Source organism: Bidens hawaiensis, unplaced genomic scaffold, assembly GCF_021521415.1.
Source record: "Bidens hawaiensis isolate Kalapana, Puna unplaced genomic scaffold, B.hawaiensis_p1.1 tig00016125_1, whole genome shotgun sequence".
In the NCBI taxonomy this organism is placed as follows: Eukaryota; Viridiplantae; Streptophyta; class Magnoliopsida; order Asterales; family Asteraceae; genus Bidens; species Bidens hawaiensis.
The window spans coordinates 38,636-110,724 of record NW_027492468.1 but is presented as its reverse complement, the minus strand read 5'-3'; the positions used below and the strand labels follow the sequence as shown (position 1 = coordinate 110,724).

Sequence of the window (72,089 nt, the reverse complement as noted above, 5' to 3'; positions counted from 1 at the left end):
ATAATTTAATTATTAATGGTTAATTAATTATACTAATTTGAAGATTAAACAAGTTCAATTTTAATAAAAACCGGCAAGTTCGCGATTAACGAACCTGCGGAAATATCAAAACACCAAGAGTGATCAAAAATCATATTTTGGGATTAATCAAGTAAAAACGAACCTTTTTATGAGAAACCTGGACAATCTGGATAGATTGTGCACGTTTCTTTTCAAATTAAACTGAATAAACGGAAACAGGCCCCGTATCTAATCTGGGACCCCAATATGTGATCTTTCTTTATAACTTAATCATTTTATTAACCAACACATTTACCCAAGCTTATTTCCCCATAACTGTTTTCAAAACGCGTAAACGAACAACTTGGCCCAGCTGGAAAAACGGGAAACTGAGCTAAGTTCGGTTTTAAGTATTAGACATTGAACAACATCACAACCTAAGCCTAATGCCACTTTCTGGGCGTTCCCAGCTATACCTAGATTAGACATACAGCCCAGTTTAGTATTGAGATTATAATAATATCAAAATATGAATATTATTATAATATTGATTATAGGAACTAGTGATAGCGAATCGAAAAAACCGCGAGCTGACACAGTGCTGATTATCTACTAAACAGTGAGTTTCATGACCCCACTTTTTGAACTGTTTTACGAACTTTCAGGGTGAAAAGCATGTTTGCTTATATCTTTATACTTATCTGAAGCGTATGATGATGTGAATTATCTAAGTGCTAACACATGAAAGTCTACACTAACACAGTGATTAACTTCGAGCCGGTGGCTTGTGAATAGTATTATTGGTTTGACAAACCCAGACGGGGCCAGCACGGTTTGCTGAGACATTATCCCGTTTGCACATGTCCATAATTATACAAACCATCTATGTAGTGTTAGACATAGCTACTTGGGGCATAATGTGGGCGGAAGGGGAGCCGCAGTGGTTGATTAAGCGTGAGAAATTGAGGCACGCAGCACTAACAATCCAGGCTTCACTGTAGCTTAGCATAATTACATCACATATATAAATACATACACATATACTTACATGTTTATATACAAATTATGTCTTGTGATACGCATACTTATTTTCTTGAAACTCGTGAAACTCACAAACTCTAGTAGTTGACCCATTTTAAACGTGCTTTTCAGGTGTGATACCGAAGTTGGAAAATTCATGATTTTGCGCTATCTGTTACCAATTGTGGTCGATGGGATGTGAATGGACGCAAGGTTATTAGTACGAGTAGAATAGCTTACGAGCATATTTTGTGGTAACACCTAGTTTGTAATCAAAGATAGACCAACGTAATATAATGTAAATTAGTTTGTAATGTTTATTTATAAACAATGTTGTGGATACCAGATGTGTCTGTTACATTCCCGTTTTACGCTTCCGCATTGTGCTAGTCGGGGTGTGACACTGTTAGGCAACATTGAAGTTGGCATCGGGCAAGGTTGTTAAACACGAGAAAGCTTGTTTGGAGAATCAATACGTGTTTATCTCATTTGCCTTTGACACTTTTGGTTACTTAGCTCCAGATGCCGTGGACCTTCTAAATAGAGTTTAGAAACTCATGCATAGCAATTTATCGACCTATAAGAATCAAAACTTTGTTTTTAGTAGGGTTGGGTTTGCTATCCAAAAAGGGGTTGCGGCGCAGCTTGTTGCCCGCTTACCTGTCACTTCATTGTAAATCGTTTGGTTGTTTTTTATTATTAATGATATGACAGCGGAATTGACATAAAAAAAGTAATAAGTCAAAAGCTAATGGTTAGTGTTTTGCCTTTTCTTATTTTTGATACACATGTTCCCAAGTTGCGTCCAATAATACCTTAGGCTATGTAAGTATTTTGAATTTTGGTGTTCTGTGGCTGACTTTTGGTGTCATATATTTTACCATATTGAAGTTTTAGTTGCTTTTCAATCTTTATAGTCAAGCACATGTTTTCAATAATGTCATGCTAATGCAAATATGCAACACTTTGAAGATAACGGAGAAATTGAGAATAGAGTTCTAGGGAAAGATTCTTGACAAGCTATACTAAAGTGTGGTTGTGCGGATGATGATATTTAACTTTGGTTACATATATGTATATCATTTGTTTTTCTCCATTTTCTATTTATCTTGAGGTGACATATACGTAGCTTGGCACAAAGTTATGATTACATATATGCACACTCAATAAAAAACCAACTGATACATTTAATCATTTATGGATACATGTAAGTATAAGAATTTTTCTTATACACTGGTATACGTATATATTTCAATCTTTGAATGCATATATGAACACATAGTGTTACATATACCTAACACTCTAAGTTGCATATATGTAAGTGACATATGATTTGTTTATTCTTTATTGATACATATATGTACATTACCTAATTTGAGTTGAAATCCGACGATTACATATATGCATTTCGGTCGTTTCTTTAAAATTGAAAATAAAAAATACAAAGAGTGATATTAGGAATTTTAAGAAAGAGGAAAGAGAAAATTAGTTTTAGTATACCAAGTTGGTCCTTTTACCCGTTAATAAACCATCTTTTATTTGTAATTATTTACAATATTGTTATTGATATCCTCACCATTGATATGATAGATCAGTGGTTGATATTTAATATGATAGTTTTCAAGAAAATCATGGTTCTTAATGGAACCCTCCCGTATTAATCGTACAATAGGTACGCGACACTTTGAAACATCGATTTTCAATGACACGCTGAAGAGGTAGGTCCCAGCAGAGCCCAGTTGGACCCGCAAGACTCACCTCAAACAGAGACGTCTGCGCAGTCGGACCCGCAAGACTCACCTCAGAGGGACGTCTGAGCGGTTGGACCCGCAAGACTCACCTTAAGAGGGACGTCTGCGCAAAGACCAACTGGACCCGCAGGACCCACCATGCTCAGAGACGCAACGTCCTTACGCGAAGTACGCAAGCTGCTCTCGCAGGAAACGCCTCCCAATGGTCGACGTACTCCGCCTGTTCCCGCAGCTACGGATACTAGCCATCAAGGAAGGCAACCCGCACAGCAAGGCTACATGCACAAGGCACTAACTCTCAAATAATTCAGTAGTCACCTGAAGAATGAATGAGCAAGCCGGGAACACTCCCGCCCAAAGCCGGGAATACTCCCGCCCAAATGAGCCAGTCCGTACGATACTGGAGGATCTTTTGTACTGTACCTGCCAAGGTATGGACAAAAGATCTGACCAAAGCTACGACAGCTCACTGACAACAGTACGACGGGCAGCACGCTCTAGTACTTAAAGTCACTATCAGCCGCTGCCTACTCACCAACCCCTGTCGGGGCACGTCCATAGCCTGCAGTTGGTGGAAAAGAAATAGTACACAGCCGGCCTGGTCACTATCAGCCGCTGCCTACCCACCAACCATCAGCATGGCACGTGCGTAGCCCACAGTTGGTAGAACAGGAATACTATTCAGCCGGCTGTACCTGCTTGGAAACCTACCTTCGGCTATAAATACTCCAACACCTTGGAACGGTATCATTATCATATCTTATTATCATATCATCTTCTCTCTAGCTAATTCTCTTAATATACACTTATATTCAAGAGCAATCTAGTCTGATTCTCACGCAGGATGGTGGTCACAAGGAGGTACCCCCCCTTCTCAGTGACGAGCTCACGGTCTGTTTTGCAGGTCATCTGAAGAACAACCATCTTTGCTGGACCTAATCCTCGTGGGAAACATCAACCCCCAGATTATCCGTAATCTGCCCGGGGTCATTTAGTGTTTCTTCACACGCTAACCCTAAAATCACAACTACGCGACCCGGTCTTCCTCCGCCTCTGCTCCCATCGATTCCGTGCACCTTCACCGCCTTCCCATCATCTATCGTCGGGAACACCATCTTTTTCCATCACGACCATCAATCGTTGTTCACAGATCAGTTGATCAAATTGGCCATTTGAAATTGAAATTATTGAACCTAATTGATCAATTAACTTTGAAATTGATCTAATTAATTATCAATTTGAAGCTTCAATCGATCAATTTTGAGTTTTAAGTGATGGGTTTTTCCTGAACGTTTTCGGTTTTAAGCATGAACGTTTTTAGGTTTAACCTTGAACCTTTTTGGGTTGGAAATTTGGCTTGAACGTTTTGGTGTTTTTAACACTGAACGTATTTCGCGTACTCAATATATGTTAAAAAATTATTGTATGTTAACGTTAGCGTATTTCGCGTAGCTAATATACGTTAAGCAATTATTGTACATTAACGCATTCTTATATTCCCTAATGCTTGTTAAAGAATACGGAAGACGGGGAACGAAAAGGTGTTCTAAAGCAAAGAGGTAAAGATTGAGGATATCTAGAAAGAGAAAAGATTTTAAATTTTTTGTGGTTTAAAAATAGTTTGAAATTATAATCGATTTCTTGATCGAATTAATGTAACTTTAATTTTTATGTAAGTGGGTTTCTTTTTTTCGCCTCTCCGATATAACTTCTATGGGACCATCTCCCAAACAAAGTGGAAATCAAACTCATTGTGTTTTATAGACACACACACTTTTATAGACACACACACTTCTATGGGATCAACTGTCTAACAACATTATCAAACCATAAGTCATAAGATGTCACATAACCACTTATTTTTATATTAACTACTAATAGGTATTTTAACACAACCATTAATACCGTAGCGTTAATATTCATATGGGACACCCAAAACATAATCCCATCAAAACATGCAGTCTATCTATGCAATTATGCATCACTTGCAGATCCAAACTAACTACAATTTTAGCCTTAAAACCACAATATAAAAATGCACATGAATATTAGTCAGTACACGCATGCATACACCCATAGGTTGGTATAATTCAAGAATTCCAAAAAAGTAAGAACTTCAAAGAACTTATGACAGCCAAACATTTTTTAATATTTTTCATATATTAACATTATTCAAAACTAGTTTTTATCATATTTTATATATAAATTTTTTATTACATACACAAATACAAGTTTACATATGTGTAAAATTTATGTGAAAACAAATTTACATATGTGTAAAAAAAATTAGATGTGTGTAAAAACTAATTTTCGTAATTGTAATCTTACATATAAATATAAAAAGTAATAAAACTACATTCAAAACATGAACATACGAAAAATTTTATAAAAGACGTTATTTATTAAGAGTTTCTTCAAATTCTTATATAATTTAAGAGTTATATAGTGATACTCATCCTATATATGTGTGTATGTGTGTGTGTTCAGCGGGGTATGCGAACCTTGCGGTAAAGCCAACGAGGAGACTCGGGAAGGGCAAGCATGAGCACAAATTGAACTAGAGCGGGGACACCAGCAACTCCAAGCATCCATCGCCATGTTCCCAGTACCTGATCATTAACCATCAATAATCAATGTAATTAGCATGTAAAATAACATCATATAAAACTATTATAAATGTTTATATAAGAGAAAAATAAAAAATAAAAATTAGTGTGGATTAAAAAATGACTCCACTAAGAAAACAGACAATACTGGTCGGTATGAAAGTGTACGTTACTATTACTATGCATCACATGTGATATGTCTATAGAGGGTGCATAACACATTAAAGTTAGATTCATATGGTAGATTGTTTCCATAACAAGGGGAAAGATTAATGGTGGGGTGGGAGCATAATGTTCTTCTTTCACATGCTAAAATTATTATCCATAAAACAAAGAACATTCTTGCAAGCAATCATTAACTAGCAACTATATAGGAAAGATCCTTGTAACTACCACTATTTTATTTACTTTATAATTTCAGCATTAAAAAAATTCGACACTTTTCAAATAAATAACGTAACTAATATAATCATAAGGGAATAATATTAAATGATTCATATGTGACACCAAATAAAAATCATGTAAACTTTAATAACCAAACCTTTGTGAAGGCTAAATTGATGAGGTAAGACAGAAACTGGCCTCCAGTGATCAAGAACCCATTGGTGCTGACCAAAGCTCCTCGGACCTTGGCCGGGGACGCCTCTGATATATACAACGGGGCAGTCATTGATGCCATTCCGACACCAAAACCGACAAAAATACGTCCCAAGATGAGAACACTAGGATTGGGTGCAGCTGCCATGAGCATGGCCCCAATGAAGAATAGAAAATCTGCCGATAGGAGAGCGAATCTCCGGCCAAAACGGTCGTTTAGCCATCCGCCAAATGCTGCTCCGATAATAGCTCCGGCAACTGCCATGCTCACAATACTTTCCTGTTGAATCCATAGAAAAAAATTAAATTTAGAAAAGTATTTTAAGTAAGGTCTTTGATGCATTTATGATTTATCCATATAAATAGGAAGATAATTTTATTAATATTATTATCCATATAAATATGATTTATCCATAATATGCTATTTTAAGATTAAAAAAGGATAATAAATTTGTTAAGAAATATCAAACAGTCTTATCCAAATTGAGAAAATATAAATTTGGTTGGTAATTGAATTAAAGTGGTGAAAATATGGTAATGACGTACTGCCATTAATGTTGGAACAGTTTAGCAATTTTATCTATGCAACTAGAGGTGCATAAACCGGTTTAAAACATAAAACCAGCTTAGGTTAAAACCGGTTCGGTTTAATCAACAAAAGCCAAAATCAATATATAGGATAATTACATAATAACTCTACTTGATTCTCATAATAAGCACGTTAATTTCATTTGTATGTTAACTTTCCCACATATAGGATACAAATGAAATTAACGTACTAATTCAGATAATCAAATAGAGTATTTATATATAGAGTAATTATATAATTACATTATAGAGTAATTAAATAATTACTATACTTGATTCACACGATTAACATGTTAATTTCATTTGTATGTTAACTTTCCTCTTCTCTGTAAATATAATATAAAAACCAAAATTTAAACTTTTTAAATCTATAGTTACGTAAGGCATATTTTGAATAAAGTATTGGAATTGAATATTTGAAAGAAAAGAGGTGTAGAGTGGTCTATTTTGATAGATACATAAAGTCACAAGTGAAAACTTTGACCTTTGACTTTTAAGAGTAACTAGAAACCACTATATTGGTAGGTCAAGGATGCTTTCGAGCTTCCCACGCCTCTCAATCATTGGGTAGCGGGTACTGTTGGCAGGTAATGTTCGTCGATTCACGCAGTATACCAATCCCAATAAAGTATTATACAAGTAAAAGGAAAATAATTAATATGATTTTTACTACTTATTTATTTTAAAGTTACTATTTACTAAGGCTCCGGTTATCCACGCACACCATTTAACTTATCCACACACATTTTCAAGGGAGTTTTCGTACAATCGTATAGCCCTTATACGATCGTATATCGGGTGTGTGAATTTTGAGAGGATGTACGAATAGCATATCCCATAACTAAAAAGTAAATGATACTTTATATTGAAATTGCAATGTTCAAAGTAGATATATAATAAAGACATTAAAATTTAAAACATAAAAAGCATATTACTAAAGGAATAAATATTGTTGCCCTGTATTACAAGGAAACTAGTTATCATAAATTAAATTGAAATAGTGTTAGTGTGAAAACAAATCCAATTAATAATAGTGAAAATCCCCAGAAGTTGTAATTTTGTCTATTTGCTAACAGATTTTTTAAACTTTTGTTTGTGACTTTTTGGTTCACTTGAGTCAAAACTGGACTCTTTTGAATATAATATTTCAAAAAAATCTATTAAATAATATAATAAGAAAGCGACATTGATTGGTTTCTTTGAAACAGATTTATCATGTACAGATACATCCAGAGTAGTAAATAATATAATAAATAAAATTCCTATGCCCTTTTGAGTTTTCAACTAGTTAGGTTCATAAAAAATAATAAAAAATAAAAATATTATACGGAATATATATAATTTTCCCTTCCAGAAAAGAACAAATATGCGTACCATATGCGATAGAATACAACAACATACAAACCAGGTATATCCTTTTCAGTTAATAATTTATAATATCATGTATTTTAAAGAGTGCACATTTATATTTTCTTGATAAAACATGTACAAAAATTAGAAAACAAAATTTGGCATCATTAAAAGTAGATCTGGCTCATGGTTCTATACAAATAAAAAAAATTAATGCCGAAAATATTTTACAATACACGTTTATTAATGTCAACAATATATCCATTTATCCATTTTAAAGTTTAAAGATTCTCAAAAATTCATTACTATATTCCGGCTGTTACCATAATTACATCCTAACACCAATATTCAAATTACCATTTTCACACATACAATTACTCAATCATTGTCTTGAATAATTGAATATTGAACTAATAATTTGTTTGACTAAAAAATGAAAAGTATTCTTATACGCGTTACACCATGTAGTTCATTTCGGTTCGTTTATCTTGTTATCAGCGTCACATACAGTTATTCATGTTGGCTTAACCGACCAAACGGCATGATTTTTGTGATTGGTAGTTTTATATAAAATAGTAAAAAATATTAAATTGATATATATATATATAAAATATGAAACTCACCTGTAACACAGTTTTCTTATCCACTGACTGAAATTCATCCCTGATATAAAGCAGGGCTCCAGATATGACTCCTACACAATCACACATCCCAACACTAACAACCTCAAAACCGACACAGTACGATGAAACATACTAAAAAACATAACATAAAACATAGGGGGTGTAAGTAATCACCTGTGTCGTAGCCAAAAAGCAGTCCACCAATACCCGCAGAGAAGGCTAGACGAAGGACGTATGGGTTCCGCCATGCGAGCGAAAAACAGTCTCGGAAAGCTGATGGGTCAGTCGGGTGCACACCGCCTTCCATTTGCACGGGTTACGGGTAATGGTAATATGCGAACGTACAAGATGTTATGCGTGAGGTACAACTCTTGTGAGTTTAAGCGGAGAGGAGGGTTTTTAGAAATCAGAAATGGACGAGTACTGGAAACGGATAGCTCAATGGGTTTATTTATAGACAATAATTACGTGTCAGTATTTTTATTATCTTTTATACTTTTTATAATTTTAATTTATTATATTAATATTCCTAGGTCACATGCGCTTTGGTTTGTGATGTATTCCTGTATGGTGTCTTACGAATGTATAGTAAGAGCTACAAAGAAAATGAAATGGACTCTTGCATAACCGTTTTGTGTATTGTATTTAAAGAAAAGATAAAACTAGTTTTATGATTTTAAACTAAAGTAGCGTTTGGTATATACAATAATGACAGGAGGAATAAAATAATTCATTGCGTAAGAATGAAAATAGTGGTGTTTGGTTGCTCAATTAAATGGAATCATCTATTACATATGGAATCTCATTCTATCAAAACTATTCATTCTCACCCTTTTTTTTTCATTCCATTCTTCTTCACCATACTTCCTCAACAACAACCACCACCGTTACCATCACCACCACCACCGCCATCGTCGCCGCCACCACCACTGCCATCTTACCACCGTCGTCGTTGCCACCGCCACCATCGTTGTCGTAACCACCGCAACCACTGTCACCGCCTCCGCCTTGCCACCACCACCACCACCAGTGTTGCTGCCTGACCACCACCTCTTGACCGCCACCACCGTTACCGCAACTCTACCATCGCCATCACTATCAATACTACCATCGCTTGACCATGCCACCCCTACCACCGCCATCACCACCGCCACCCCCACCACCACCATTGCCTCTGCCGCCTGACCGCCACCACTGGAGCTACCACCACCGTCGCCATTGTATTTTTTTTTATTTTGGTAAAAAAAATTTAGATATGAGTGTTTCTATTATTTCTATTTCATTCCTATAATTTTTTTGGATACCAAACAACACAAATGAATAATTAATTTCATTCCTATATGTTAACCAAATAAGACAAAGGAGTTGTAATGATCCATTTCATTCATTTGTCAATTCCATTATTTCCCCCACCCTATTCTCCCTTCATTTCATTACCTCCAACCAAACATATTCTAAAACTGTTTATATAACATTTGTCTCTGTTTGATCATTATACCATATATTAAATTCAATAGTTGGCATGAATACACATATACATAATTTTTTACTTTCAGTTCCAACCGTAAACTCCACAAGTTATTTAGAGCATTCACATCTCATTCTTCATTTATATCTCTATAACTCAACTATAAAACACATTTTTTTTCTCAAAGTTTTGTTTATTCTTTATAAACTTCCTATATCACATTCTTCATTGTACCTATAGACATCCTTTTTCTTTAAATTATTTTTTCGTTTACTCTCTACTAAATAATCTTGAGATGCAAAGAAAACAGAGAATGGAATGTAGAGATACTTTTAACATTTTTCTCTATAATTTAGATATGGGTGAGAAATAGAGAATGGGATGTGAAGCTCTAAGAACATTCATATCGAAGCCTTTATCTCAAATTCTTGAATTTCCTTTTAACTTTTGTTTGGTTTTCAAAAACATTCGACGCCAAACTCCCCATTTCTATTTTACTCACGAACAACTCTTTTATTATTTTTTTTTCTTTCTTAAACACTGACAAGAAAATGCGTTGGTTTACTTTTGAGTAACATAAAGGTGTACTTTTATGTTTTTTAAATTTTTTTTCCATTATAGAGAATCCAATGTGAATATTCTTAAAATGGTAAGGGTAATTATTACATCAAAGATTTAATTAATAAGTGAATGTGTTAAATGTATATTTGAATAACAGTAAACATTGAAATCAAAGTTTGAATTCAAAACAAACTCTTCTATCTCAATAACCTATGTCTTTGTGGTTGATTTAGCGGGATGGCGTTTGTTCATTCAAAAGCGAGACGATTGGTTTAAATTTTTTTTGGTGTAACAAAGTTATCGGAGATCTTATGTGGAAAAAATAGTTGTTCAAAAAAGGAGTTATTAAAAAGTTGGAAGCTATAAAGTTATTATATACTCAACTTGTGTTGTTTAATTCTTTTGAAGTATTTCTCATTATACAGATTAACAATAAATGTTTATAAATTTACTTTATTATTATTATTGTCATCTTTTTTGAATGATTTGCCATTTATTTCTTTGTCAAATTAGGAATAACTGCACAAATAAAAGAAATTATACGAATACGAAATTAAATTGTTTGAACAAATATTGCGTTTGCGTATTTTGGACATTGAACCTGAGTCGCTAATACAAATTAAATATAATTGATAAACCTTAATCATTTGCATTGCATGTAGTGAGATGATTATATTTGTAATGTATGATAAGGCCATACAAACAATTTTGACCATAACGTATCAGCTTTAATTTGTGTTTTCAAATAGAAAGTTAATATTGAATTGTCTTGTTTAACGCCCAAAGCCCGGATTAGTGGTTATTTTTAACTTAATAAGCGTGTATATTTGATAGTGACTTGGTGCGTATGTGTGTTTGAGTTTATTCATTTCCTAATTAGTAAACTTGTGTGAATAATGTGTGATATATAATTAATTAATTTGTATTAATCTGTGGATAATTGTGGGTGGAGATAAGTTTGAATTCAAAACAAACTCTTCTATCTCAATCCAACTGAAACCAACTTGATCTCAATCTCTCATCTCCCCTCATTATTGTATGATCAAGAGAATTTGGAAAATGAGGTGGCGGTGCAACGATGGATCATGGTGGTGGACTTATTATACGAACAATTTTAGTTAAAGTGTGATATTTTGGCATAATAAAAGCGTGCTTTGAGTGTGGAGTTTGGTTAATGTTATTAAGCCATTGTTGTGTTGTTAACATGTGTTATTGCATGATTAATAATTTGTACTAGTCATGAAAGTACATAATTTATAACTATAATAAATGTAATGTACTAGTCATTAAGGCGTTGAATAGGGTTAAAATAAAAAAAAAAATGAAAAAGAGTTTTCAATAAGGTTAGCCAGGTGTTCGGACACTACCTTGTCTAAGGACTTTCCCTTGTCCGTTAACCGCCACCCTTTATGGTGGGCACGTCACACTTGTCACATGGACCACGAGCATCCCTAATAAACATTGTTGGGGATGGACTAAGAAACATATAAAACTAATAAAGAAGTAAGTTAGGTTGGTGAATATGAAGGATGCTTGTTCAAGTGTTATGGATCCCCAGGCTAGGGTGGATATCCATGGTTAGATGGTCAGGATTTATTCAACCTCTCATGGGTGGAACTAAATAAGGGCGAGAAGGGTTTCCATTCAAGTTCTCTTAGGCGGAATTTAATAGGTTTCCAACCAAGGGAATGTTTCTATTCCGAATGACAATTTCTCAAGAGCCTAAAACTTAATATAAAATATATAATAACCTAAGGTAGTGTTTGTTATGGAGGAATGGAAGGTGGAATGTAATAAGCCATTCCAAAGGAATGGAAAAAAACATGTTTGGTTATCATGCATGAATGGAATGAAACTCCTTCCATTTTTATGATTTTCATTCCTTTGGGTATGTGGTTTTTTTTTTCATCCCTTCAAGAAATGAAAAGTCAAAAAGTCAACATTATTATTATTATTATTTTCTAATTATAGTTATTATATTATCATTATCGTTTTGTATATTATAAACTATTATTATTAGAACTATTACTGCATTATTAATATATTTTATTTTTAAATTAGATGAGTTAACATTTCACAACGCATATATACTTTAACGATCTCGTTGCAGCACGAGATACTAAAAATACTTATTATGAATATTCATTTATTATTAATATTATTTATTTATTTTTTATTATTATTACTAATAAAAATATTAATAATGATAAAGTGATTAATCATTCTATTCTTACATGGTAACTAAACATGACAATGGAATGGTAATGATCCATTTTATTCCTTTCTCCATTCCATTACCACGTCCATTCCATTCCCTCATCTATTCCATTAGAAAGTGTTTGGAATAAAAATTGCATCACTCTAGCCTTTCGGCTATAGAAAAGACCTACTCATCAAAACGTTGTGTCATACCTTTTGGTTAATTATGAAAATAGATGTGTTCTACTTTTATATCATTGTCAGAATAACTTACATAAATCACCAAAATATTCTTGGCGCATAATAATTTTAACTAATAACATGTATTTTGCTCACAGAAGTATACCCTCTATTCTTTCTCTGATAAGTTATAATCAATCTCACCTTTTATTTTTTTAAAAGATAAGATTTTACACACACATACACAAATATATTATATATATATAAATATATATTTGCGTGTGTCCGGTTGTTAACATATCGTTACCAATACCAACAATTTTTACTAGTAACATGTATTTTGCTCGCACAAGTGTACCCTCTATTCTTTCTTTGATAAGTTATAAACAATCCCACTTTTTATTTTTTTTAAAGACATTAAGATTTTAAAAACACACACACATATATATATATATATTTGCGAGTGTCCGGTTGTTAACATATCGCTACCAAATACCAACAAAATGGTAGTAAGGATACTCATATTATATTGTTACATGTGTGTCCACTCCATCTTCAGATTAAAGGAAATATCAAAATCGAAATTACATCAATAATACCACTCTAACGACTAAGATTTGATCTATTTTTTTTCAGACAAAATTTAAGTAACTTAATATCTTCAACAACATTGTAGGGCAAGGTGAGTTTACTATTGAAAATTAATTCATTTTTGTTTCTCCAGAGACACCAACATGTAGTGAGGATCATTGCTTGCAACAATTTGCACATTGAGTTATTGCTTAGCATATTCTTGTGAAGATCCATAATATCCTTGTCGAGAAATCAATATTAGGGGCATTTCGCACCATTGGCTAATTATTTGCCAAGTTGAGCATGCCAAATTACATTAAATCAACAAATTGTTTACTTCACTCGTAGTTTACCACATGAAAGACAAAAGGAAGTGATTATTGGAATGCGCCTTTCTTTTTCTTTCCAAAGCTACATTCGACGAGATTTCATCAATTTCCACTCGTCACTCAAATACTTTTACCTTTAGAGTAACCCTAATGTTCAAGAGAATTTGTAGACTATATTATACACCATACCTTTCTCCAACCCAAGTCCAACCATCTTTGCATCAAATACTCAAGTGAAGGAGTTGATTACATAACTAAACTTCCGCATTTCATTCGGCATACACGGTTCCCAGGTCGCATTCCACTACCAGTAGTTTGAGTCACCAATCGTTAGGTATCAATGTTGAAACAAAGTTCACATTTTGGCCGAATCTTTTATCACAAGTTATTCCTTGATTCAAGACGAAAAACGTACACTAAGAAGAGTATGGCTCACCCAACGTCTTCACTACATCCCACTTCCCCTTTAATCAATTTGTATATTTCGACATTCGCTTTTGCTAGAACCAATCTAATCTTAACGATATTATGTAACGCCCGTTGATTCCGATTTCAAGAATTAAAGATTGTTGAGTATGTATAATTCTCGGGATTCATCCGACGTTTCTCCAAAGCCTTTACGTCATCCCGGTACGCCTAATCGCTTAACTTTTCTTCCAAGTTGCATCATTATTAAATTCAGGGGGGCTAGAATGAAAATGTCTGATTTTATAACATAAAAAAAATAAAACCCTAAGCCATCTTGCAGCTGCCGATCGGCCAACTCCAGCCCCCCCCCCCTTCATTGCTTCGACTTTTTGATCGATTCCAAGTTCCTAGAGGTAGTTCAAGGTATGTACTACAATCCCCTACACTCTTTTTGCTCACCCCTAATCGTTTTGATGTTCAATTTTGCCGAAACTTTTCGTTGGGCAGATTTCGGCTAGAGTGCAATTGACCCACTTCCCGTGGATAAAAATTAGAGTTTCCGGTGTAGAAAGATACCCAGGTATGGCATTTACATCATATTAAAATTTCATGGTCATTGGAGGTGTTTAGATCGGTCAATCGATTTTAGTTCGAAAACTAGGGTTTATCGGGTGTAGAATTGCAAATTGTTGAGTTTGATGCGTTAGTTGATCGGGTGACCGACCGATTCTGTTCGTGCAGCCCTAGGGGGGTTTAAGGGCTGTGGAAAAATTATTTTTTGGTGCTCGGGGCTGTCGGGGTTAGTGCTTCGTCAATCAAGTTGGCGGTGCGCGAATTTTCGTTAAATGTTAAAGTAAGTGTTGTAAAAAGGAACCGTGAACCCTATCAACTCGAGTGACATAATTATGATGAATGAAAAGATTTAAGACGGAATTTGGTCAATTCGTGGCTGATTCGGTTAACAAATGGTTTTAAGGATTATTTCACGCGCATTCGATCCGATTTGACTATCTTTGGGCCTTGGGCCAAGTTGTTGGGCCTTGGGCCACGTTGTTGGGCCTTGGGCCAGGTGTTGGGCCTTAGGCCAAGTTTTTGGGCCTTGGGCCAAAGTGTTGGGCTTGTACAGCCCATTAGGCTAGAGTGTTCCTACAGTCTAATTTAGTAACGCGTTATGTATCATTTACAGGCCCTTGCTTGTGATTGTACCCTCAGGAACTTCCTAGCTCGTTGCAAGTATTCGATCGATCTCAGGTGAGTTCATGATGCCCTTTTTACTCATTTTACTTTTGGGCTAGCATGCGTGTAACATTCGTCAATTGTAAACCCGACCCGTTGGGTCGTTTCGATGTATTAAATATATTTTAATAAAGTGATTCCCGACATTTAATGTTCATTATTCGTTGTTCGTTGTTTATAAATTTCCGAACCTTAGCGTTAATAGAGCCGCGCGAGTAAAACGCGTAAATAATCCAAAACCGAAAACTTTATAATTTAATTATAAAGTTTGGGTTAAAAATGTAAACTTCAAATACTTATTTAAAACTTAAAAGAACTTAAATTATCTTTTAAATGGTTATTGAAACTTGAGGGACCAGAAATGAAAATAATTCAAATTATATTATTAATATACCCAACCCTGGCCGCCACCCCCTTAAAACACATTTTTTTTCCAAATTAAATATATAAAAACGATTTGCCGTCAACACTAAACAATAACTAACTATTTAATTGCGTTTAACATCCGTAAATCACCCCGTAATCGTTGCCGGAAAATCCGGGTAATCAAACCAAGGCATTTAACGCTTAGACGCTCCGATTAGTTGTATAAATAGGGACCTAAGCCTTGTTACAACTCGCTCATAACCTTCTTTCCCTCTAATTCTCTCTACAATAGTCGTAATAATCCGGCAAAGCTTCGGCTCCGGCTAGTTCTTGTTCTTCACCAAATCAACACCTTTTGAGGTAATTGTAACATGTTTTTGATTAGTTTTGATCCAATAAACAAAAACCCTATACTAATTTAAACACACATGAAACAGAAACTGAGATTGAATTATTAGGGATGTTCTTCATGTGAAGAAGATGAACCTGAAGTATTATATATATATAATGATTCTTAACTCTTAAACGAATATCCTTCTAGTTCAACTGGTTAAACTCAATTCCTCGCAACCATGAGACCCGGGTTCGAAACCCGGGTCATGCTCATTTTTTTGGTTTAATAAACTGTATTGTTATTATTATTATTATTAAAATTCATTCCAAAGCTAATAGTATATTTAAGTATTAAAAACCATACTATAAACGAATATTGTCACCAGAGCAGTTGGATAATACCCAGAACTTATACCACCAAGACCCGGGTTCGAAACCCGGGTCAATCTTATATTTTTTTATTATTAAACATTTTTCCAGTTTATTATTAATTAATAAATCATTTTAATCAATTAATAATCATAATAAATTTATAAAAACCTTTTTAAATTAAATAAAAATTATGTAAATTAACTATAAAATATATCTCACCATTTTACATATAAAAATCAAGTTTCTCGGTTTCATAAGTCGTTATTAAAAATCGTGTAATAATCGCAAAGTAAACTTTAATTCTCTAAAAATCGTTTTGTTAAAGCAACAATTATATTTTCGACTTGTAAACAATAGTTCAAGCTTTTCGAACATATAAACTTTGTTTTCTCGCCATTAAAGTGCTTAAATTGTACTAATAACCAAGTTGTCGTTAAAACATAAATAATAATATAATAATCTAAGAGCCATAAGATTCGTAATAAAATAATAACTATATTCTAAAACTATCATACAATTAAACAACCTTAAAATCCCGATGGAATAGCCGTTAAAAGTCATGTTTATTCTTATTTATAGTTCGTACGGATTGATTGCTTCGGTTCCTTTGACGCCTTCAAGTTATTCTTATTCCATTTTCACTTCAATTACTAAGGTGAGTTTTTCACCACCCCGTTTTAATGTTTTAATGTTTTGGGGTAGCATATGTATTCTTATAAAGATTCAAGTGTTATTTATTACAAAACTACAATTCGTATATGGACTTGTGTGTTACTTGTATTACTTGCACGAATATTACTTGCACGATTGGGAAGCCTCATTAAGTGTGATCATACGCCCCCCTTTGCACTCTAGTCCATTTGCATCTAGTGGAAAAGGGCCTCATTATCCAAGTACGTTGGTTGTTACCAATTGGAAAGGACCTTACTTGCGCGATTATCCAAGTACGTTGGTTGTACCAACTGGAAATGACTTACTTGCTCGTTTATCACATGTCTATAAATTGTATGGTTTTTATGTACGTATTTAAACTGTGGAAACTCACCAGCTATATTTATAGCAGACCATATTTTATACATATGTTACAGGTACCGTGATTAGAGGTTGAAGTATTGAAGACACTTAGATTACTTAGGGTATTTCAATAAAAGAACTATTGTTATGGTTATGTTTTGGTTTGAACTTGTATTGTTACTTTCGAACTTGTGTTACTTGGCTTATTAAATGAATTAATGTTATTATGGTCACTTAATAGTGTCACGTGTGTTTGAGCAATCTGTACGTCGCACTCGGGCATTTCCGCTTAAGCCGGGGTGTTACAATGCGCACCTAAATGTTTTCTTACTTGATGGAATGTTTTTAAAATGATTTTATATAGGCTTGCTAGTATATGGTAAGCCTTGGGATGTTAAATATATATATGTATATACATTATTTCTTGGCCTCTATTTGGCGATGCTGTAGTCGTTTCGACTATTGATGTTGTGTATGCCTACTTCGTGTTTGCATGCACTGATGTTACGTGTTCGGGTTGTACGTTTGCTCGACCCTGATGTTATACGTGGATGTTATATATATATATATTGTTATGTATATAGGGATGTTATTGAATGGATGTTTACATATACATTTGTATATGTATGTATGAGGATGTTTAAGTTCGATAATGACGATTAAATGGATGTACCCTTTTACTTCTAGAAAACCTTTGGTATGGCTATCATGATTTTACTACTGATATCTTTTACTTAAAACTTGAACTCACTCAGCTCAAGCTGACTTTGTGTGCATGTTAGTGTAAGTTTCAGGATTTGGAAGAGGATGCCTTATCACTTGGACGTGCACGGAGCTACTTGGATGGTGAAGGGCATACTGGAAGGAAGAATTGTTTATGAATATTTTATTTTAAGGAAACTTATAAAAGTTATACTGATTTTGGCTCTTGGGCAAAATTCCCGGGTTTCGGGAACTTATTTCATTTTTCATGTTTTCCGCAAAATTTATACTCTGATACGTTTGTTTTAATGGAATAAACGGTTTTTAAGTTTATTAAATTTTACGAGTGTTTGAATGATTACCAACTGTGAGGTTTCCGGGGTTCGGGGCCTTACATATTATTTCAAGACCTAGTGACTGGAAGGGTTGAAGTTCGTCCAAAATCGTTTAGGAGCAGCTGTCGTTGTGTGATAACTCCCTAAGGTTGTGGAAATAGATAATATTGAAAAACCTAATTTTTTTCCCATTTTTAGTCTTTCGCTTGTCGTGGACACTTCCTGTTATGTCCTTGGCATGATGCAAAGGACAAAACAGTCGGGTTTACCCCTCTTCGTTTCTTCGCGTGTCGCGAAGATCACTAGAGACAAAAAGTTTGTTTCCTTTTCCTGTTTTGCTCCGTTTTGCGTGTTAATCATTCTGGGACTTCATTTTAGGCTCATCCAAGTCCAAGCTTAGCATTATTAACAATCGATGACCTAAAATACATAAACAAATATGAAGTATTGTTGTTCGCATAACTTAAAAACTATAAAATAATACAACTATATAAACAATTTATACTCAACCATCACCTAGCTAAACAACTTTTGGTTGGAATCAATTGCTAGCTTTTACGGTTTAAATATATTGCCTTTATCCATTTGCTACCCAAAAGGAACTTGCACCTTATCTTGTCTAGTGCACTTAGTAACTTGTGTGAGAACGTGAAAAATAAAAAGTAAATTGGAAGGTTGCCTTGGATAGATATAAGCATGGTAATACGACCACCCATAGATAAAGATTTAGCCTTCCAAACAGCAAGCAGGGGTGGCTTGTGAGACAGCAAAAACAAATTAGAGTTTTAGGCCCACACTTAATTAAGGTCCCTAAATTAAAAAAAAAAACATTATATATAGATATATTATAATGGATAAAGTAAACTCAAAGTAGTGCATTGGTGTTATGGTAGTCTTGGTTGTTACTAAAGTATAGGTTATGAGTTCAAAACTTTTAATAAGAAAGTTTTTTTTTCTTAACAATTGAGGCCTCAAAATCTTGTTTCAATTTAGGCCTCCACATTCGTTTAGCCGGTCCTGTCAGTGAGCTTAGACCCGAATGCTCCAAACGAGATTTTGACATTTTTTGGTAGACCAAAAAAAGGTTACGTCATCTGCGTAGAAAAGATTTGAAAGCTCTGAACCATGGTTTGGCGTATATACTTTTGTAAATGCCCATCGAGCAGGCCTTCTTGAGTGTACAATGAAGTGCTTCCATTCCAATAATAAACAGAATAGGAGATAGCTGTCCGATCCCCTTGTCGAAGACCTCTGTAACATTAAAGTTCCCTTGTCATGGATCCGTTAATCAAGATAGAGGCACAAGAGGAAAAAAATTACCTTTAATTCATCATACACCCCATTTGGTATAGAAATTCATTTGGTATAGCACTGAGTCGAGAAAGCTATAATTTATCAAGCAAAAGCATTTTCAAATTTTACTTTGAACAGCCTTGAAATTGTATGTGTGTGTATATATATATTTTTAACCATGAATAGATTCATTTACATTCGAAGACCAGTTTGAAATACCCCTTGTGGTAGACTTTCATCGCAACAAGCTATATTATATTTTGTCTATACAAAAATGGTAAACCTTATAAATCGATAATGCAATTTGTTGATATAATTGAATTTCAGAATCTTTAAAGTGATCTCACACGTCCTTCTCAACCACCAAATATTATGTTCTTGTACATAAAAATCTGCAATTTCGAATACCTTAACTTTCATTAGAAAAGACACTATAAATCATACTAGTAAGATAAAAAAAACATCATTAGTTGTTTGTTACGTGACTACGTCGAAAACTAGGTAGCATATATTCTATCTAACATTTCATTATCTATATAACAAATTCCAACTAATATCTCACACCTTCCTTTCAAAGTTGAGTGACTTAATTGAAACACTTTTGAAACTTCGTTGTTATTATTAATTATTATAAAAAATTGCAAAAAAAAAACTATTATTTCAAAATTCAAAGTATCATTAATGGGGACAACCACTATCTGTCCAATAAAATGGCATGCAAATATTCTTTTTAACATTTTGTTCAACAGGTGGTGTGCAAACTAATGTTTGTTGAGATGGTAATTTCCAAATTCTCGACCATCATTGAAAATCCATAAATACTTTTCAATAAAAATTGAAACAAAGAAAGTTGTAAAGAAAAATGGGCTTGCATGATTCCCTGACGGGATCTTAAGATGATAACGTATCTAGTTTTTCCGCTAGAAGTGTTGTTGACAACTTGACTTGGATTTTGACTTTTCACGCTCGTCGTGGACGTAATGCAAGACGTTATGATGAGGTGGTCGGCCCTTAACACAGGCTATATTGACCCATGGTGTTTAGGGTCTGACGTTATGAGGTGTTAACTAACACAGCAGTAAGCGTAAAACGTGTGGTCCACTTCATTTAAGCCAATCACATTTTTTTGTTTTCTTAATATCTAGTTAAATCACAGCGCGTTTGTTAAATGATGGGTGAGTTAGTTAGAACTTACTGCCAATATAGTAGTGATGTGACGTTTTAAGTAACTCAACCACAACACGTAGCCACATACCTATACATGTCTTCAATTCTATGTATTGAAAGATAACCATTATACTAAATTCATTTCCTCAATTTTATTTATCCTATCTAGTTCCTTTTTTTTTTCTTCTATTTTTTACTGCAAACGTGTTTATGTTTTTTGTTAGATTTAAACGTAGTTTTAGCATTTTTATTATTACATCATCTTTGTTTTATATAAAAATGAAAAAAAATGATTCGAGATGCCATAAAAGAAAAGGGTTATTGTAGATTCCCATCAATAGGAAGGATAAAAGCATTCAGATTTTGTGCCATTTTAAGGTGAGACGGCACTTGCAAAAACGCTCAAACGCGTATTTTGTGTATGAAGTGTGTACATAAGAGAAAGGTGTGATTTATGACTTGTTTGGAAAATTTTAAACTATGAGAGATGCGAAACCCGAATATGATGGATGGATGCCTACATGGAGCCGGTTTTATAATTTTCTGTTGTGGATACTCTAAAATTATCGAAACTTGTTTTATATGCCATTGTCAAATAATACCGAATTAACATATACATACGCATTCTATGATAAAATGGTGATTGATTATTCAAAACCGTATTTTAAGATTACAAAACACGTAAACTTGAGTTTCATAAACCATTTGTGTTGTTCTTGTAATATATGGTTTTTCTTCCAATAATATAACTAGTGTCATTTTCATTAATCTTTACTTTTCTTAATTGCAGTATTATTTGGTATTTTATTATTATAAAAAGTCAACATTCTACGCAACACTAAGAGTATTGATATCGAAAATTGAAACTTTCATCTTCATCTATATAATTTAATTAAAAACATTAATTTTAATAAAAAAATTGTTTATTTTTCAAAACTTCTTATAACCAACTCTTCATTTTTATTTCTATCTTATTTGCATAAACTTATTTTATTATTTTTTCTATTTTTTATACATTCACAACAAAATCTAGAGGGTTAGATATGAACATCTTAAGTTAGTTTCTATAAGTTTTTCTCTATTATAGAGAATTTAAAATAGTGGCGTTTTAGTATTTTTATCCAAAGTTTTCTAATATATTAAATATAGAATTTGGATATAGAAACTTCAATATGAATGCTTTAAAGTGTACTAAAGATTTTAATGAGTCAGATATGATGTGTTTTTGACAGCTAAAATAGAATCATAAAATCGTGTGTTGTGCTAATATCCATTACTCATTGTCCACCAGATTCTCGGGTATACATGCTAATTTCTTATTTGTTTAAATATTACTTTGTTTGGATGCACATTACCTCAAAGTTAACCTTAAACTCACATTAAAACCGTTTTGAGATATCAAAATACTCAACTAAACTTCTATTAATTTTATAATTTTGATACTTTTAACTTTATAATAACTTTAAAATACTATTTATTATATTTTATAAAAAAACAAAACAACCTTCATTGGATAAAGGCATAAAGCAAGGCTTATGGAGATCCTAGTTTCTCACATATGCAAAACGAACAAAATATGATAAAGCCCAAAATAATGAATTTGGGGTCAAGTTAAGATAGAAGCACCAGGTGATAACTTTTAGTATGATGATTTGGCCAAACAACCATAGGTGTTTGTCCGTTTCGTTTTAATACCATAAGTATTTTGTATGTAATGACAAAAACATATACTTTAATTAGGCCATGTTGGGTGGTGTTTTGTACCCATTAGATGTATGTCTACAACTGATAATTTAACTTAAAGAAGAATATTTAATCCTTTAAAAGTTAAACTGAGAATAATAATTTCTTAACTAAATAATAACCATTTTCAGTTTTAGATAAAAGAATAAGACATGTTTTTTTTCGAAATGTAAACTTTTATAAACAACCAATTTGTTCAATTTATAGAAGCATTTTTGGATCTATGATTGCACCAAAGAAAACCTAACGATTTAATCTCGCCTATAATTGAGCACGCTATTATCACAATCCGATGGAAGACCTCCTTTTTCTTATCCGGGAGCCCCACTGCCTTCTGCAGCTCTAAGACATCCCCTAACCGAGAACCCAAAGATAGCCGGGCTCTGGCACCAATAACTTAAATGATCCCAGAATACCACCGCCACCAAACACCCTCAAGTTTATTATGTATTTTGTGGTGTTCTATAGTTTTATCGTATACACAAATTAAGGTGATGATTGTTGACAGTGATGATAATTACACGTTCTGAAATATACTTCAGTTCAGTAATAATAATAATAATAATAATAATAATAATAATAATAATAATAATAATAATAATAATAATAATAATAATAATAATTGTCGAAGCATGAAATGAATCTGACCTGATCCATGACGATGTTTCCACGGATTTTCGAGATGAACGAACCACGTCTTGATCTTCTTCTCCGGTTGCTTGAGACCTGCAATGGTTTTTCGGGGGTGTGGAGGTGACTGCTAAGAAATCTCAAAGATCTCTTGTTTACAGACACAAAAAAGTGGTGGTGGCTCTTATTGAGCATGACCCCTTAATAAGGAGGTGGAGACCTCCTTATATAGAGAGCCTCATGGCCACCATCATGATACCCTAATGGGCATAGCCCAGTTAGGGTTACCTCCACAAAACCCCCTCAGCCCAATAACATTGTATTAGTCCATATAATAAAATAAGCCAAACATAATAAATTTAGGGTCGTAAAACCGGGTTTAGTACCATACCCCTACAATAATAATACAAACATAAGACATAATATGTATATGTTTTTATAGTATGCCGAATTTCAAAACACCAAAGACAAATGCAAAAGACATGTAGAAGACGAGCAAAAAATGGCACACATGTGCATCGACAATTAACCAATATATTGTTTATGTTTGTCGGTGTTAAAGTTTGTTTGTCATGTGACTATTTTTTCTAACGTCTAAATTTTTAAATTTTTATATTCTATAAGATTTAAATTTCTGACCTCTTATTTTATACCTTAAAATAACTTATCACCCTATCAAAATAGAAATACATATGCTAATCTTTTGACATTCAAAGTTCACTAAGAGCAGGTTAAATTGGTGTTTTGGACTTTAAAATGATATGTTGAAGCTAAACTTAGTTTAAATTATACGAACTCACATAAATTTTAAGGTGATCCTAATCTATCTACTACAATAAAAGAATGCCACTATATGTCACTTGCCACTCTGTCAGCCATTCTCACCGTTTTTAACCCGTTTTCAATATATGGGTTCTTTCTTGGATTCCACATGGTAATTAACCAACCCAGATATTAACACGTTTTGTTTTCATTCAACACAATTGTTCATGAGCCCTCACCGATTAGAAACCCAAGGCCATCTCCATTGTCATTCTTGTAGAAACTGATTGCTATTTGTCTTCTTCATTCTCTGGTTACACATACGAGACGGTTCTTCTTCACCATTCCAAATTTATAAACCCTCTAAAAAGCTAAATCTCATTGGCGCCGTCAACCACCGTGTTGTCGGCTACAACAACACGGAGCGATCTTAGAAATCTCCCCGGTCTCGTCAATCCGGCCCCACCTTTTTTTCAATCTCATAGCTCTTCTCACCTTTTTTTCAACCCATTTCAATATATGGTCCTTATCTTTTAAACTATTTCAATATACGAAGTCAAGTTTATTTTTATAAAATGTAAATCATAATTGATTCATTTATTAACATTAATGGTGAAATAAGAAAGTAAGGAAATTAAAGAAAATAAAGGTGCAACAAACCAACTAATTTTTCAATTTTGTAAAACACAATTCCGTAAAACACAATTTGTAAAAAACCAACTAATTTTTTTTAATTTTTATTTACAACATGGTACTCATATAAAAGATAAAAAGACACTCGTTATTATGGTGAGTTTGTTTCTCAATAAAAACGTCATAAAAAAAGTTATGGACGTTTTAAAATGACGGGGGAATTTGGCATGTGTCTTGCATGTGGAGAGAGAAAGTCAACAAATGTGTTATTTCTTTTATACCCTTCCCCTTATGTTCACACTTGATTTCCCCCCTAAACTAATCTCAACCCTCCATGTTTAAAATCAATGGCCAAGATTACTTCTTATCATTCCTACAAAAACTATAATTCCTATTATAACCCAACCCAATATAATATTATTAATGAGTTAAAAGGTATGATAGTTTATGTGTATAAATATATATTTTTTGTTAGTTCATGGATATATTATCATTTATCTAGGATTGATATGTATTTGAAGAACCTTATTTGTCACACAGACAAAAATACGTGACTATATCAAGAGTTATAAGTAGACCTATATGTTACCTTAGCAAGAGTAAGCAGAAATGGACTAAAGATTTTGATTTTTGATAAACGATGTATACCTACCAATACACTCGTAAATGTAGTGTACAAGGAAGTTTTAATTATTTGTAGCATATTTGTGTAATCTTAATTGTAATTTCTATAATTTTAATATAAATTGTAATTGTATTAACAATATATGATTATTTTATTGACTATATTTTACTTAATGGTTAAAGTTTAATTTTTTCATTAATTACTCGTGTAATAAACGGGTTCAAATTAGTTTCTCAATGAAAGAGGTTAAAGCTATAAAAGTGGGTTAATTGAAATAGTATTTCACATAAAGATGCTTAAAAAGAGTGAACTTAATTCACAAGTTTGACCAGTTTGGTAAAATGACAAAAATTTTGGACGTACCCTCGTATATCCCTAAATAATAATAATAGTTATTGTTAACGGTAATAATAAGAATAATAATAGTAGTTATAAAACGTGTCTTTGTTATGAAATTCTTGGAAATAAATCAATAATATTTCACGTAAAGATGTTTTAAAAGAGTGAAACTTCACCATTAGATATGTTGACCATTTTAGACTAGATGACAAACATTTTGGCATACCCGTAACTAGGGATTATAAGAGTCGGTTTTAAGCGGTTCTTAGCCAAACTGATTACCATAATCGAGATTCGGTTAATAGATAACCATAACTGATCTGTTATGGCGGTTTCGGTTAATCGGTTTTGAAGGCTATAGCAAGTTGGTTTATCGTGACAAAAACAATGTAATTGGGCATAAAAGTTTGGTACCAATTAAGTATTATTAAAAATAAAAAAACGACATTATATAATCCACTAAAAAATATAACCAATAAAATTAATACCAATTATTCAACAAAACGGCATAATATAATCTAACAATAAAATTAATTCATGTTAATTGATAACAAACATAAATCAAAAACATCATAAATAGTGTTTTTAGACATGTCATCGGAAAAAAAAAATAACCAGTGACTCTTTCATTGAAGATTGAGATTAACTTCTACTAAACATAATAATAAAAGAAAATTTTAAGAAAACCAAACATATTAAGAAAAAGATTTTAATTAAAACATGATTAACTTTTTTTTTTCCAAAAATCTGATATTGCAACAATCATTTTGTAGAGTGATTGGATTTCACTATTGGATATCCTCGTTCAGGTTAGTGGTTAAGGAAATTTCTACTTGTCATATCTTGTTTTAACAAAACAGTAAAACTAATCTTTTATGCTTGTACATTTTTTCAATAGTCATCATTTCGTAAAAGAAATAGTAGAAAACATTCTTAACGTTTAAAATCTCTATCACATTATGTCATTTAGCCCTAACAAAGTTAAATTTTCTCGTTAAATCTGGACATGTGCCTTACACATGAGAGTATTTTTGTATTTTTACTATATAATAAAACTAAAATATTGTATATATAAAATAATTAAAAACTCTATTATCTCTTTCTTATACATCTTCTACAAAGCACTACACCCAGACCCACACAATCAGCAACTATCCGGCTATCACCACCGCCACCTCTGCAACTACCACCGCCTGAAAACCAGCACCATCTCATCCCCCTCTTTCACACCAAATCGGACACAAACAGATTTTGTTCATAAACCTAAACAGAAGACTTGCTATTTGAGGGACTTTTAGAGAGAGAGAGAGACGGCGAGGATGGCGGCGAACAGAAGACAACTGTCAAGATTCGTTGCTTGTGGTTTCCTGAGAAACGAACCACGAAAGCTCCATTCTTTTGATGAGTGGATAATCTGCTGAAATCCGACTATATCTACAGAAACCCGGTGGTGGTGGCAGCGGCTGCTGAAATCCGACCTCACGCCACCGCAAACATATTGTTCTTCGCTGTCATAGGATAGATCGGAATAGTCTCTTTCATTGGCCGATATAACGGTGCACGATCTAGCCCTAAATCTATGTTTTCATATGCTAATCAAGAGTTTAATTCATAACTATTTAGGGGTAAATGATGCATATGTTTATTTATGTATGTCTTGGCTGTGTTTTCAAATGGAAGCCCTAAATTTCGTGTCCAGACAAGTGGTTTTAGTGGTGGTTGGCCGGTGCCCGGTGGTGGTGATGGTGGTAGACTAATGGATTAAAGAAGGTAGACAAAGAAGCCTTTTAATTTAAATATCTATGTTTTTATTTTTAATTATAAGGTAAATGTGTAGATTTACAAAAATATTTAACGAGAAAATTTAACTGAGTTAGGGTTAAAGGACATAATGTGATAAAGATTTTAAATGTAAAGGATGTTTTCTGCTATTTCTTTTGCGAAAGAACGTCTACTGAAAAACCGATCAAACATAAAGGACGTCTTTTGCTATTTTGTCTTTGTTTTATCTTTATTGTAATGCTATCACGATCAATCAATCCGGACGACTTGTTTGTGGATATAGATGATCTTATTATATATTCAAAATCTCACTTTCTATTTTAGCTTTAAGTCAACCGTGTTTTGAGTAGATCACAATCCGTAAATACAGCGTAAGCATTTATCAATTTATGCCAGTCGTTGTAGATGAAAAATGAAATTGTTTATTTTAGTGGATGACTATGTGCTGTCAAGTTATCATAGTCATTTAATTTGTATCTACTTCACCAAAACTACGTTGCATTCTTAAGTTTTTTATTTAAAGGTTTGGAAAACAAAAGATAAGAAAATTTTTCTTTTTTATTCTTGAGTGTTTTCATTAAAAGAAAAGAAAGAGAATGGAAAGAAAAGTTAAGGTTTTTTTCCTACAAAACTTTCCTGCCAAATATGGCCTGATTCGGAAGGAAAGTTTATAGTCATATACAATATTAGTAGTTTACCCTATCTTTTCCTTACTATTTAACTCAATAATGAGGACATGATTGTAAAGTTACAATCTTTTTCCTATCTTTTCCTTCCTATCTAACTCAAGAATGCAATTAATACTTTCTTTTTTATTATTTTATTTTAACTCGAGAATGTCTTTTAAATATATAATTTCTTTTCTTTTCTTTCCCTATCCAATTTTATCGTTTCTTTTCTTTGTATTTTAAACCCAAGAATGCAGTGCAAGTGTTGTGTACTTGCAAACATTAATTTTTTTTTTTGTAACATCTCCATCTAATACCAACCAACAATTTAGTTTTTCTCTGCAATTGCCTTGTAACTACGACCTTATGACTGATGTAACAATACTCGGGGTGATTACTTCTAAGCACTTAACTCACCTTGTAAATTCTTTCACTCAGACACACTTAATTACGTAATCTTTCAATCATTCACAGCTAAAATGTTTAGACAACGTTAACGATATTTGAGGCCAAACTTTCTCTTATGACCCAATATTTATTTTGGACTCGTCATACTCGATTAATTTTAACTCATCGTCCAAAACATAACGAAGGAGTTAATAATATTTGTAAAAGAAAATTACAATATATGCAATTTGCTAGTTATTATGAGCAATAACATAGATCAAAGTTGTACAAGTATTTGAAGCACACAAAAGTGCAAGTGATTAATGCATACTTTCTCTTAAATTGGGCCACGTACGCGTAGGGGTGTGAAAAATAACCGAATAAAAACCGTAGACCGAACTGTGTCCGTAACCAAGAAAACCGATATGAATCTTGAATTCGGTTTTCAGGTTGAATATTAACCGAATCCGAATTCCCAATTCGGTTTTCGGATTGGATATAAACGAACGCGTTATCGAATATTCACGAAATCAACTGTATGAACACGGGATTCATTCATTTAGTTAACCAAACGAAATTTCTTGTTTATGTTCGTTCATATATTAAAAGAACGAACATAAACGAACTTGCACCCGAATAGTTCACGACTAGTTCACCGAACGTTCGGTTCGGTTACAACCCTAATTACATATAATCCACCACAATCACCTCAACCACCTTTTCTTCTTCACCCAACTAGCTGAGTCCAACAGGTCCATAACGTTTTTCGTTTCATATTAGGGGGAAATCCACCTCTAGCCATTAACTTATATAATTCCGAATCTTAGATGCAATGTTGCATCCACCAAACATATGATCTAAAACCTTAACCGAATTCAAACACATCGGACGTAGGATGAAAGGAATGCTCATTCCTTTAGCTGAAAGGTTATATATAGCAGATAATCGACCAAAAGCAAACGTTAACTCAAGATGTTATCCCCTTAAACATAAATTTGCTCAACCTTTATTTTATTTTTATATAAACATAAGCATAAGAGAATTGCTTAAATTTTACATGGTGAGCCTGATTTTAATCACTACCTTGTTTATTTTAATATAATTTTCTTATAACATTTAAATTATTAGGTTGTTACTCGATGGTATTAAGTATTAACAGCTTAAAATTTTGTAAAATACCATCTATTGTTAGTTCAAATGTAAATCATATTCATTCATTTAAAACAACTACACGTATTAACAAAAATATTACCACTAAAATATTTACTTGCATTTTTATAATCTTTCCTTGTAACATGTGGAATTATTTCATGATAAATGTGTCACGTTTAGTAAAGATTATATATTTTATATAAAAAGATTCACCAAATTTGTGAAAGCTAGAAAGCCCACATGGCCCAACAGAAAATTTGTATACGTTCCAATAAATTAGTGCTTTCATCATTTGTTCCTTTTTAACATGTGACTTCATTACATAAAAGAAAAATGTTAATACCTTTTCTTTTCTTTTTTAAATTTCATCCCCTCTTTAAAAGAGATCATTAAATCTTTTTTCATTGTCTCCTTTTACTCTTAGTGTTGATTTTGATATAACAAAAAATTATAACATTGAGCTTTCATTCAATAAAATTGTCTATGTTAGCAATATAAATTACAAAGTTGCTCATGATCATTTGATGACCAAAAGGAACAAATGATATGTATAACTAACTAGCAATATAAATTATTAAGCTTAGCAAATAATAATTATCTTGGTGTTAGATATGTATAACTAACTGGCTTGATGCGGTTCACACTTTCTTTTTTGTAAAGACGACGCTAACATGAAAAAGGGCAGGATGTGCATGTGCTTAAACGTAATTTGGTACTCTTATATTATATAGAAACTCATCTTATGATTTTCAATCTTAACAAGTTTTTTGAAGCAATCTCTTGTGAACATATAAAAACTTTTATAAGAAAGTAGTTATTAATAATAGAAAGAATCTTATTCTATATTCTTAACCATTACAAAAAAGATGATATTGTGTCTAAAAACCTTTGGTTTGAAAGGGTTTTTTGTATGAAAGATATTATTATTGCCATGAAAGTTAGCCTACCATTAAAAAAAAGAATCATACAATGTTAAAATAAGAATAAGAAAGAAAAAAATCTTAACTTCTTCAAGCACTATATACCTTCAAAGATTCTTCATCATTCTTTCTCTATTCTTTTTTTCAAAATGCTAATCATGATATAATCTAGATCCCATTTCAATTTTCAAGTGTTCAAGGCATATACACCCATGCTTTTCTTTTTATTTTTTTTAATATACAGTATTTTTTGTAAGTATTATTAACATATATTCAATTTCTTTGAAACAACGTACTCTTTTTATTTTCTAACGACAATCAACATTTTAAATCTTACACTGCTGGTTATATAAAGAGAGACAGGGAATAATAAATAATAAATGAACCTATACCAAGCTTGTAAATTTGTTCACGAGTCAACTCGACCTCTAGATATAAATAGCCCTTATGACCCTTCCTCACTTCTGCTCATCCAAACTTTCATTCCCCTATTCCCAAGTTAAATAAACGAAAGGAAAACATAAAAATGAATTAATGAGAAAAAGTAAAGGAGCTGAAAGATTTGAAATGGAGGAAATGAAAGAAAGGAAAATTTTATGTCAAAAAATTCGTTCCTTTCAAATCTTTCCAACTTGGAACGATTTTAAACGAAGGAAACAAGCCTAACTCATTTTCTCTCTATTTCTTTCCTTAAAAAAGAATGTGGAACACAATTTTGCCGGCATTCTTCTGAATTATTTATTCTCACCTCTTAAATGTGACTCGGGAACATAACGTTCAAGTCTTATTTTAGAAAAGAATATAATACTATTTTATTTTATTTTTTTCACTTATATTGCATTATATTAAATACAATAAACCTAAAATATAAAAAATGTTTTTGTCTGTATATGTGCCTTATTCTAAAAAGATTAATTACATTACGATATATGTGTCCTGAAATATTCGGTTTGATCATTTTAAAGTTATATAGGGCCCCGATGAATCGGGCTAGAAAACGGGTCACGTTGATTCGAATATATTACCCATGGACCCATTTTATTAATTATAATAATTAGGCCTTCCCCAAAGTGGTGGGGCAAAAAGAAAGCTTTCCTTATCCAATGATATGAAATAGCATCTTTAGATTGGTTTGGGCCGAAAAGAGATATAAATGGCAATGGTGTATAATTAACTTTTTCTATATAAATGAAAGAATCCAAATGATATACAAACTTTTTTCTATATATGTCACGACTTTTATAATATACTATATTCTTTAGACCTTGGGTATTTGGCGTTTTTATAATAATCGGAATTTATTAAGAAAAGAGATTCAGAAAATGGTTGTATTGTAAGTTTGTAATTATAATTTGTGAAAGCGTAAAAAGTATAATATGTTTGAAATATCTTAAAATAGTTTTAAACTGTGATAGCTTTGACAAAATAGTTTACAATTTGTTATAACAAAACTGAACTGTTATTTAATAGGCGACATGGGGTGGTGGTGGTGGTGATGGCGGGTAATGGCATAGCTTCTCAAGACTAAGTATCTAATTAAAGGGAAAATAAGATTGATTGAAAAATTTGCAAAACTCGAGTTTAGGATGGAGCAATGGTGGAGGTGCAATGGACGAGGTGAGATGGCAGAGATGGAGATGGGGGTGAAGCACTAGGACACAAATGATTTGAGTGAGAATAGTTGAGGGGTTTAAAATGTGGGCTTTCATGGGAAGGGTAATAAGACAGAAATGCCTTTATTTCGTTAAATTATTAACGGAATATACTGAAACCATTAGAGGGATGGACGCAAATTGATCCTGCCCGTAAATCACAATAACGTAAACTGCAATTTACAAAGAAAGTATATATGTAGAGTTATATGATATAAATATCTAATATATTTTACTTGATTGTAACTTCCTCGAAGACTGGCTTTAAAAATGAATAATTATGTTCACAATTGAGTAGGTTCAAAAGTTATTCAATATTCAAATGGTTTTATCTAAATTTTTGAGTATTTAAGTTTTCTATTTATACATTTGTGGATCCAGGATTTTCTATCTACGGGTTCTCTTTCCCCTTTCTTCGTTGGTCAGATTTCTTACAATCAAACGCTAAAATTTCAATCGGGTCGGGGCGGTCAGATCGGAGAACATGGAAAAACACACTATCATAAAGCATATAATGAAAAGATAAATGCCGCTAACTACATAACAAAAAATGGTTACAACACACTAACAAAAACAACTTCGTAGCTAGCTTTAACAAACTTTTCTTAGCGGCACCATGTGCCTTGTATTCTTGTGTTTGTACAGAAAGAATTTGTAATCAAAGAACAACAAACTTAACCATGATGTCTTCATGACCTCTAATTAGTATCCTAAACGTGTACGGTTATTACTAACATTATCTTCAAAAGGGTCCAACTCTTAATCTCTTGATCTCATCAAATGGTTTCCCGGTTTGACATGCTCGAATAACATAGATTAATTTCAAGGAAAGCTAAAACAACTACGAAACCTTATTTTTAAATCCTAACAAAATATCGTTAGTTCTAAAACACAAAAAATTACCAAAATAACGGGTCTAGCCAGAATCAAATTCAAGATCTTAACAAGGTAAAAGGTTTAGAGGACAAGGGTTTACCACCAAAATAAACTTGAACTTTTTGTTGGAGTTCATTTATGATTTACTAAAAATTTTATATATCGCATCTATATAATTATTTAAAATATAAACATGTAAACCTAAAAGAACTAAGAAAAGTCATTTTGTTTTATTGATTTACTTTTTTTCCCTGGAAAGGCTCCAAAATTAAATTTATGGCATTTACTGTGTTAGAAACGTGATAACCCGGTTCTTAAACTGAAACCAAACCGTTCTAGAACCAAGTTTGAGAGAAACCACTTTGAAACCAGACTGAACCGTCGGTTTAATATCAGATTAAGGACTCTTCACTTAAAACTTGTTTGTAACTGGTTAAAATCAAACCAAACCAGATAAAAACAGGTTTCAAAATGAACCAATTCTTTTTCACTTGGAATGCGGCTTCAAAACCAACTGGTTCAGGCAATAAACAATTTTGACTTCGGTTGATCAAAACCTAACCTGTTTGTCAATTGGTCACAATTACAAATATGTTAGGTTTTCTAAATTCTTTTTAAGGTTTGATTGGGCTTTTTAGCCTGATCATATTAGTTAAACGACACTTTAGTATTGGGCCTCCTTAGCCGGTGAAGCCTGAAGACATTTTAGTTCCACATTCTCGCTGTAAATTATTATATAATACAATTTTCAACTTTGGCGCCGCCAAGCTTCTCATTGGCCACTTGGCGGCACTATATTAGTCAAGGCATTTTTTTTCGTTTTACTTTCGGTACTGTAACGAAAACCGACCGATCGAATATCAATTATTTTATAGTTTTGGTATCATAGTGAACGTGATGTAAGCCAGCCGAATTCACGTAGACTCACCGCATTTTGTTTTAATTCTGGTACCGTGACGAATATAACTAAACCGACCGAATGCTAATTGTATTTGATTGTTTATTATTATTTTTTTAGTTCTGGTACAATAACGACGTGACGGAAACCTACCGAATTTGCATAAACTCACCGCCTTAACGTCCAAGTTCGGCAACGCTCGGGTCTAATCAATGCCTAAGTTTTACCGACAACGGCAACCCATTGGTCCACCTCCATTTTCATATACTTTTTGGTTTTTTATTTTTTGTTTTAGTTCTGGTACAATAACGACGTGACGGAAACCTACCGAATTTGCGTAAACTCACCGCCTTAACGTCCAAGTTCGGCAACGCTCGGGTCTAATCAATGCCTAAGTTTTACCAACAACGGCAACCCATTGGTCCACCTCCATTTTCATATACTTTTTGGTTTTTATTTTTTGTTTTAGTTCTGGTATCATAACGCATGTAACCGAAACCAATCTATTTCGCGACAAACTATCGCCTCAACGTTTTGAACCGACAAAGCTTGTATTTTATCACCGTGCGGGTTTTACCAACCTCCGCGGCGCAACGCGCCGGGTTAACACTAGTTTGATTATAAATATAGTATAGAGATTCATTCATAAAACTGGGTTAAATTATTTTAAAATAAAGTGTTTATGGTATATTGAAACTGTACAACTGAATCAATGTATACAATTTAAATTGAATAAATATAATAAAATTTAAAACTACAAATACAAACAAATTAATGTTTTGTTGTTATGAGAACAGCCTGATGATTTTTTCAATCTATTATCTGTTGTTTTGTTATGTTTTCTAATAGTAATTTTTTTTCCCAATCTATTGACATATTTTTTTATAAGCCAGTTAATATAGTATAACACATTAAATAATAAACTTGCCATTTCTTAACAAATATTTTGATACAGTGGTTGGCAAATGTATTGTGTTTGAAAATTAATAAATTTCTAAAACTAAACTGCATTATATCCCAAGAACATTAGCGAAAAAGTAATTCCTAAAATATAACGTCTCCCATTCATCGTCACTGGGCCGCCATAAAATATAACGCCTCCCATTCATCGTCACTAGCTGTCATTAAAGAAAACATAGCGTTTTTTCTAAAACGATCCATTAGAATGCGAACCCATTTTAATTAGAGCTAGTATTGACCCGAACAAAATTCATATTTTTGTAACATGACACGCTAATTAATCGCATGTTGTAACAAGCTCAAATGTGCATTATTGGTTTTCTTTTTTCCTTTTCCTCAAATTTTAGCATCACAATTTAGAAGCAATACATTTTAAAGTTAAGTGTCATTTTAGTATATGTGGTTTGTCTAATTACGCAACTTTAATACCGTTTTTTAATTTATTGTAAATGGCTGCCTCACTTTTTTAAAACTTGCAACTTTAGTACTTTTTCTAACCCCATCTCTTTTATCTGTTAACACAGGGGCAAATTAGTAATTTTGATTATTTTATTTATTTTCTATTTTGAGCTAAGTGTCATTTTCTAACCCGTCTCTTTTTTCTAATCCTGTCTCTTTTATCTGTTAAGTTAGGAGCAAATTACTTTTTTCTAACCTCGTCTCTTTTGGTATGAAAAATATGTACTAAAGTTGCGTAATTAAACAAATCACATGTATGAAAATGACACTTAGCTTAAAAGAGAAAATAAATAAAATAATCGAAATTACTAATTTGCCCTTGGCTTAACGGACAAAATAGACGGGGTTAGAAAAACATACTAAAATTGCAAGTTTATAACAGTGAGATACCCATTTGCAATAAATTTAAAAACGAGATTAAAGTTGCGAAATGTACTCTAAATTTAATATTATCAAATTTATCTAAAATAGATGCCCTTTTAAACCAATTTATTTCATAACAGCCCTGGAGTACAAGTACATTACCCCTTTTAAATACCACAAACATTGTATAATCATAATAAGTTACTTGATTCCTTAAGGATCCGACATTGAGGGAGTATCACACATAAATTTAGTCAGGCCGTACAAAAAACAATCAAACATGCAACAATCTCTCTTGTAAACCGATGAATCTCAAGACCTAACAACCCTAATTTCAAATTTCATCTTTGTTGGTATGGATACAGAAATCCGAAAGTTAATACCAGCCGGTTCAAGCATAAGCAAAGACGATCCAGATATTCATTATCGCGGAGGGTATACAAGCTTAAAAGATGTATTAACACGTTCGTCATCAAGTTGCATTGTGACGCATAACGATGATAACCAGTTTATAAATTCATCAAACATTTCGATTAAAAACGTGCTAGTAAAGCATGCGGCATCCGCTTATGTCCAGTCAGCGTTTCTTGCACAACGAGATTCGACATCGTGTGGGTCCGTTTGGTACACTTACGTTACCAAACCATTGAACGCTTGTTTTCGTGTAGTTTTTCAGTTTTTTCGTTATTTATTTGATGGAATTGTGAGATTTAGGAGAGATCGGATCACTATATCGTGAGGAGCTAGCCAAAGGAATTAATTCGTGTGTTCGGTTTTAGCTCCCGATGAGTTGCGGTTTCATCGATTTGTTTCATGAGAGTTGTTAACATCTCTAACTTTTGTACGCATGACATTTATATTTGGTTCATTATATCCTATCATTTTTTGTGAAAGCACAGTACCAATACAGCATGTAGTATGCAAATGTTATAAACATTACATGAAGAGAAATAAAACACATATACAACATTTCAAAAAAAAACTAAATCACATGGATATAGAGATATAGTATGCAGTTAATGGCACTTAATTTAAGTGAACCCAATAATTGTGTTAGATATATGAACTCAAACACGACACGAATATTCACTAGAAAAAAACATGATCTGTTTAACATACTAAAAAATCTAAATTATAACTAAATATATAGATGTGCATAGAATAATTATGTTTGGTTTGCCAAAGTTGATGCTTATTTCTCTTTTCCTTTTAGCTATTAGGATAAAATAGCTAATCATTGCTTAGAACACAATACATAAACAAATAAACAAAACGTTAAAATGTTAAACAAATCAACACGTCAACTCATGAGGTTGACTCGACACGGCCAAAGTCAACCCAAACTCATAATACATTAACTTAAACCTGTGATTTCTGATTAATTTTTATGACATGCCAGAAATCCACGCCCTACTAGTCATTTAGGCTGAGGGGTGTGGGGGGGCGCGAGAGGGGGCGCGAGTGGGGGCTCCAGCCAATAATATTGTGACGTGTGGCAGAGAGAGAAACTTGATAAGATGGGTGTTGGTTGTGGTGCTCGCGCCCCTGGCCCTGGTGTGGAGGGGCGCGAGAGGGGGCGCGAGCGGTTTATTTTTTTATTTTTTTATAAATGTATTAAAAAACGTATTATTAAAAAAACAAGAAATTATTTAAAAAAAACACACATTTTTTTGAAAATTCATAATAAAAAAAAAACATACTAAAAATTAAACAAACAATAATATTTAATAATAAAACTAATCTAATACAAGATCATCTGGTCGCCTCGCCCACAAATGTTCAACCAACTCATGTCGAAGCTCCCCGTGTATTTCACGGCTCTTGATATTTGCTATGTTATGAAGTTTTTGTTGATCACTGATTGTGGACGGTTGTGGCGGAATGTCACCTTGGTAGTTTTGGCATATAGCTTTGCCCTCGTCTTCTAACGTCATGTTGTGTAGGATAAGACACGTGTAGACGACGTCCATTATCCTCTCCCGAGTCCAATAACGTATCGGGTTCGCCAGAACATAATATTGTTTTTTTATAGCTCCAAAAGCTCTTTCAATATCTTTTCTAGCAGACTCTTGCTTCTTCGTAAAATACTTCCGTTTGTCGGCGATTGGATCTGTAAAAGCTTGAACTAACACAGCCCATTCGTTGTAAATACCATCGACCAGATAGTACCCGTACTTGAAGAGTTCTCCATTTGCAAGAAAAGATTGAGGTGGTTCAACCCCGTCGATAAGGTCGTTGATCAAATGTGACTGATCGATAACATTAAGGTCGTTATTTGACCCAGCAACACCAAAAAAAGCATGCCAAAACCAAAGATCCTGTGACACCGCCGCCTCAAGTATGAGGGTCGGCCCTTCATGATCACCACGGTGGAACTGACCTCGCCAGGCCGTTGGACACATAGCCCATCCAACATGCGTACAATCGATGCTACCTAGCATCCCAGGAAAACCATGTTTTTCTGCGTGCACCTCATATATGCGTTGGATGTCATACGTTATAGGTTTACGCAGATATCTCCGAGCGTAAGTCGATATGACTCCTACGTACAATATATATTACAAAATGTAATAAATATTTAATAAAAAGTAAAATTAATGTTTTTTACCTTGGCAGAAAAAATGAAGGGATTCACGTGCAACCCTTTTCGACATCTGTAAATACTCATCCAAAGCGTCCGACGAGATGTCGTACGCTAATTGACGGATAACAGCCGTGCATTTTTGAAGAGGGGTAAAACCGGGAAGACCCCTAGCATCCTCCCTTTGTTGAAAAAAGGGATACCGTGCCTCTAAATCACTCGCTATACGCGTGAACAATTGCCTGCTCATTCGAAAACGAGTTCGAAAATCCGACTCCGCGTGTACCGGTTGAGTGCTAAAATAATGCCTCATCAAAGTATCGTTAGCACCCGATCGATCACGATCACGAGGTGGTGCTCTAACCCTCGGGAGTCGGGGTTGATGGGCTTGATTTTGCAAGAGATTGACCACGGTTGCGGTCAAAACTCCCCCTACATGAAGAAGCAAATCATCCTCTTCGGAGGAGTCGGAATCAGACGAGTACGACGACATTATTTAAAAAAAAAAAAATGGGACGATGGGTTGTTTTTGGATTTTTATATGAAATGGGTTATATATAGGAAAAAATTTTGGGTTTTATAAAGGAGTTTGGGATATTATATATGAGTTTGGAGATTGAAGTTGTGTTTGATATGGTTAAAATGGGTTGATGGTATGTGATATTGGTATGTGATATTGGTTTTATAGAGAAAAACAATTTTTTTTTTAATAAACAAAGAGCCCAACGGCTCTATTTACGCAACCCAAGAATCCTTCACGCGTATTCCCAGCCGCTACCCCTCTTGCGCCTGCCTCTTTTTCCGCGCTCGCGCCCCTCTCGCGCCTCGGTGGTGTGGTGCTCGCGCCCCGGGGCGCGAGCGGATGGGCTCACGCGCCCCCTGTCGCGCTCCACACCCCTCAGCCTTAGATATGATAAACCCTAAGTCCGTATTTATCAAAACAATAAACTTTATTAAAATTTTATAAATATTTTTTTTTGAAAGGCAAACTTGAAATAAAAACCACACACGGAAAGAAAAACCAAACTGGGACAAGACAAAAATTACATGCTAAGTAACGAGTTTTTGAGCCACGCCACCCAGTTCAAATGAAACTTACAATTACGAGATGATAACCACAAATACGAAACTGAAACAATCGAATCAAATAGAGTGTCTTTGTTATCATTGGGTTGACCAAAAATAATTTCATTCTGAGCTCTCCAAATAGTCCACCATGCCGTATAGATAATCACCTTAATAACATCTTTTTTCTTTTTCACCCATCCTGAAGAATCCAACCATTCTAAAATACTTTTAGGCCTTTTATCACCCGGAAGAGACACCTCTAACCAACGACCGATAGCATTCCAAATCTTTGAAGCAAGGTGACACCCTCCAAAAATGTGATCCAAAACTTCCACCGAATTTAAACAAATTGGGCATAATATTGAAGGAATATCAAAACCTTTACTACTTAAATTAAATCTAGTCGAGAGACGATCTAGAAGCAAGCTCCAAATCATGATGTGAACCTTCCTAGACACGAATTTATTCCATCTCGTAGGAATGGTACTCTCTGGTAGTTAAATAATTAAATATGTCATAGTTAAATCCTTCCCCTAAAATAGTTAAATGTTATATGATATGTATTTTTTTTTGTTAGCTTTTATTTTATGATCTTAACCTTGTTTCATTATTTCTCAACCATGCTACCTGAGTCATGTTTACATTTTACAACCGCATCCATTGTACGTGTCATGTTGTTTGAACTACCTTTTTCAAACACCTTAATTATCTATCTTATTAATTAAATCATACAACTTAAACATTGTAGAATTCAAACCCTCATCGTCAAGTAGGGGAAATTTCTTATCATCCTAGTGTCATCGTTAGGACGCTTGAACTATCTATTTCGAAAATAAAACTAAAAAAGGCCTTGTAGGTTGTAGCATACAATCTACAAACAATGAAAATATATAGGAAACAATTATGATCTACGAGCATTCGAACAAAGATATATATTATATCATTTGCTCCACAAACAAACTTTTTTTTTATTTGCTTACAAAAGTACGTTTGATGAAGTGGTTAATTGGTCTGCCCTCCACAACGAAGATGTAGGTTTGATTCCCACTTTAACTATTTCCATAGACATTTGGGTGAGTAGACAAATTAGGGTTTTAATCCCGAGTTTGAATCGACAGGGGGGAGGGTTTACGGATTCCATCCGTTTCCTAGGCATCAGGAGGTATAGTCTCACGCGGTCGAGGAGTCGATCTTGGACATAGCCCCTTAAAGAGTAGATTCACACGTGAGATTCTTTGCCGTTTATATATATATATATATATATGTATATATATATGTGTGTATATATATATATATATATGTATATATATATGTGTGTATATATATATATATATATATATATATATATGGTAAGGTTAAAATAAAACCCACTTGAGTTGTGAAAACTCTAGAAACCCATTTTCAACCACATGTTTTTAATCAAAGTTTAAATTTTGTGGTTCACAATTAAAGTGAATAAAAAATGTAAATATAAATATAGCTTTTTTCTCTCTCCTGAAAACATATATAAAAATTAGTAAAAAAATGTTAAAAAATAGCAAAACAAATTTTTTTTAGTTTTCGATATTTTGTATTAAATGTTACAACATATATTACGTGTGTAACAAAAAAAAACAAAAAAAATGATGTTACATAAGGTTTTCACAACTCAAGTGGGTTTTCATTCTATATTTCCTCTATATATATATATGTATAGGGAGATTTCAAATATATATGTATATATATATATATATATATATGTATATATATAGGGAGATTTCAAATTAGAACCCTTCGAATTTTAAAAACTCAAAAGAACTCAACATAACGATTTTTTTTTTGAATTTTTTTACACATGCGCAATTAGTTACATATACGTAAAAAATTACATAATTTTTTACGCACCGAGTCGACTTTTTATACATGTGTAATGAACGTAAAAGTTAGTATAATCATTTACATATTTATTCTATCTCCTCCTTTGATTATTTTAGTCAAATTTAATCTTAACCACATATTTCAATCAATTTAATTAAATCTGTGGTTAAGAAATGAGTTCTTAAGTTTTTAAAACTCAACATGGTTATCAATTGAAAACCAATGTTTTTTTGAAAACTAAAAAAACTCATCATGACCATTGATATTACTTAATCAATGGTGGATATTAAAAATGACATTTTAATAATTAAACAAAAGATTTTATGGTTTTAATAAGGTGAAAAGGGTAAAGTGGGAAAAAAAATGAATCTGGAGATCACCACTTTTTATTAACTAATTCCTACATTTACTTAAACCTTTTTTCCATCACATTTTCTTTTTTTTCTCTCCCAATATGAAGATGAAGAGCACGTAAATAAAGATAAAAACATAAGTAACATAGGAACAAATTAAATAAACTTGTTATCTTACACAATTATAAATAACCTAAAAATTCATTAAGGATATTGGAGTTTTAATGTTACACATAATTTATCAAACTCAAGGATACATATATGTATTTTGTCAGATATGTTTTCAAAGAATTAATACAAGAAAAGGGAAAAAAAATCTTTAACTTGGGTATATATTAGTAGGATACATACATGTATTATGTGTAGAATTAAAACTTGTTAGTAGGTATATATCATTGAAACACATATGTATCCTACATGAATACATATATGTATACTATTAACTTCCTTAATTAGCGTCGCTAATTCATCTAACCATGTAATCGTTCTATGGTTTATTATTCAGTAAATTAAAATAAGAATCCTAAAATTATGAACCCAACGAAATTAAAAAGTTTACAACCAATTAAACAAAAAAAAAAGTAGTGAGATAGAGCAGGTGTGCAACACAAAGGTTTAAAAACAATTATTTGATTTTAATGATATATATGTTTTTGATTGATTCTAATAACTGTGTACGGGAATTAAATAATTTCTTTTTTTTCCAAGAAAAAATTCTAATGCTAAATACAAACCTTGATCGACACTTATTACATATTATATTTTTGAAACTTATTACATATGGAGTATCTTTTTTTTTTCTTTCTTTCTAGAATCTCTTTGCAATACATTTACTACTGATGCGATTTACATTTAAGTTTTCATTTATTAATATTCTTGAACAGGTTAAACTGGTGACTAATTTTTAAATTTGAAGAGAGATTTAACCATTCCAAAAATTAAGGGGCAACGTACAATTTACCTTGGTACCCTTTATAAATAAATAAAAGGAAAAAATAACTAAATTTTATGATTGATTAATAGTGGTTATTATATTTTTTAAGTTGGAGAGTGGTTTTCATTTGAACCTCCCGTGTATATATACATATATATATAAATATGAACATTTTATATTTGTTAAATTTTATGGTTTAATTATTGTGCAATTAAATAATGCTTTAATCATTAGTTTTACCCTAACATACAAGACTAAATATATAGGTTATTATTAAACAATGAAACGCTTTCGTTGAAACAACCTCAAAAGGAGAGGCGAACAAAAACCAGACTGCAACTGTATACCGGCGGCGTTGAAACCGGTGATCTGTCGGTTGGTCGGTCGGTCTTCACCACCAAATACCAACGGTCAAAAACAAACAAACAAACAACAGTATGTATGCATGTTGCTTTTGTAAAACAAGAAGAACGTACTGTACGTACGTAGTTGTGGTTCGGATGGCGTAGAAAAACAGACCGTACGTGATCACGCCTCTTAGTCCTTAAACCATGTGGTACACATGCAGGGTCAGGGTAGGGTCAGTCGTATTCAACGGATCCGATTACTCTTTTCTGTTGGGATTGCAGTTCAGTTCAGTTCAGTGTCATGGTCTTCTGGCTCGGACGGCGCGTGGACGAGAACTGTCGGACTTGGTTCCCAATACTCACATTCTTTTCTTATCATCTTTATACACTAACACACATGCATTAATTAATATATATTAATGTGTAAGTTGTATACTTATATTGAGTTTAATAGAGCCTATTTTAATACAAGACCTACGAAAATATAACTTTAATAGAGCTTCTATTATCATTCTTTAGGGCAAACTCAAACTTGAAGTCACTTACTCACTTCGGTTATTTCCTCCACCCCCGAATTAATATAAAACTTTAATTTAAATGTATGAAAATAAGTTAGTTAATACTGAATTTAACTTCAAATATGTTGTATAATTTGTTTTTTGAAATTTGCTTATTGAAATTTCGTTGTTAGCATATAATTTGTATTATAATAACAAAACACCGGATATATAGTTGATTGGCAGTGTGCTACAAATAATAAAATTGAATTTCCAACTAAAGTGAAACACGACTCTCTAATTTTATCTCTAATATTATTTTTAAATATATCTACACCATTGTCTACCATGAAACTTGAATCTTCAACCTAAAGAGTAAAGAGGATGGACGACATATATCTTACACACACCTTGACACCATGTCAAAGCCGATAATCCGATATACTAGGGCTAGGGTATTGGGAAAGCCGATAATTTAAACATATATATTAATAAAGAAAAGTTAAAATACAAAGGGAGACAAAAATAAGAAGGATGAGAAGAATTTGTGCCACACAAAAAACCCTTCAAAAAATATTTCAAAAAATTAATTAAAAATCATAACTTAAAATATAAATAAAAAAAATAAAAAAAAACAAAAATATTTCTCTCATCATTCTCGTTCAAAAAAAAACCCCCCGAAAAAACACAATGACAAAAATGAACAAAAGACACAATAAATCGCAAAATTTAACAAAATGTCGAACAAAATATAACACAATGTTTACTAATATAACACAATATCAAGAAAAAAAGACACAATGTAAAGGAAAAAAGACACAATTAATGACGAAAATAAACACAAAACACAATGATAATCTAAAAGACACAATGGTCTTTTTCATTCAACATTGTGTTTTTTTCGAGTTTTTTTTAAGAACGAGAAAGACGGTGGAAACATTTTTGTGTTTTTATTTTTTTTGCTTTTCTATTAAATTTTGAGTTATGATTTTTTATTTATTTATTTTTAATTTTTTTTGAAGAGTTTTTTTGTATGACTATAAATCATTCTCATTCTTCTTATTTTTGTCTTTTTTTTAAGAATAACTTGACCCTAATAAATATATTCTTAACAAACCAAATTGTTCACCTTTCTTGTCAAATATTTGAAAATGACAATTCACTTAAAGTGTACCGAGTTGTTAAGGTTTATTGTTGATATATATATGCATCAGTCGAGGCAAGGATGAGAATATGAATTTGATGTTATATTTTTTATAATCATTACGTACAACTTTTATTATGTTACTCTATGAAGTATGAAATATTGGAATGCATATAATCAACCAGAACTTAACCTTAGGTACATATTTGTTCATGAGAAATGTATGTGTTTAGCCATTTAGAGTAAACTAGGAACACAAGTAAATAATAATCAGCTATTACTAAAAGTAAATAGCTATTTTGAGACAAACTAACATAAAATAAATTTGTAAACAGTGTAGAATTAAATTGGGTGCATTGCAAATTTTTTTTTTTATTTTTGAAATGTCCAAATTATTAAAAGGACAAGAAAAAAGACAACTTACAAGAAACTGGTAATTCAGACGTACAAAGAAAAAAGTTCAAAAACTACAAAACACAAGCTCAAAAACATGTAACCAATCGAAAAACAAAAATTCACAAAATTAAACTTAACAATTTGTTCTACTCAAAGCATGATCTTTTGCTCTTATGCTTCCCATAAATACGAGTTCCATTTGATATTATTCACCACTTGTCATACTTTGGACATCAAAAGTAGACAATTATTAAAATAATAATATTCACTTATTTTCAAATCATCCAACATGTGAGTGCTAAATAAGTTGAATTGCCTGGCATTCCTCTTAATTGTTTTTATGTTTGCTAGGCATTCAATAATATCTTTCACCTCATCAAAATAGACTGATTTTGGTAATTTAATAACTTAATCATAAAGTTTATGCACTAATGCCACATAATATAGGTGTTGTCTGTTTTTTTGAAAAAGGTTTGCATAGGCTCTTTTGTCTGCGCTGCACAGGCCACACGCAAACATTGCCATTAAACGGTTTGTTTTCTCGAATGCGTTTCATTAAAAAACGTCTGCGCAAGCTCTTCTTGGTGCAGACTTGGCTCATCCATTTCTGAAATTTTCTAAGATCCTCAAAGGATTAAAACATCACATCCTACCCACTGTCCACCACCCACCGTTTGCCACAACCAACATCCACCACCCACCACTGCCACCATCCACCACCCCACCACCACCGTCCACCCCCACCACCCACTCGCTGTGCGCCACTACCATCATCCACCACCCACTACCACCGTCGGCCGCCACCGTCGTCTATCACCATTGTCCACCACCTACCACTGCCTTCCACCACCACCATCGCCACCATCCACCACCACCCACTACCCATCGCCCGCCACCACCAGTCCACTACCACTATCACCATCTAGCACCACCACCACCACCACCACCACCCACTACCATAGTACGTATACAACCCACCAGTTTATTTTAGCAATCTACATACGTTAAAAAACAAACAGCCTTCTTCTTACAGACTGCAGATGTTTGGTCAACTTCTTCTTCTACAGATGTTTGCGGATGTGGTCCACAAACTGCAGACATTTTATCTCTGAAAATACAAACAGCACCATAGTGTCTCCCAATAAAATGCCTCTTGTTGGCAATGTTATTTTTGTAGAAATATGACTCATAAGCAATCTTCATTTCTTGTCATGAAAAGCCACACTATTTTTGTTAGTTTGCATATCCCATATTTGTAACACTCTAGGAGTTCATCTAATTTTATTCACGTTTTTCTTTTTCTTTTTTAAAATCCTTGACACGAAATCAATTTTAAATTTAGTCATGTAATATTTGAACAGACAAGCTAAGAAGTTATACAACCTTGTCATAAATAAAAAGTGATCCTTTGACCAAAGAGGAGACTACTATTACGGTATTACCCCAACACAAGTTTCATGCAGTGACACAAATTTGTGGTTTTTAACTTTTTATCACACAGATAGTTGTACCATCTGCACCATGATGTGTACCTGTACAACCTGCATCAGAGGTTGTACCTCCAAAAACTCCTTCCATGATGGTAAATCAATGACACACATATACTGTTACAAAATTAGTTAGGGTATGATGTGTACAATTTCTCCTGGGCTATAAGCATGCTTTTAAAGCTGTATAATAAACAGAATGTACCTTCCAATAGTCACAATCATATCTCCTTTCACTTGGTTCCAAAACCCCTATAAATTCACCCCTTGTCCATATCCAATTAAATTGCAACTTTGTTATAGCTCACATTTATTTCTCTAGAAAATATGCCAACAAATGAATCAACAAGTGTTGTAGTGGACCGAACCACCGGGGTTGCGACAATGGAGGCTAAACTCGAGGCGGTTTACGAGCGGGTGCACCACTTGGCTAACGGGAACGCGGTGGTGGTGTTTTCGGTTAGTGGCTGTTGTATGGGCCATGTGGCCAAGCAACTTCTCCTTGGGCTTGGTGTGGGGCCTACGGTTGTCGAATTGGATAAAGAGGCGGTGGGTATGGAGATTCATGCTTTACTGTACCGCCTGGCGGCGGGGAAAGAGCAGCAGCAGCCTGTCCCCGCCGTTTTTATTGGCGGCAAGTTTCTTGGTGCGATTGAAATGCTCATTGAGTGTCATATCAATGGCACGCTCGTCCCTCTTCTCAAGGAGGCGGGTGCTCTTTGGCTTTAATCCGAACACGTACCGTTTAGCTTACTAGTAATGCTATTTTCAATAACATATATAGCATGATATATAGGTTAAGAGTTACCATTAATATCTAATTACTTGTAGTTCAAGCTAATGATCATATGTAATTTGTTAGTTTTCAGTTATGTTATGAAAATACTTACCGCTTGCAAGTTTTAAGTTTTTATAATTATGAGAAATTTGTTAATCAATGTATATGTTTGGTTAATTGGTTTAATATATTTGGCAAGGTGAGAATTGCATGATGTTAATCAGATTAATAAGTGATAACCTTGTGGGAGACATAAGAGGCATGCCATGCAGAAGGTAGCATTGGATGAGTACATAAGGTACAATAGTTGCAGCTAACAGTACAAACCGAAGCCTCACTCTCAGCTATGGTACCAAGTACTAACAGAATTATAAAAAGGAATGTGTAAACATTTACACAACAAAATTACTGGTGTGACCACCATTAATATATTTGGTGATAGCGTTGTTCCGGAATAATAACAAATAAAACTATGGAACTTATTACTTCTAGTAATTTGAGTGGAAATCCCAAACCGATTTTGAATTTGATTGCACTTGTTTTTTGTATTATTTAGTTTGATGTGTTATAGTTTTTATCTCATTAATTCATTTTAGTTTGATTATATAGTTTTTATTTATTATTTTGTTTTATACGCTATGGTTATTATACTTACAAGTTAAAATCGATAAATATCAAGCAAATATATTTATTTTTGCTTTTGCTAAGGTTGTGTGTATTTGGGTTAACTAAAAAGTTCATAACGCATCGTCACGCTATTTTCACGTAGAATGAACTTTAACTATTACGTTGTGGGTTAACTAGAATTAAATAATATAAATTAAAAAAAATAAAGAAAAAAAAGAAAGAATTAGAGAAATGATGATTGATTGATGTGCCGATAGTCTCGTCTCTTTTTCTCGCTCTTTCTTTAACGCGGTGTCGTGTGCTGATGTGGCTGCTTACAATGCATAATCTAAGTTGCTATAATAATGCCCTTAGCAGTGTTTTTAGAGTGCTTTCACGATTTAATTAATGTTCAATGGCAATCTAGTTTCTTTAAAATAAAATGATTTGGATGGTTTTATGTTCTTTTTATTTATTTTGTTTAGGCCCATTAGTGACAATATTGCATGAATCCTTGGCCCATCAATAATTAAATAGACCAACTCTATGGATTTATTCTTATTTCTCAAAAAAAAAAAAAATCCTCCAATTTCTAATAGCTAAGAACAATGGACATGAACTCATGAAACACCACACCATCCCTCAAGTGTGGAAAAGCGATGGATGGCTTGAATTTTCAGATGTGAAAGGAGATTTATTTTTAAATTAAGGGAGATTATATATACATCCCCTCATTAACTTCATTAATTACATATATATACTCAAACCAAAACTTAAAATTACACATATCCCCTTCATTATAAAATTACACATTATGACATAAATGCCCTTTAAACTCCACTAAGAATTTTAGATTAATAAAAACCTAAACCTTTTCTGAATTTTGTTTCTCATTAACCAAGACAATCAACTTTCTTGGTATCTAGGTTTTCATTTGTTGGCCTTCGTTTCCGGTGACACAAGACAAAAGACGAGTAGACAGACGACTCTGCCATGTTTCCGGCAGCAGCGGCGGATCAATAACATAGATGGCGTTAAATAATTTCCGATGATGGTGGTGTTGTGACGATGGCGGGACGACAAGACTGAAGAAGACGAGAACGGTGCATAGGGTTCCGCCGCCAAGCTCAATGTTCTCCATTGAAACTAAAGCCTCCTGATGCCGGTTAGATTAGACAGAATCAATTATATGCCGGTGGTAATCGTCTAATAAATGCATGAGATAACGATGGTAGGCATGCAGGTTACGGTTCACCTTATGTAGATTTTTGTTTTTTTGAACTTTAATTTCGTTGTAAGTTATCCATCTTGTGCAGATAACTGGATATTGGCAAATTTTTTAATTTGTAAATTTTGAGTTTTAAATAAATAAAGGGTAGAGTTGTCATTATATGATTTATATTTAATAAAATAAATCAAAATGGGTAAATTTGATATTTTTATGTTTAAGAAAGGGGATATATGCAATTTTAAGTTTTGGATTGGGGATATATGTAATAAATGAAGTTAATGAGAGAATATATGTAAATGCCTCTTAAATTAAATAACGTTTGTTATTTGATGGAACCAATTACAAAGCAACACGTGGGCATGTCTTTTATGAAGTCTGTTTCGTTCAAACCAAACTAAAAGAAGGTTTCGCCCCATACAACGCTTTTAACAAGCATATCCTAAACGACTTCCCAATTCACATAAAACTAGACTGAATTGAAGTATCTCTTCTTAGTTTCTTTTCATTCTCGCATCTTTGCATGTGATAATACCTATGATATATTTTAAAAACAAAAAATACACTATACCGGCTAAAATAGTTTATGATAAAGTTATATCGAATATATCAACTAAGAGGGTGTTCGGGATTTCTTATTTTCATCAACTTATAACTTATAAACTTTTTAAAAAGTTAATAAGTTGTATAAGGTGTTCGGCAAACCATAAGCCCTTATGAATTTTAATATATGGAGAAGGCAAAATAAAGGGGTTTTGAAAAGTTAGGAATATGCAACTTATTAACTTAATATTTACCTATTACACTTCTATAGTCCTCAAAACTCTTTACACTCCTTTTAAAAAAATGTCCTTTTTAGTCATTTTGGTTTTCTCCAACACATAATGCAAACATTTTTTTAAAAACTTGTTTTAAAAAATTCCTAAGTTAATAACTCCTTTTAACAAAAAGTCTCTTTCACTTAAATAAGCAATCCTAAACACACCCTAAATAAGCTAAAAAAAATTCTTGTTGCCAAATAAATTCGATCCTGGTATCAAACTTTAAAACTTTACATAATTAGCGGCGCAACTTATTGCCCGTTTGTCTGGCATTTTATTGTAATCGTTTTGGGTTTAATGAAAACAAGGGAATTCCATAATTAGTCCTCAATCATCTCCACAAATAAACAAAACACCCCTCCTTTTCCATACATGACGCTAGAAGCCCTCATAAATCAACGATTTACCGTTAGGTTAAATATTTACTTTCGTAATTCAAAATCCCCAAAACCCCCCTCTTACGGCGTCTCGTTGATTCAATCGCAAATTCAAATCCTCTCTCGTTCATTTTCACACCGATTCCGGCATCGCATCTCGCAACAGCAGTTTAAACCTCACTCCGTTCCGTACTCTATACTTTGAATGCCTCCGATTCCAGTGATAATAATAACAACAACAACCTCTTTACTTTAATCGGAAGTTAGTCCGGCAATCTCACCTTCACAGTCCGTTACCTCCGTTATCAGTTTCGAATCGTATAGGTATTCAGTTGTGGTTTAATTTGTAATTGAATGTTTGAATTATACGTATAGGATATTAGTTAATCATGTGAGATGAGAGTTTTTCATGTTCGTTAGAGCTATATATTATATATGTATATTCGTGCTCGTTTGAGATGTTAGGTTTCTGTTAAGAGGTTTTTGTAGGTGTTTTGGTTATATAGTGTAGTTTAATTGTTTGATTGTTAATGTGGATTTGGTAGCTGGATGTAGGACTTGTTTCTAGGGTTTTGATTCGTCGTGTTTGTTGAATTAGTAGTTTTGCACTTTCGATTGGTAATTTGTTCAATGTTCTGTAATTTTTATGAGCACTTGGTTTTAGTTTGATCGTCTAGAATTCGTAGCTGTGTATTTGAGTGCTAATTTGTTTGATATGAGTCTATGAGATTATGTTTGCTTTATACGTTTGAATAGTTTTGAGTTTTCAAGTGTTTTGTGGTTTTGTGAATAACACATATTTGATTTTTCCAGACATCCAGTGACAAGTTCTGCAATATAGGTTTGTGGATATTATGGAAGGTGTGTTAATCGAGTGTGTGCAGAACAGTTTGCGGCATCTACTATACCGCAATGCTATTTTCATATGTGAGCGGCTCTGTTCTGAGTTCCCCTCTGAGGTATGTTTTTTCTTATTAGGTTTAAACTAATCATTGTCTTTGGAGAATTGATATATTCTGATTGTTGAAGTGTATTGCTAGTTTTTATGTCTTTATATTGTCTTAAACTTATGTAAGTAGACATTGTTATTAGATGATCTACTTATTACTTCATGAAAAGATTATAATGGAGAATACCTGATAGAAATAATTTGCATAAATCTTTTAATTTTTTGTTTCCTGAAAGATATTATCTGCATAAGTGAAACCGAAGACTTTGTCAAAGCAAGTAGATTCTGATTAACCACTCTTATTTGAATAGTCAACTATAGTTTTTTCATAGCTTCATTTTGCAATGCACTAATTGTAGCATCTCAGTTTCTTTCAAGTTATTAGTTTATTGGTAATTTTGTTAAATGCAGACAAACTTGCAATTGTTAGCTGCATGTTACTTACAAAGCAATCAAGCTTACTCAGCTTACCATATTTTGAAAGGTATGTGCAACCTGGTTTTTTTAACTTGTCTATAGTAATATCTTGTCATTGCCATATTATTATAAATTAGACTTTAGGTCAGTTTAGATGCATGTAGATGGATTGTTTGAAGGTTTCATGATAATGAGATTTAAGTTGGGCCTTTGAAAATGCAAAATGCTAACTATGGGCTGAATTCGTTTGATTTATTCCTTTTGAGATGGTCACTTTTTCTTTTTCTTTTTTACATTCTAAGGCCTTGGTATCTGAACAGAGCTCTTTTGTACTCCCTATGAACTATGGAAAACTTTATTGTTATTTTAGAAAGCAAATTGATGCACAATTGTGCATAAAACCGAAGGGCAAGTTATAATTCTTATACTATTCTCTGTGTAGTTTAAAGCAATCTTTCAAATACAAACTAAAAATCCATAGAATTATTGTTATAATGCTCTAAACAGGTGAATAAACTCTAATTGTTGGAAAGGCGTTCCTCTTTTTTAGGAAATCACAAATTGTAAAGCTACAATAACAAGCCCATTGTTCTGTCATTATTGAAAAGCAAGCCCACTGTTATATCATTATCGAAAAGAAATCCGACTGTTCTATCATCATTGAAAACCAAACGAACAATAAAAACAACTTTATAGTTTCAGCTAGACCTTGAAATAGTATGGATGTTGAAAACTGAAAAATGAGGGTGGTTGAATAAAGTTGAATTTGATTCTTATATGTTGAAATTCGGATCATTCTGATTAAAAAGAATCAAAATAGTTGGATTCTGTTGTTTTATCCACTTATGTTATTTCTTGAAGATAAGTTACGATCAATATTTAAGAATCAGAATCAAGTTAGTTCAACTCTGTTAGTTTTTCAGTTATTAAAATCTAGATTATTTCAGGGTCTAATTGACATTGGAAGTTGATTCTATTGTGCTTTTGGTATTTGATAATGATAGCACATCGGGCTTGCTTTCGATGATGGGATTGTGATTTTCGTTCGCTTCTTAAAACTGATAAAATTTAACCAAAATCAAATTTTTTTTAATTGCAATACCGCAACCGAATTCTTAATTCACTTTTGTTATATGGCTCCTGTTTCAGAAAATTAACATGAGGTTGGGGAAGATGGGGTGAGTTAAGACGGATACATGAGGTTGGGGAAGATGGGGTGAGTTTTAAGGCCTATGGTAGAAGTGTTAAGGTTCATAGGTTCAAATACAAGTCATGGACACTTTACTCTAATTTAGTTACTCTGCAGTCTCGATTAATTTATGGGGTTATAACAACCATTCAATGAAGGGATCTTATTGTTTTTAATCTGTTTTTTTTTTCAATTTTAATATTAAGGAACACAAATGCCTCAGTCCCGATACTTGTTTGCAATATCATGTTATCAAATGGATCTTCTCAATGAAGCCGAAATGGCATTATGCCCTTCTAATGAGCCTATGGCAGAGGTAATGCAGTGATTTTTTGTATTTCCATTAGACATGGTACAATACATGTAAATGTTTTCATTTGCAGTTTTTCACTAAGATTATATAAAGATGATGATGTTAAATGAAATAACAAGTAGTCACAGATAAAAGTAGCACTTGCTTACTGTAGTTCTTTATTCTTTCCAGGTCCCAAATGGCGCAGCTGGTCATTATCTTCTTGGCCTCATATACAGGTACATTACCATAAATTTCTTTAAATGGTCCTTTTTATTTTTGGTTATCTCTTTGATAAGGCTAGTTATTTAAGGATGTGAACGGGTTATTTTTAATCTGTCTTGTATTTATTACTGAATTTGAAGATAGACGGCCGCGGGCGTTGTAAGTTGATATGAAAGGGTAGCAACTTTAATTTGTTTATACTTAAAACGGTCAATTCGGGTTGCATTTTGATACTTGATAAAAATAGTTGATATAGATAAACCTAGCTATAAAAGAAAGAGGTCGAGCTGGTCAAATGGGTTGGCTGTCACATATATTGTATTCAAATGCTTAACCTCCTAAATTGCTGTGTTGAAACAAAGTTGATTTCTCTTCAATAATGCAGTTTTTATAATTATATATTGTACAATAGCTTTTTCTAAACTTCAATAGAATGGACAGAAAAGTTGTTGCTGGAACCCTGCCCGCCTAACACCTATATTAAATTATTAATTTTCCTGATCTTTTATATGTTCTAACTCATATGTTCTCTTGTAATATTTTATGTGTAGTGCGTTTCAGCTTCACATTTATTAAGATTTCTAAACTAATGGGCCCGTAATGTCCTTCAGATACACAGATAGATTGAAAAGTGCAGCTCAGCAGTTTAACCAAGCTTTATCATTAGATCCCTTGTTATGGGCTGCATATGAGGAGTTGTGCAGATTAGGTATACCACATCTTTCTAAAGCGGTTTTGCATAGTACTAAGTTTGATTTGTATTAAAATCAGTTCTACTGTTACAGTATAAAGCTTCATCTTTTGTGTTATGTTTCAGGAACTGCTGGAGAAGCAACAACAGTGTTTGGGGAATCTGCTTCTGAATGCATTCAGAAACAATACATGAGTCATCATGATGCGGGACCTCAGTTGCAGGCATCCAGTGATGATCATATTGCAGTTTCTGGTAGACAACAAATGCCTGAAAATGTTAGTACCAGGCAGTTAAGGCATTTGAATGCCAATAACATTAAGGATAATTCCTTAAATCATAATGGAGCAGTTTTTTCTGGTAGTACAACTGCTAGCCAGCCCAGCAACGGTGTTCATTCTAATATATCATTTTATAATACTCCTTCCCCAATGGCCACCCAGGTATACCTACTCAACGCATCAATAATGATGTTCATGCTAACATATCATCTTAATATTACTGTTTTGTTGTATTTTTGTAGTTGTCAGGTGTGGCCCCACCACCATTATGTAGAAACGTGATCCCAAATGGTCAACTGTCAAGTTCTGTTAGTGCTGACGTGTCCCCAAGATCAACTGTCAAATCCACCCTCCAACCTCCTAGAAGAAAGTTTGTGGATGAGGGCAAGCTAAGAAAGGTTGTTAACTTGCATAATCTATTAAATTTGTGGTGTTTTATTTTATGCTATCTGTTTAGCGTGTTTTGTGTTTTTTTTTCAAGATATCTGGAAGGTTATTCTCTGATTCTGGTCCTAGAAGAAGCACAAGACTTGCTGGAGAAGGTGGGCCCGTGACAAATACAAGTGGGGTCCCTGTAACTGCTGGAAATGGAACAAATCACTCTTCTAAAAATCATACTTCTTCCAAGTTGGGCTCTGCAGCGTCTCGTTCTGTGACAGTTAGAAAAGGACAATCTTTGTCTACTGAAACTGTTAATGAAGGTCAGTTTTGTTTCTTTGTTGTTAATCATATTATTTGTTTCCTCACTCGTCTAAACCACAATCTTGGTTTTTCAGTGGTTGATGACTCACGTTTGAATACTGTATCAACCACTTCTGGTTCCTTCCCATCACTCGATACTAGATCTTGCGAACATGATGGTTCAATGAGCCGAGCGTCCACGAGTGTGTCGAAAGTTGCCAATGGTGCCTTAGAAGTACTGTCCCTTTTGAAAATCCTTGGTGAAGGTTACAGACTTTCTTGCCTATACAGGTGTAAGGTATAGTAATTTGTAAACTGACTTTTAGTAATTCTCTAGTGATTTACTTTGCTAATTATTCCCTTTTAAAAAAACAGGACGCACTTGATGTATTTCTGCAACTTCCTCTTAAGCATTATAACACAAGCTGGGTACTCTCTCAGGTATGTGTGTGTGTGTGTATATATATGTGTGTGTGTGTGTGTGTTTTCAACTTACCTTAAACAAGATTTAAGTTAATATTAATCGAATATTGATTTATGCAGGTTGGAAAAGCTCATTTTGAACTGGTTGATTACATAGAATCTGAGCGCGCCTTTAGAGGTGCTCGGTTGGCTTCTCCTTATAGCTTAGAAGGAATGGACATATATTCCACCGTTCTATATGTAAGTTTTTCTTTACTTACCTAAACTTCACACCGTTGGTTTGATTAATATTTGGTCTTATATGTTATAGCACCTGAAGGAGGATATGAAGTTGAGTTATTTAGCACAGGAGCTAATATCAACAGACCGCTTAGCCCCACAATCATGGTAACTACTTTTAAGTTTTTTTTAACCAACCTCTAGAATTATTATTTTTGCTGCAATTTACATTTTTTCAAACAAATGTTACAGGTGTGCAATGGGAAATTGCTATAGCATGCAGAAAGACCATGAAACCGCTCTAAAAAACTTCCAACGGGCAGTGCAGCTAAATTCAAGATTCACCTATGCTCACACCCTTTGTGGTCACGAGTATGAATTTCATCATAATTTCTTATACTTGGGCATAAATGTATAATATTTCTAGTTTGGTAATCTGTATATGGGGTTGTCTCTTTTATTACAGATATGTTGCGTTGGAGGATTATGAAAATGGAATCAAAAGTTACCAAAATGCCCTTCAGATCGATGCAAGACATTATAATGCATGGTATGGTCTTGCAATGATATATCTTCGGCAAGAGAAGTATGAATTTTCGGAGCATCATTTTCGTAAGGCGTTAAATATAAACCCGTGTTCATCTGTTATAATGTCTTATCTCGGGACCTCCTTGCATGCATTAAAGGTTTGATTATTATACGCACCAATTAACTAATTAATTATTTGACAAGAAACTAATACTGAAATAAATTTTCAGAGAAATGAAGAAGCATTAGCAGTGATGGAGAAGGCTATAATAGCAGATAAGAAGAACCCGTTACCGATGTATCAGAAAGCTAATATTCTTGTGAGTTTGGAGGATTTTGATGGTGCTTTGGCTGTTCTAGAAGAACTTAAAGAATATGCTCCTCGTGAAAGCAGTGTTTACGCGTTAATGGGAAAAATATATAAACGCCGCCTTATGTATGACAAGGCTATGCTTCATTTCGGTCTAGCTTTGGATTTGAAGCCTTCTGCAACTGATGTAGCTACCATCAAGGTCAACTTCTCTTCTCTTCTCTTCTCTTTCGCATTTAATTGCTGACGTGGCAAATTTGTTTTGATTTATATTAAAATAGTACTTTAGATAAATTGTTTAGGAGGTTTTATTATATGATTTTATTTTCTACAGGCTGCCATGGAGAAATTACATGTACCTGATGAATTAGAAGATAGCATATAGAGCTCGAATGCAAATGGAGTCGACCCCATTTCTGTAAAATACTCGTGTCAAGGATTTTGATACAACAGATCTCAACCTTGTCCATGGACCAAACCTCTTTAGATCGATCAAGTCACACTCGTTTAGGTGTTAGATTGAGGAGGATACATGTAATGTTGGAAGATCGTTAATACAATCGTTTAGTTCAATATTGTTATCACCTTTCTATCTCGTCTTAACACTTGCTTTTAATATCCGGCTGTGTTAGTGACTAAAGTTGTAGCCTTTCGGGCCAAATGGTGTACGTTTAGATACTTGATAGCGATTAACGAATACCGACGTGCAATGTTTAAAATAAATATGTATCAAATTTAATACAAAATTAATTTTTACCAAGAAAACAAATGAAATTTTCAGAACAATATTAAAGAAAATTGAAATTGTTGTGAAGAGGAATACAAAAAAAAGGACATTGCAAAAGGTGAAGATAAAATAATAAAACAAACACGTTTTCTTGTATATGCAGGTCATTCCTATTTCAATTTTCGCATGTATAAGCTGTCGGGTCACTCGACTCGGGTGAATTGATCTCTTCAATCTTTTTTTTTCCGAATAAATATAAATAGAATTACTTATGTTAAAGAAAAACTAAAATTTATTTTTCTGAACAAGCTCTTGAAATTTGTTTTCTTGTTAAAAGTCACTTTAGGAGGACATATATAGGTGTCCACCCTCACCATGTGTATAGTATATGGTAAATTAAATATTGAAAAATGTCACGTCATAAAGTGTAATAGTAAGTTACGACACGTCTCATTGACTAGACGTATTATGATATGACAATGTTATTACTAAGAGGGTGTTTGGGATTGCTTATTTAACTCTAAAAGTGTTTTTTCTCAAAAGTGCTTATTGGCTTCTGGTTTTTTGAAAAGAAGTTTTTAAAAAAGTGTTTGGATTAGCTTATATGATTGGAAAAGCCATAAGCACTTTTAAAAAAACGTTTGGCTTAGCTTATTTACATAAAATGACCAAAAAGAGTAAATGATGGGTAGATTAGTAAACATCCAATCAAAAAGCCAAAAACATTTTTGAAAAGCCCCTTGGAAAAGTGCTTTTTCAAGCTAATCAAAAAGCCAAAACAAAAAGGACTTTTACATTTGCCAAACACCTTTTTTACTTATTGGCTTCTTGAAAAAGCCAATAAGCCAGTAAGCATTTTTCAAACTCAATCCCAAACACCCTTTAAGTGGAGTTAAATATAATAATATTACATGTTTGTTCACAAAACGCTTGAATAGAGTGATGTAAAAGTCTTGAATGACGGCGTTTACAAGTGGTATGAAGGGAGCTTAACCCCACTTTAAAGACATTAAGTTGGTAGACTTTGTGGTTCATTTCATAACTTGTAATAGTCATGATGGTGAAGGGTGTAAACGAATTGAGTTTGAATGTAAATATGTAACTTGTTTACATTTAACTAATTGTCCCGTTATTTTATTTATTTATATGCATATATAAGTATTTATATATACATATAACTGGAAAGGCTTATTATAAAAGACTAAATTGTTGGGAGAAAAAACAAACAAACCTAGATTGTTTAGTTTTTCTATCAATGATTTCTATTTTTACAAAAAGTTTTTCTTATATACAAATGTCTATATTATATAACTACAAAACCATTAAACTCGTGAAGTGGATTGCCCACATTATACAAATGTTTGCATTGTAGTATCGCGAAGTGGATTTGGTCTATTGCCCACAATTGGGTCAAATTATTGGGTTTCTCAATCTTTGAATCAGTTAAAGATCTTCTAGAGTACCCTAAGAAGCTTAAGAGAGGCTATGAAGAGTGTTTGCTAATACATGCAATTTCTTTGGTAACGTGTTGGTTGATTTGCAGAACGAGGAACGTCATAATTTTCAAGAACAAGCCGGTTTCGGTGGAAAAGGTGGTGATTGATATCATGGCAAATTCTTATATATGGGTGATGAATAAGAGTCAAAGATCAAATGTTGATTGAAAGGATTGGTGCATGTTCAACTTTATTAATTTCCCCTTGTAATGCGCTTTGGCTAATTTGTCGTAGTTTCATGTTAATGTCATTGTATCTCCAACTTTCGGGCTCCTTGTAACTTGCAAGTTGCTCTTTTTCCGTTTTAATATATAAAAAAAATTAATAATAATAAGAAGAAGAAGAAACCATTAAACTAAGATGATCATAAATTTTTGTAAACATTTACCTATACATGTATGTCTGCATATAACCTACGCATGCGTATGTTCTGAATTAAACAAATTTTGTTTATGTATTTTTCTTTAATAATGTTATAAGAGATTTTTAATGATTAAACTTTAATTAAACTATTAATCGGTTGTAATAACGATCAAGATTTTGTGACGTCTTGTGATCTCACTTGTTCATTAAGATAATTATACGTCATATACATGATTATATGTCATATACATGTTTTTTAAAACTTTTTTGGCCTAACTTAAGTCACAACAATTCAACATGTTTATCATCTAAATTAAACAAATTTTTTTTATGTATTTTTCTTTAATAATGTTAGAAGAGATGGTTAATGATTAAACTTTAATTAAACTATTAATAGGTGGTAATAACGATCAAAAGTTTGTGATGCGTTGTAATCTTACTTGTTCATTGTTCATTAAGATAATGTGTCGGCAAAATTCCAAAAATAGCCCTTTTTTTCTCAGAATTTTTTAGAATTTGAACTCTCCAGACGCATTGGGAAAAGATAATAAAGTTGACGGAGCAGTCCAAATCTTTAAAGAAATTTAATGAGGAGACCAGATTTAGGAAAAAATATTGAAGGTAAAGTCCAAATAATTAGAAATATTGGAGCAAAAGTTCAAATTTTTCATAAACATTTTATCTCAAAATACCGTCTTGAGAGAATGTTTTTTATGTTTCCTACCTTTTCCGTCCATATTTTCAAATTCTTGGAAAAAGAGATTTTTAAAGCTCGTCTTGAGAGACGAGATTCTACCACCACCACCACCACCACCACCCACCTTTTGCCTTCTACCACCACCACCGCCACCACCACCCACCGTCCTCCACCACCCCCACCACCCACCCACCGTCCGCCACTACCATCGATCACCACCCACCATCATCGTCCGCCACCACCATCCATCACCACCACCCACCGTCCTCCACCACCACCCTCTACTCACCCCGGCGTCTAACCCCGACTCGTTACCCAACTGCCCGGTCAACTCAGTCAGTTGCATGGCTGAGTCATCCACTTCGGACCCCGAGTTAGTCTTCGATAATGTTTTCGTGGTTCCGATACCATTTGCACGAGTATTATTATTATTATTATTATTATTATTATTATTATTATTATTATTATTATTATGGTTAGAGGTGGTAGAAGTGAGCATCACCGGAGCCATTGTTCCTGGTGGTAGTGGTTGCTGTTTACTGTTCACCGGCGACAGCTAGCAGAAGGAATATTAAACATGCAAGTTTGAAAAATGTGATGGTGGGGTACAGAATTAGAGAACAAGAAAGATCATTGATGAAGGTGACACATGCATGCAGTAGAAGCAAGCTTTCTGACTCAGGCAACAGCGCCGGCGAGGTTGAATGTTATGAGAGAGAGAGAGGATGCAAAGGTATCCCCGACGGTGGTGGTGGAGGATGGTGGGTGGTGGTGATGGATGGTGGTGGCGGAAGATGGTGGTGGGTGGTGATCGATGGTAGTGGCAGACGGTGGGTGGGTGGTGGGGGTGGGGGTGGTGGAGGACGGTGGGTGGGGGTGGTGGTAGATGGCGAAAGATGGGTGGTGGTGGTGGTAGAATCTCGTCTCTCAATACGAGATTTAAAAATCTTATTTTTTTAATAATTTGAAAATATGGACGGAAAAGGTTGGAAACATAAAAAAACATTCTCTCAAGACGGTATTTTGAGATAAAAGGTTTAAGAAAAATTTGAACTTTTGCTCCAATATTTCTAATTATTTGGACTTTACCTTCAATATTTGCCAAAATCTGTTCTCCTCCCTAACTTTCTTTAAAGATTTGGACTGCTCCCTCAACTTTATTATCTTTTTCTAATACGTCTGGGCATTCTCTCTCTAAAAAATTCTAAGGAAAAAGGGCTACTTTAGACATTCTCTCTAAAAAGGACTATTTTGAGAATTTTTCTTAATATGTCACATATATGTATGTCCTTAAAAAAACTTACTTGGCCTATCTTAAGTCACAACAATAATTCAACATGTTCATTACACTATCAAGTTTTGAAGATTTGGATTTCCCATAAAGAAACAAATATGTGTTTTCTATCTATGGTATTGAACACACAAATCTTTAATAAAAGATAAAAGCCAAGACATAAAAGAAATTAAGATATATTTTCCAATGTATAGAAGGTTACCCTCCAAACATACCTATCGAACCAAATTGTATACTTTCTTTTTCCAAACAATGTTTGGGAATATTCCCGATACTCAAGTTAGCCTTTCTAAGATATAATATCAACTGTTCATACTGATTTTAATAAAAAAGGAAGCCAAGATAAATACTCAGTGTAATTTAGTTTGAAATATATAATGGAATTCAATACAAAATTGGGGTTTACTAAATACATAAATGAAGTTTAATGAACTTCATAGAAGCTAAAGATAAGTTTCTAGAAACGGTGGTTCATCTAGATGGTGATGGTGGGGTCATGGTACTCGTGATATGGTGGCACATGGAGGAGCCCTATATTGATGCTTGTTGTGAAGGAGAATACAAATAGAAGAACATTTTGAAAGATGAATTTAAAATAATAGATTAAAAGAAAAAACACATGCAACACGTTTTCTTATTTATCAAACAAAAACCGCTTACACCTCCTATATTAACTCCTACCTGTTTCACATGTTTAACTGACTAAGCCGGCTGAATTAACCATCCTCTTCAATCTTTATGTTATGTCATCAACCTATATAAAAAAATACAGAGATATTAAATTGTGGTAAATAAAAATATAACCTAAATTTCTAAACAACCCTAGAAATTTGTCTTCTTATTAAAGTCACTTAAAGAGGGCATATATTGGTTATATTTTGGTTATGTTAGGGTTTATGTTTAATAAAAAAGGAAGCCAAGATAAATACTCAGTGTAATTTTTAATTTACTATATCAGATACTAAGCACATAAAATTTTGGTTATGTTACTATGATGTCTAATTTCTTATTTATGATTGGATCAACGTGTTAGGGTTTATGTTTTACCCATGTCTCAAGGATATAATCAACATGTGGTATCAGAGCGTATGTTGATTATATCGATCTAATTATGAAATTCGTTTTCTTAACCATGGATGAATTGATTTATGGAAATTTAATAAATTTGGGTTTTGATATAAATCTTCTGAACGTTGTTTTCTGTAAACTGAAACTTTTTGGTGTGTATTTGATAAAATTTTGGTTTACACGAACAACAAAAGAATTCGTTTGATAAATAATATGAAGAAATCTTTTGATAAACTCTTTTGAAGTCGGTGGAATATGCAAAATATAATTCTGGATGTGATTTGAAAAAGAATCAATTAAAACTTTCAATTTGGGTAAGTTTTCTGAATTATGATTTATAAATGGATTTTGTTTTACTGGAATTATAAGAAGTTTAAATTATACTGCATATGAAATAATTATCAGCATTAATTTATAACGAAACATGCACATGATTTACCCTTTACCAGTTTACCATGAATTAAGTTTGTGAATTAAATTATGACAGGATATTCTTGTTTGGTTTGTGGGCATCATATGAAAGTCAAATCTATTATTATTTTCTAAAATAGTTTTCAAAGTCCAAAACTAGTAAAGACTTTCGTATGGCCTAATTACTTTCTCCTAGAGTTTGTTTCGATTGAACATGTGAAGAATAATAATTCAACAAAGTTGCACTGGCCTAAATTAAATTATCGTACATAATAATAGTATTATTATTATTGTTATTATTATTGTTTTTTTTTTGTGTTGCTATAAATAAAGAAATTTATCCACACCAGTTTTGTGGAATAAATTCATGAACAAACATCCACTTAAATAAACTCACCAACTTTCTCTTGCATATTCAAATGGCTTAGTTCGTTTAAACAAATAAAACTTTGTGGCTTAACCTTCAATTGACCGAACTTTCATGTGAGTCGAGATTACGAATGGCCAAAGCTTTCGTTTGATCGAACTCACGAATGGTCTAATTCCCGAATGCCACAAGCTTTCGGGTAAACGAACTTAAAAATGCCAATTATTTTGAATATTATTATTTTGCACGTAAATTTATTTATGTTTAAAATCATTACTTTCGCACAAGTTTCGCGCAAGTTAGAATTTTAATGGTAACTTTAATGAATGATTAACTGATTGAACCAACGAGATATCATTTAATTTGGAGTTGAAGTTTAATGAAACCATTTTATGCAATTATGTGTTTTGTCAAAACAAAATAAACCAAACGGCTACTTGTTTTGAGGTATACATGATGAACTATTGGCATTATTTACATAGGCATTTCATTTCTGCCCAAAGGTGATGTGTTATATTTATGAGCCCTTACTTTATTTATGTGCGTTCATTATATTTGAACTTTGGTCATAGCCAACGCGAAGCCAACGTTCAAGTAGAACCTTACTCCTTATGTATTTTCATAATATTTGAATCTTGGTCATAGCCAAAGTTCAAATAGAACCTTAAGTCAGTCATTTATGTTGGTGTCATAATTGACTTTATCTTCAATATATTGTTTTGTCCGCCAAGTTTATCACCCCTAATTTAGCTTAATCAAGTCTTCTATATATATCAATCTAGTATTTACTTTAAGTCCTAGCATGCAATTGAACTTTACCACTTAGACGAACATGGTTAAAATCACTCTTGGAACGATGGATCTTGATTATGCGTAAAGACACGACACTCTCGTAGCTCTTACTGCTTAAAGTACTGTAGCTAAATGGGAGTAGTCGAGCATAATGTCTTTTATGATCATCAATAATTCCATCTTAAGTGCTATTAAGGGAGCTATACCTGATTTAAAGAATGATGAAGTTTATTGGATTAAAAAAAAAGGTATAGCTTAAGGTATCTTCTGAAGCGCATGCGAGCACGAGTTAGTGGTGTGCGTAAGCACATTATGATGATGAGCAACTCGTACCATAAGTTAAATGGATTAGACATGGAGATCGGTAAATGTTTTCTAGCGCCTTTTATCATAACTTCTCTTCCTGCACATTTTGATGCTTCTAAGATCAACTATAACAATCATAAAAGACAAATAGTCACCGAGTGAGTTGATAAGCAATATGTGTGCAAAAGGAAAAGCGATTGAAAACTAGAAAAATCGAAGTTGCTTATGTCGCTACTAGTAACTCGCATAAGAAGTAGGGGAAATTCAAAGAGGAAAGTTTTAGGGTTCATAAATCTAAATCAAGTACTATTCTCGACCGTAATGTTTCTAAGGGATAATCATATGTTAATTGTGCCATAATAAAGGAGGCATGCGATGGGATTGTCAAAATTCACGGTGGGGCTAACTAAGAAAGGGATTTCTTACAATCCAAAAACTAAAAAGAAACCAGAGCAATTTTGGAACGAGAGTCGGTGACGAACTTAATGATGTCGTAGGAACCATGCAATTTATTACAAAAAACTTGTCATTGTATTACACTTTATGATACCTTAATTTAGTATCACTACCAAAGTTAGAAAATGATGGTTATGAAGTTTTGCATGGGCGTAACAAAGTCACTATTAGTTAAACTCTTAAATTCTTGTTTTTGCTTGTCTTGATTAAAATCTCTATAATTTACGCGTACTTGTATTTAGTTAAAGAGAAAAACAAAATGAATCATCTGACATATTTAAAACCTTTATGTCTAAAGTTAAAATTCAACTTAAGCATAAGATAAAGGTAAACTGATCAGATAGACGAGGTAAGTATTATGGCCAACATACGAATTTACCACTATGGGTACTTCTCAGCATAACGCCAACGCTGAGAGAAGAATTAGAACCCTTGATGATATGGTTGGAAGTATGTTAGCAAACTCAAATCGTCCTAACTTTTTATGGACTGAGGCCTTAAAGACAATTGTTCATATATTTTGTCCCTAAAAATCCTTTAGAGATTAGGACAAGAAGGAAGCCAAGCTTACGATATAAGAAAGTATGGGGTTGTCTTACCAAAGCTAAACTTTATAATACTCTATAACAAGAACTTGATATGAGGACTGTCAGTTGTTACTTAATAGGATATCCCAAACATTTTAAGGGATTTAAATTCTATTACCCTACGTATACTACTCGCATAGTAGAAACTTGTAATATTGAGTTTCTAGAGAAGAATTAGAACCCTTGACGATATGGTTGGAAGTATGTTAGCAAACTTAAATCATCCAAACTTTTTATGGACTGAGGCCTTGAAGACAATGTTCATATATTTTGTCCCTAAAAATCATTTTGAGATTAGGACAAGAAGGAAGCCAAGCTTACGATATATGAAAGTATGGGGTTGTCTTGCCAAAGCTAAACTTTATAATACTCTATAACAAGAACTTGACTTGAGGGCTGCCAGTTGTTACTCTATAGGATATCCCAAACATTCTAAGGGATTTAAATTCTATTACCCTATGTATACTACTCGCATAGTAGAAACTCGTGATGTTGAGTTTCTAGAGAACTCCAAGATTAGTGGGAGCAGTGAAAGTGAAGTCTTTGATTTCCAAGAAGTGCAAGAGGAGGGGGGATGGGCTCTTCAACTTTACCTCATATTACACATCTTGTACATAACACTGCACCACCTAATGTTTCCTCAGAAATAATGCTTCAAATATTCTTGAGAGTTAAGGCACCTCAAACACACAAGAGTAAAAACCTGAACCTATTAATGAACAAGAACCTGAAAATCAACTTGAGGGTCATACAAGTCTAAAAGGCATTCTAACTTTGATGCTTATGTAACCTACCTTAATGAAGATGATTTGAATTTAGGAAAGTTATAAATATCAAGCCTCTTATAATAAAGCCATTAGTAGTGGTCAGTCTTGTGAATGGAATATATCTATGATTGATGAGCTTGATTCCATGAATAAGAATGACCTTTGGGAGTTGGTCAAATTACCCGAGGGTGTAAATGGGTTTACAAAACAAAATTAGTCCCGAACGAAAACGTCGAAAATTATAAAGCAAGATTGACTGCTAAAGGCTATACCCAAAAGAGAGTATTATTAGGTAACCTTCTCATCTGTATTATAGAAGGTTTCCTTGAGTATCGGTATGACATTAGTAGCAAATTATGACTTAAGGCTGCATTAGATTGATGTCAAGAATTACTCTCCTAAATGTTGACTTGCATAAAGACGTGTTCATAACTCAAACTAAGGGATTTAATCCTGAGGGTAAGGAACATGTAGTCTGTAAGCTATAGAAATCCAAATATGGGCTAAAATAGATATACCGTCAATGGTACTTAAAGTTTGATGAAATTATGAAGAATACATGCTTTATGAAAACCAAGTGGATCAATTCACCTACCACAAAATGAGTGGAAGCAATTTTACTATACTTGTCATGTACACGGAAGATATTTTTCTGGCAAGTAATAGCTTAGCTTTATTGCATGGGTCAAAGCAATCATTCTCGCGTAATTTTGACATGATAGATCTCCTAGAAGCTCCTTATGTATTAGACATCAAAATAAACCGAGATCGTATCTATGAGACATTAGGTCGGTCTCAAAAGGCTTATGTTAATCGTGTTCTTGCACGATATAGCATTCAGTGTTGCTTTCCATTAGTAGCTCCAGTAACTAAAGGAGGTATTTTCGTTTCATTTTAAATGTCCGAAAGTAGAGGTTTAGAAGGAGTGAATGAAACTGTTACATTATGGTTTAGTAGTTGGAAGCGTGATGTATAGTTAAGTTTGTTTTCGTCAAGTTATCACATTTATTGTTGGAATGTTAGACCGTTATCAATCTAATTATGGTCTAGATCATTGCAAGACAATAAATAAAGTATTGCGATATCTATAAAGAACAATAGAACTTGATATAAAAATAATTGATAATTTGGAAGTAATTGACTCTTATAATTCTTACTTTGCTAAAAGCAAAGATGATAAGAAATCAGATTTGGGGTCTCTTTATGTCGATAGGCGGACTAATGTCATGGAGGAGTCATAAGCAACAGCTAACAATCTCCATAATGATGGCTGAATATGTTGTAGTATACAATGCAACGTGCCATGGAATATTGTTTGAAAATTTGATAAGTGGACTCAAAATTGTTTAACTCCATATCATGAAAATTGACGATATACTTTAATAAGTCAGTTGCCATTAGTTTCTCGAACAGTAAAAGTTCGAGTGGCGCTGCATTATGCTTTGATGCAAAGTACTTGTTCGTAGTCGTACGTGAACGAGTAGAGGAGAATAACCTTTGTATCGATTACATTAACACTATAAATATGCTATAAGGATCCGATAACTTAAGGTCTCCCGCCCATAAGTATCTGATAACTTATAACCCGAATGGGTATAAGTAGAGACATTGTATAATAGCATATGGTGTGTATGAATTATTATGATTTCCTCGAATGCTTTGTTTTTGTCTATAATAAAGTTTATGTGCACATATGATCTATAGACAGAATTTATGCAAATTAATTAATTACCTTAAAGGGTTTATTCCCGTTATTTGACACTAAGTTTTAAATGTTGTATGTTGAGACTATAGTATGACTGTTGGGGATCTCGAGTTATCAGCAACTCGAACGATTGTAACTATCTACTATAGTTTTAATGCACAACTTGATGAGTTAACTTGGCCACTAATTTACCGAACTACTCATCATAAATTGTTATTCAATTAAGTGGGAGAATGTTGGAAAAACCCATATAATGTGGCCTCATTACCATTTAAATATTATAATTAGTCAAATAACCTAATTGGGCCCATAAGATATATGGGCTATTTAATGGACATACCCATATATATATATATTAGGGTTTTCCTTAGATGTCACATAACAACAACAGAGAATTAAAATACATACCAATAACTTTCACTCTAAGATCTCCATCAATCAGTGACATCATAATGGAACCGAATCAGGAGTCATTATGGCATCATCATCCTTCTTAATGATCTCGATTTCTACATGTAAGTTATATTACTATGATGTCTAATTTCTTATTTATGATTGAATTAACGTGTTAGGGTTTATGTTTTACCAATGTCTCAAGGATATAATCAACAAGCGATACTATATTTCAGCTTAAGAGAACTAAATTCTTAATTTTATGTGATGCTATATTTCAGCTCAAGATAATTAAATTCTTAATTTTATGGTATTCTACTAATAAAGCATGTAAAAAATATTTAAGTTAAAATTGATAGAAGCTAGACAAAACTCATCGATTGGAGGCTTTATCCTGCCTTTCCAGCCATTTTATTCGTTTATTGTGCACACTTGTCACACCCCTTATCCTATGAACCATTGATTAGTATTGATTAGTATCAAGGCCAAATATCACTTCGTATACTTCTTACACTAATTAACTCGATCACGTGCGTGTATATCATTTAGCCATTTAGGTATATCATTACTAATTATTTGTTTTATGCAATTTGTTTATTATATTAAATAAAAATAGTTTTGCTTTTATAAATAGATAGTTCTTTAGGCTCGAAAGTATATCCGAGCTTTGGCTCATTTACCATACAAGCTTACTTTTAGGTTTAAGCTAGTTTAAGTTTGACTGAATTCAAGTTTTGATAAGCCAACCTCGAATAGGTCACAAGTGGCTAGGTTCACTTAAACGCCTGATAATAATTATACAAAGCTAAGTTACAACTTTTAATAATTTCCAAAATCTACTTGATTGAAACACATTTTTTCATTTAAAAAGGAATAAGATTATACACAATGGTTGACATCATTCAGGCGCAGCTTGTTGCCCGTTTGCCTGCTACTTTATTGTAATCGTTTTGATTTTAATGATAAATGAGCGTGTTAAGTTAAGAAAAAAATATTTTCTCGTCTGGAATTTCATATGCTCACTCTCTTTTCTCCACCTAAGAGAACGAGGCCAAGAGCTCACATAGTACCATGAAATGACGATTTGGGTTCGTAAATGGGAGTTTTGTTTTAGGTGTATTGTCGTCATATTCAAAGACGCTAGGTCCAATGACAACTAGAATGCTAAACATATTTCAAAGGAGAATGTTGATACTTGAAAAGGTAGCCATTGCTTTTTCTAACGCGTGGCACAACCAGTTAGATTTCGTTGAGACTTTTATGTCTTTTTGATTGATCTTTAAAATTATTAAAATACTAACAAAAGATTAGGATTCTCATCGTTGTTTAACACACACAATTATAAGCATTTATTACGCTTATATGTTTTTGGTTTTACCTTTTTATTGATGAAAACTTAACAATTATAGATGCGTCTAAACATTGAAATATCAAATCTTAAAGTAAGACATACTAATTGAAATTTATAGTGATCTTAATTCTATCAAATGTGAGTGGAAGGACATAAGAAACCCAATATGGGTTAACTAATGAACAAAGATATCGCATCAGCATATGCCCAATTTCAACAGATTAAGAAGATAGATACTAGTCTTTTACGGTAAACTTTTAATTTGTGTATGTTGTTTGGACCGTTGTACCTTAAGAAACAAAATACAAATCTATTTAATTAAATAATCATATCAAATAAGACTCGGATCTTTTATAGCCTATTTATTTATTTTAAATGAATTTATAGTTTCACTTAAGTATAGTCGATCTACCATGTGTTTGAATCATTTACAGTCCTTATGCCTACATTATTTCTCTTCATCATCTTCTAAATATAAACACAAATTTATTTATCATAAAGCAATAAAACCAACTAATACATGATATATATGTCACATGACTCATGAGCTAACACGGTACGGGCACAAAAATCATTCATTGGAAGTTGGGCGTACAACGCTAGTAATTGGAGATGTTGATTGAATTCTGTTCTTTCTCTTTTGAAGGAACCTTTGTAGACCTCTTCATACAAAGCCCACCCTGACCACCTATTAAAGGCGACGTTAATGGCGAACATGGTGACGTTCTTCCCCAATTATCACCTATCTCTTCACTTGCTACCTTTATAATACTCATTGCCTGCAAAAAAAATACACATATTGCTTAATTGTTAGATTGTTTAACTTAAAGAGATCTTTAATTAGCTCTAATATATAAATCTACAATATTTAAGTCAAAAGAAACAGTACTAATATCACAGTATACCAATTAATAATTTGTAACTACTTTTAAAAGCTATTGAATGTACTTACTTAAAAATTATTTATTTATTGAAACAATCTGCATAAGAACTTTTTATAATAAAAAGTAAATACAAAATTGATCATGTAATAAAGTAATTACGAAAGCTATTTTAAAAACTGTATAAAAAGTATATTTACTTTCAAGTTTAATATTGTCATCTCTAGACCAAACTTAACGTTTCCTACGTATAAAGTATATGTTGTAATTACCTGAAGCTCCGTAACATCACATATGCTAACTTTTCCGTCATAAATATTGGTCATCTGCTGGTTTTGCTTCTCCTTTAAATCTTCACCCACCTTATTTATTTCCTCACTAAAAATAAAAAAAACTAATAAATCAGTAATTTAATATAGTTAGATTAACACATAACGTTTTATATATAATTGTCAGGTGGGGGATCGAGGGGGGTTGGTTTCTTTGAAAAATTTGTATTTTGGTGGTCTTGGTTTGGCTTGTCGTTGTGAGTTCCTTGTTTGTAACGATTTCTCTTTTTAATAAAGTGCGTTTGTTGGCCGTTCAAAAGGAAAAAAAACGCATAAGGTCTCATTGATAAAATATTATAAGTGACAGAATAACAGCTTATTAGAAAATTGACGCTTAATTTCAATTTATATTTAGCTTGTTATTAATATATTCTCAAGTTATAACTACAAACTGGTTTTTAAACCGAACTCAGGTATTAGAGTGTACAGTTCGGTTTGATGTGGTTTTGGGATAAAAACGAAAAAAATAAAAAACCTAAAACTTTTGTGTTTTGAATTTTTAAAACCCGTTTAGTTTCAGTTTTTGGGTTCTGGTTAGAGTTTGGTGAAAAAACAAAAACTAAAACTTTTGTGTTTTGAAATTTTAAAACCTGTTTAGTTTTAGTTTTTGGGTTCTGGTTTGAGTTTGGTGAAAAAACAAAAACTAAAACTTTTGTGTTTTGAATTTTTAAAACCCGTTTAGTTTCAGTTTTTGGGTTCTGGTTTGAGTTTGGTTTATTTAGATTTTGTCATTTAAGTTTGAAAAATTTAGAAAAAAAAGTCCCAAAATAATGAATTTGAGCCAATCATTTTGTTAATTAATAATTATAGGTGATTATTATACATCTTGCCTAAAATAATTGAGTTAGATATTTATTAAACCCTAATAAAATACTTCAAATAAAATAATAAAAATTTATAAATTCGATTGTATTTTTTTCGGTTTTTATTTCATCTAAAACCAAAACCGAACCGTAAGTTCAGCTTTCAAAAAACAAAGAACCAAACCATCGGTTTTTATTTTGGTTCGACCTTTTCGGTTTGGTGTTTTCAATCATTTCGGTTTTTCGAATACTTTTTTTCAGTTTTATGCACGTCCCTAAACTCATATTTAAAAAGAAAACTGTTTTTTTCTCAAATTTAAAAGTTTAAAATTAAAACTTCATGACACAAGCCGCCGGCAAACATCTTTAGCTGGATTCCTCTTTACGGTGGTGGTGGTGATCGGAAAATATGAACGGCGACTGCGGCGGCACAAGGCGGAGTTCCAAATGACAGTTTCTTCTCATATTTAGAGAGAGAAAGAGGCTGTATGTATTTGTGTGTGTGAGAGAGAGAGAGGCGTGTGTTGTAGTTTTCGTAATAAGATATCGGAAATGAAGCAAAGGATAAGACGATATATATATTATAAATAAATAACACAACAATTAATTAATACGAAACACATGCAAAAATAGAAAGTGGAAAACAACACTCACAACACAGGAAAACACGTTTAAAATGATTTAGGTTGCTACTACT

The 72,089-nt window shown here is 33.0% G+C and overlaps 3 protein-coding genes across 4 annotated transcripts; 2 read left to right on the top strand and 1 right to left on the bottom strand.

The window, feature by feature from the left end:
* Positions 1-5,254: 5,254 nt before the first annotated feature.
* LOC143550674 (putative inositol transporter 2) lies at positions 5,255-8,879 on the bottom strand. The gene is made up of 4 exons (XM_077041285.1): positions 8,710-8,879; positions 8,536-8,606; positions 5,919-6,254; positions 5,255-5,380 (listed from the first exon to the last, which is right to left on the bottom strand). Exons 1-4 carry the CDS (start codon positions 8,840-8,842, stop codon positions 5,255-5,257), a joined length of 666 nt encoding a protein of 221 aa, XP_076897400.1. The 5' UTR covers positions 8,843-8,879.
* A 38,089-nt stretch (positions 8,880-46,968) lies between these two features.
* Positions 46,969-47,313, top strand: LOC143550673 (glutaredoxin-C9-like). The gene has a single exon (XM_077041284.1). The coding sequence runs from the start codon at positions 46,969-46,971 to the stop codon at positions 47,311-47,313; it is 345 nt and encodes a 114-aa protein (XP_076897399.1).
* A 3,820-nt stretch (positions 47,314-51,133) lies between these two features.
* Positions 51,134-57,194, top strand: LOC143550668 (cell division cycle protein 27 homolog B-like). Of its 2 annotated transcripts, XM_077041278.1 has the most exons (16): positions 51,137-51,353; positions 51,755-51,827; positions 53,156-53,265; positions 53,434-53,480; positions 54,078-54,175; positions 54,284-54,600; positions 54,681-54,836; positions 54,920-55,139; positions 55,215-55,417; positions 55,495-55,560; positions 55,663-55,782; positions 55,853-55,929; positions 56,014-56,133; positions 56,228-56,447; positions 56,520-56,801; positions 56,934-57,194. In XM_077041278.1, the coding sequence occupies exons 1-16, from the start codon at positions 51,249-51,251 to the stop codon at positions 56,982-56,984; spliced, it is 2,265 nt and encodes a 754-aa protein (XP_076897393.1). In that variant the 5' UTR covers positions 51,137-51,248; the 3' UTR covers positions 56,985-57,194. The 2 variants fall into 2 exon arrangements, with proteins under 2 accessions (XP_076897392.1, XP_076897393.1); XM_077041277.1 differs by having other exon boundaries at positions 51,134-51,353; positions 54,920-55,417.
* Positions 57,195-72,089: the final 14,895 nt, after the last annotated feature.

Coding starts and splice junctions, on each gene's coding strand:
- LOC143550674 (XM_077041285.1), bottom strand. CDS start 8,842: ATGGAAGGCGGTGTGCACCCGACTGACCCATCAGCTTTCCGAGACTGT. Junction 8,607..8,709: donor GCTTTTTGGCTACGACACAG/GTGATTACTTAC, acceptor GTGATTGTGTAG/GAGTCATATCTGGAGCCCTG. Junction 6,255..8,535: donor ATAAGAAAACTGTGTTACAG/GTGAGTTTCATA, acceptor TGGATTCAACAG/GAAAGTATTGTGAGCATGGC.
- LOC143550673 (XM_077041284.1), top strand. CDS start 46,969: ATGGAGGCTAAACTCGAGGCGGTTTACGAGCGGGTGCACCACTTGGCT.
- LOC143550668 (XM_077041277.1), top strand. CDS start 51,249: ATGGAAGGTGTGTTAATCGAGTGTGTGCAGAACAGTTTGCGGCATCTA. Junction 51,828..53,155: donor AGCTTACCATATTTTGAAAG/GTATGTGCAACC, acceptor TTTAATATTAAG/GAACACAAATGCCTCAGTCC. Junction 53,266..53,433: donor CTAATGAGCCTATGGCAGAG/GTAATGCAGTGA, acceptor TATTCTTTCCAG/GTCCCAAATGGCGCAGCTGG.